The sequence below is a fragment of the Hibiscus syriacus genome, unplaced genomic scaffold, assembly GCF_006381635.1.
Source record: "Hibiscus syriacus cultivar Baekdansim isolate YM2019G1 unplaced genomic scaffold, ASM638163v2 tig00110957_pilon, whole genome shotgun sequence".
Taxonomy (NCBI): Eukaryota; Viridiplantae; Streptophyta; class Magnoliopsida; order Malvales; family Malvaceae; genus Hibiscus; species Hibiscus syriacus.
Window position 1 is genome coordinate 253,881 of NW_024062933.1, and position 72,089 is coordinate 325,969.

Below are 72,089 nucleotides of genomic sequence, written 5' to 3' on the forward strand. Positions count from 1 at the left end.
AACATGTTCCAAATTCCATTCAATTGCTTCTAACTTCTTAATTAGACCCTTGACAAGTCTAATCCAACTTTAGAACTTCAAAAACCTTTCTATAACAAAAGTTCATTTATAAACCCTTAATAGAAATTCCTTTCTAATTCTCTCTCTTTGTTGTTTTAAACTTATATAAGCTTTCCTTAAGCTTATATAACCCTCAAAGACTCAAATCCAACTTAAAACTTTCAAGAAATCAAAAGCTAAATCAAACTTACCTTTGCTCTTGGCTTCCACGTAAAGAAGAAGAAGAAAAGAGAAGAGCACTCTGGAGAATTCTCTCCCTTTCCACGTGTATTTATCCTTACCAATCCCATTTTAATTCATTTCTTGGTCAATTGACCTTTTTGCCCTTTATTTCCTTTAATAATTACTAAATAACCTTCATCATATATATCCAATAATCATTGAACTATTTCATTCTTCTACTTTAGTCATCAAATTCTGAAACTTTACAATTTGGTCACTAACCCATAATTTGGGATGTTACAAATCTCCCCTCCTTTTAAAAAAAATTCGTCCTCGAATTTTCACTGCACATCCTGAGAAGAACATATCTTCTAACGTTCTCATGCTGCTTTTTGAACTTAATCTTTTGTATCATCTTTAATAACTTGGTTCTTATCTTTTCAATTATTCGACTACCTTTTTACTTTATATCTCCTATCATGTCACTTATCCGATAGACAATAACATTAATTCTTATTACTCAAACTCATAAATCAATCAAATTCCTTGTCAATCTTCAATTGTCTTTCAAGAATCACCAAACTTTTATTTCATCCTTGACTGACTCCCAAAACTTCCTTAATACATATAAATCTTTATTCATTTCTCTGACTACATCCACTTGACCAAGAAACATAACCTTAAATCTTCCTCATAACTGATTAAACATACACTTTGCATAACTAAACAATTTCTCATATTACCTGACATACCTTTCTTACTTCTGGTTAAACTTATAACCTATATCTCAACATAATCTTTATCACATCTAATTCTTTAAACTTCATTCTTTTATTTTATTCATAACTCAAAATCTTTTTATATATTAATCATATCTTTCTTTCATGTTCACATACTCTTTTCCTATCACTTAAACTTATCTCTGATTACCAGTCTTTATTATATCTTTACAACTTTACTAATCAACTTCACTTATACAAAACCTCATTCTTATCGTATCTTACTTGTATTTTCTTCCTTCAAAATTTTCTTTAAAACACATAAATATTTATCTCCTTGCCTATATCATATCTATATGATCAAAATACACAACCACATCCAGATTTGTATCTCATTTGATTAACTTACTTTATGTTTCCTTCAAATCTGATAGTTCTAACATCCATGCCACTACAGCTAATTAATAACAACTTTTCAATCTAGGGCGTAAGCCCTGATCAAATTAATCTTACACATCATTTCAGTTAAAATCAACCCAGTGTAATTCACTTATTGAACTCATACTCTCATTCATATACGGTATTATGCCTTGTCTCCTTTATTACCTTTCATTTCAATGATTAAAATACATAACCATATCTCAATCCACACCATACATAATTAGCTTACCCTGAATCAAATCCTTTAACTTTAATACACTACTATCTTATAACTCTGTTAGTCAACATTGATTCTTCCAATCTAAAACATAAACCTTCATCGAACCATTCATATACATTCTTTGCAGTCGAAATTATTTCAACAATAGTTTACTCAACTAATCAAATAAACATTCAATTTCATACACCATGTCACTTCCATTATTCAAGCTTAACATTATAACTTCCTTTATTTATAAACTGATCATTGATGTACCCATACTTAAACTCTTCTTATCAATCCTTAGTTTTACTCAAACATTTGAATTCTCACTTCCTTCACTTTATCACTTTACTATAATCACAGTATACAACTGTATCCAGATTCACTTCATATTTGGCTATCATAACCTACCATATCTTGAAATCTTGAAATTTCAATACATTTCGTCCCATAATCTTGTTAGCCAACGCTAACTCTTTCCATCTTAAATAAAAAAAATAGTATCTACCTCACTTGATACATTTAAAATACTTCTTATCCTTCACCTTATTTAATCTCTAGCAAAGCACTTGATCCATTCCTCCACTTGTTTCAAAAATCACCAGTTTTAATACTCATCTAATCCATTTAAAATACTTTTTCTGCTTCGATTTACATAACTTCTGAAAGAGCTTTTAACCCAATTCATAAGGGTTATCTTTAACCCTGACTTATCCTCAATTAACTCTTAGTTTAATCTTTCAAGATCAAACCTACTGTTGGAGTCTGTCGAACTCTCATCTAATTTGATTCTCTGACGGAGAATACAACTAATTCATGTCTGGTTTAAAGTTGAACCAGAATCTCTACCTTTCTTTAATGGTGCTAAAATTCTATGAAGCACTAATTCTCTTAATCATCTGAGATTTTATTTCTCCAAACTTTTCGTTCTGAGCTTTTTCTCTTTAAAGCTTTAACACAATTAACCATTTCTTGAAACGATAACAAATTCAAAACCAGTAACACTCTTTTAATTTAAGGCGCAAGTCCTAACAACAAATCACATGTATCATTTTCAGTCGGAATTAACTCAGCAGCAATTCTGCTTAGCTTCATAAACTTATAATCATACTCATACAAGGTGTAATTCCCTTGTTTCAAGCTCGTGTATTCCAGTTTCATCTGTCTTATAAACTGGTCATCAATGCACTTATTCTTGAACTCCTATACAATTCTAATCACATCATTTAATCTTTTAACATTCTTATGGTGACAATTGTCCACCATACTCTAACTTACCAAAGTAGTAACAAAACTACTCAATTCAACATCTCCACTTTGAAGAAATGAAAACCTTTTATTATATCATTCAACCAAAGGTCTATAACAATATAACCTTCCTCAAATCCACTCTTGAACTTGGGTGCTCGCAAATTTTATCAACTAATTTGATACATTCATTCTATGAGTTAAAGAAATATAAATTGAAAACACATCATAACATTCTTCAACATGAAGAATAATTTTCCAAATTTTATACAGGCATTTCCTGAGGTGTTCGCTCTTCTCCCTGCCTGGCCAGGGCAGGTGAATGCTATTACCTTCAGTCTATTACCTTGTGCTTCACTTTGGAAGCTCTCATGATCATACATCTAATATAACATAACATTTTAATTCTATTAACAAGACAATACACTCCTTACACTATCAGATCAGAAATTATTCACTCTATGTTGGCATGTACACTTTTTAAAACACTTTTTACTTCGATTTATGCCTAGAATCGGCTAAACCGTAGCTCTAATACCATTAAATGTAACACCCCAACCCGTATCTGACCCAGATACGAATCCGAGGTGTCACGTGTACTTGTATAAAATAGTGAGTAATTTAAAACTTTTATAATATATATATGACTAATTTACATAAAAGACATTTTCATTATTACAAAACCAATCAGAGCATGTATATTTCACTTATTTATTTACATATAACTATTCGAAACATTTATAAAACTGTTCATAGCTTAAACAATATATTCTTTTGAAAACATTCCAACTAGAACTTTATATACTAAAATACATATTATTCACCTCTTTTTTGATCTGACCTTTAGTAAGGAGAACTGACCTGTCTTGCTCCACATTGCTCTTTACTCTTCTCGAAACCTACGTGTAAATCACTTACACGCTAAGCCAAAGACTTAGTGAGGCATATAAACATATAAGGTAAACGGTAACTAATAATCATACCTAAACAATTACTACTATCATTTCATACTACTCATACTTTTACATGTAATGAATATATGCATACATATATGTCATTATCATTCATATCTCTTATCTCATGTTCCTATGATCTCTTATGTTCATATCATATAACATATACCATAACCAATTGCACATATACATATCATGTCATGTAAACCATATATATATATACTATCATAAAACACGTACACCCAAGCAACTATATTATCATCTTTATTTCTTTCTTATTTTATCACTATCATTGATTCCTTTCATCATATGGTCTTATAAGTTACCATTTGTACAATCAATATCACACATGAAATTCCACAAGGAAACAAACATATTATCATATCACTTTATTAATATTATCTATTTAATAGCCCATGATACACATGCGAGAACTAAAGATATGCAAGTACATAGAGGTTGTGCACTAATGCTATCACCACAACTCATATAATTGCACCGAAGTGCCACGTATAATTACACCGGAGTGCCGCGTAGAATTGCACCGTAGTGCCATATAATAATGTCTATAAGGACCACATATCATTCATTTAAAATCATATACATATACTAGGGATCAAGTATGTGTCTCACCAGACTTCACACATGTTCCAAATAATACATATATGTCCCGAAGGACCACATATCATTCCTTAAGAATCATATACATATGCCAAGGATCAAGTATGTGTCTCACCAGACTTCACACATGTTCCAAAGAATACATATATGTCCCGAAGGACCACATAAACCCTCGACTCTTGGCATACCAACTATACCCCTAGCTCTCATGACATATAACATGGGCATTATCTTTTATATCCTTTTACATATTCATGTAACCATATCATATATTCATATAAGCTCATGGTTTCATTCACATATACATGTAATCACGTAGTTCATGTCAATTCTCATATGAGTTCATATTCATATAAACATAAGATTCACCCTCATGTATCACATATACTTTCTCTTTCATATGGCTCATAACATTTCTCATGTGTTCATATAACATATAAATCATTGTCATCTTATCATGTTATCACATAAACATATCATCTTACAATACACACAAAAATACATCAATACCTATATTCACATATACCTATCATTTCATTATCCTTATTATTATTCTTATCGTCACCATTAATCCCTTTTACTTACCATATTCATATCAATAACACATATACTCATGCACACATATAAAGCATAACCAATACATACTTCTATGAATTCATGTTTTTCACTATTGGAAATAGACTTATCGCAAGTCTTATTTTCCATTGAACCTTATATACTAAATAATGTGCACTCACCTTAGCTTTGCTTTATTTCAATTCTAATCCTTCAGTTGATTCAGAACGGGATCACGTTCTATATCTACATAATCATACATAGATCTATATCAGTATCATAACTAATATACTCTAATGGTTCACTCTTTAAACCAAGAGAAAAGTCAATTTCATCTTTTAATGAAGGTATGCATCGATGCACTACTGATGCATTGGTGCATAAAATGTATTCGATGTTTGTTTATTACTGGGATGCATCGATGCATGCCTTATGCATCGATTCACTAATTGCATTCGATGTTTCCTTATTAATAGGATGCATCGATGCACTACTTATGCATTGATGCACAAATTGCATTCGATGTATTTATTTTAAAAGAGTGCATCGATGCACTACCAATGCATCGATACACCTTCAAACAATTTCTGAGTTTTAACATTGATGCATTGGTGCACTATGAATATGCATCGATGCATTCTGCCCAGAACCTCTTTTTAAACCCGAAAATTCCTTCTTTTTGGATTAAATCCTTTATATTTCAACCCCTTTCATATTCCTAACTTTCATATACATACTTAAACTCATTAATATTCATTTATCTCATCTTTAACCTCTAAATTTCATCTTTCATATGGAAATTAAAGAATCATACTCAATTTCTAACATGTTCCAAATTCCATTCAATTGCTTCTAACTTCTTAATTAGACCCTTGACAAATCAAATCCAACTTTAAAACTTCAAAAACCTTTCTATAATAAAAGTTCATTTATAAACCCTTAATAGAAATTCCTTTCTAATTCTCTCTCTTTGGTGTTTTAAACTTATATAAGCTTTCCTTAAGCTTATATAACCCTCAAAGACTCAAATCTAACTTAAAACTTTCAAGAAATCAAAAGCTAAATCAAACTTACCTTTGCTCTTGGCTTCCACGTAAAGAAGAAGAAGAAAGGAGAAGAGCACTCTGGGGACTTCTCTCCCTTTCCACGTGTATTTATCCTTACCAATCCCATTTTAATTCATTTCTTGGTCAATTGACCTTTTTGCCCTTTATATCCTTTAATAAGTACTAAATAACCTTCATCATATATATCCAATAATCATTGAACTATTTCATTCTTCTACTTTAGTCATCAAATTCTGAAACTTTACAATTTGGTCACTAACCCATAATTTGGGATGTTACAGATAATGAAAAAAGGTTGTTCATAATTTCATACATAAAAGTCTCCGTGAAAAAGTTATCCTTAGGGGGATAGAGATTCTAAATTAATCTTTTATTTATTAAAAGGTGTTTATTAATGCTTGATGATTCTTTAATTTAACTTTCTTTTGCCCCAATTATTTGAACTCGTCTTCATAAGGTTAATATGGAATGCACCGTATTTTTTTCTTATTTGATGTCGTATAGATTTTATTGTGGCAGAAGATAGTTGTCTTAAGTCATTTGAAACCAATTCTAGGATCAGAGTCATTGTTATCCATACCATTGATATCTAGATACCTAAAGAAATGTGAGATGAATGATATATACATATATATGTGCAAGGGAAACTGTAACACCCCAACCCGTACTTGACCCGAATACGAGTCTGAGATGTCACATTGACTTTTAAAAATGATATTTTTACAAAATATCAAAACATTTGAACTCATTTTAAGAAAATACGATCATATATTGTTGAATTATGTTTGTTATAAAATTTTGAGTAAAAAAAACATATTTATGAACAGTAAAATACGGTATGAATAATACCGTATGAACAATAATGAATAGTACCTGCTACAGTACCCGAATTTTAAAATTTTCCAGAATATAAGAGGGGAATCGATTCCCCTGCTACAGGGAATCGATACCCTACTACAGTACTGTTATAGTACTTCTGTAAAATACGTATAAATTCATAAAATTTAAAACGTTCATCATCTTTCATTTACCATTTACAAATATACGTTTAAAACATTACGAAATTCAATCATATGCTTTTACAAAACCGATTTGAAACATATCGGATTTAAACTTTTATTTACATGTCAACCACTATCCTTATTACAAAATACATACTATACATTTCTTTTCTGATCTGATCTTTGGAAAGGAGGAATTGACCTGTCTTGCTTAACTTTTATCAATCTTCCTTTTCTCGGAACCTACGTGTGAAACAATCACACGTTAAGTCGATGACTTAGTGAGGCATATAAAATATATACTATAACCATATATCATTTCATATAAACAAAAGCATACATCTGCAGATACTATCATATCATATAAAAGCATATCTCTCATGGTATAACCAATGCACACCTATACTTTTATCATGAACATATTTATCAGTAATCATATTATTATCACTAATTCATTTTTATCATATAAGCATATGTTGAACATTTCCATATACATCATGGAACACGTATATCATTTCATAACAAAACACACATAACATCGTATAATTCATATAACGTATTTTGCATAATAAAAACAAACATATACATCATTTATATATTGTATTTGATATTATCTCTTTATTAGCCCATGGTACACTGGTGAGAACTGAAGGTATGTGAGTACATTGAGGTTATGCACTAATGCTGTCACCACAGCTCGTATAAGTCCCACTGAGTGACATATGAAATTTGTCCCGAAGAACCTATATATTTGTCCCGAAAGACCACTGTATATCTCCCGAAGGACCGCATAGAACCTCGACTCTTGGCATGCCAACTATACTTATAGCTCTTGTATTATATAACATGGGCATTATCATTTATACATTTCATATCACTTGTTCTTTCTCTTCTGTCACATACCACATGCATGTGTAACCATATATCTCATATCATATCGCATGTATCACAAGTGCATGTATTCACGTAGATAGTTTCATATGGCTTATATCATTTCTTATTTGTTCATGTAAACTCACGTCATATCATGTAACATATATTTCGTCAGATAGCATGTATTTCTCAAGTATATTCACATGTTACATATACATATTCTCATATATCTAATTTCATACATATATCATTTATGCATACCTTTACTCATGAATTCATACATCATACATGCATTCACATAGATCACATATACATAGCTTATATCATATTTTGTTAACATATATTTCCCATATATACATCACCTAGTTCACTATCATATTTTCATAGCATATATCTTATAATAGATTCTTATATCATTACTTGTTTTCTTTCTACCTATTCACAATCACACTAACATGTACTCACACCTATCACTTAACATATACACTCATAAAAATCATATAACATTTTAAGAGTCACTTCTTACCATAGTAACTCTGTCATTGTCTCATCGCAAGCCAATGTTTTTTGATAGCATAAGTTCAATTAAATTACACTCACCTTAGCCTTGCTTTGATTCGATCCAAATTCTTTGATTATTCCGGAACTTGTTTAGGCTCAATATCTACATAAATATAACATTTCAAAACAACTATTAGAAGCCTAAACCTTAAACTTGATGTTGATAACTTAAGCCGGTTTAATGAACCCAAAATTCCATTTTTTTCTTTAGGGGGAATCTGTACCCCCTGCACAATCTGGAATTTTTGTTCAAGCCCAGAAAATCACTGTTCATGCATGAAAATTCACTATAACAACTTAAATTCTTCATGTTTCATTCTCTTTCATATTCTTAACTCAAATATACATACTTAAACTAATTTATATCAATTTATTTCATCTTAAACCTCAAAATTCTATTCTCCATATAGAAATCAATAATCATATCAAATTTTCCATGTTATCCAAACTTAATTCTAACACTTCTAACTTCTTATTCTCATAGATGATAAGTCAAATTCAACTTATCAAATTTATTTCAAGATTTCATTCAAGAACTCAAAATCTTTAATCTCTCCTATACCTTTCATCTTGTTGTTTTAGAACAAATTAAGCTTTCCTTAAGCTTAATTATCATCTAATGATCAAAACCCAACCTTTAATTCAACAAATAATCAACTAAGTAAGAAACTCACCTTTGCTTGTATGCTCCACGGTGGAGAAGAGAAGAAGATGAGAGAAAATGAATTTCACGTGGGTTTCCCTTATCTTATAAGGGAAATAAAAATCTTTCTTATCAAATGACCATTTTGCCTTTTAATTTCTTGGATAATTACTAATAACTTTCAGGAAATATCCACAAATAAATCATTGAACTATTCAACTATTATACTTTAATCACCAAATTTTGAAATTTTACGATTTGGTCACTAACTCGTAGTTTGGGAAGTTACAGAAACTATCTCTCATAAATAATAGAAACAAATAATATATATATATATATACACACACACACACACATAAAGAATGAATAAAAAGTGTTTATCGAATGGGAATGTGGAATGCATCTTTCATTGAAGCTAAATGTAAGTAATTTATTCACCATGACAAAAGATCGCCTATTACCCCTAGTATGAGCAAATGGGGAGTGTTTAAGTACCACTATGAAAAAAACTTGGAAATTGTAGGTAACTCTTGAGCAGTCTAATTGTTAGGCACAAACCCTAGTGGTAATGGCCAGATCCTAGACCTATCAATTTCTTTAGCACCATCATTTATTAAGGCATTAACCTCTGCTTCCCCATGATTGAAGTTTGAACCGTTGAATTGAATGTGATTTTTGTATCGCAATCTTTGGATAATCTTCTTTAAGGCGGGATAGTTTTTGATAGAGTGCCTTAGAATGCCACCATGATGCTCATAATGTGCACTTTCATTGTACCACTTAAGGTATGGTGGTTTTAGGGGATCCACTAGATAAGGCGATACCACATGTGTATCATAGAGTTATTGGAACAGCTCTCGCTATGTCATTAAAATTGTGTCAAATTTCCTTGGAAGATTTGATTATGCAATAGTTGTTGACTTTGGCCGTGAAACAATTACGTCAAAACCATAGGCATTTACATTGTTGATTTCCTCTTCTTTATTCTTTGGTAATGACCTCCTATAGGATTCACCTCCTTCAGTTTCACATTGTTTGATGGCCATCCTAATCATCTCTTTGGCTCTCACAATATCATCAAAGCTCCTAGTGGTGATCACAACCAAATATCCAAAGAAAATAGTTTTGAGTGTGTGCACAAAGAGCTTTTGAGTTTCTTTCTCATTCAAGGGTAGATGAACTTGCATGACTACTTCCTTCCATCATTGTGCATATTACCTGAAGCTCTCGTTGGGTTTCTTTTACATCCCTTGTAACATTATATGATCCTACCTTATCTCGTTCACATACTTATATTGTTCTAAGGCTTAGCAAGATTCCTCTATGATCTGATGTGGGCTTCATTCAATTGATTATACCAACGGATTATTGAACCCGTCAAACTCTCCTTGAAGTAGTGAATTAGGAGTTGATCATTTCCTATATGTCTAGTCATTTTTTGGCAGAACATTGTGATATGAGAATAGGGATAACTATTCCCACCATAATTTTCAAAGTTCGGGACCTTGAACTTAGGGGAAATGATTAGGTCAAGGACCAAACTCATCTTTGAGGCATCAATCCCATAAAAATTATCCTTTTCTTTTACGATCTTCATCTTGTCTTCCAACTGTTTTATTTTAATTTTCATTATTCTAGATTTATCATTTTCATCAAAGTCTGGGATATGGTAGTCTTCAGGGTTATCATGAGGATTGGTTATCGTTGTTTTCCCCTTTACCATAGAAGAATCTTTATGGTACCCCTGGAAATTCTCAAGTGTGACCACCAACTTTGACTTTAGCGACATCATTAGTTCTTCAGAACCTCTCACCCTTAGGATGTTTGCGAGTTTTAATCCTGTCAGTCTCGACGTGACCTAATCAACTAGAGCATTATGGTTCTTAGCGATGTAATCCATGGTAGTCTTAAGGTTCTCACTCAATTTGTTTTCCGGGTCTTATTTCAGTTTAACGAAGTTGTCCTAAATTTCCTACAATATGACTTCCATTTTCCTTGCTTGAAAGTGGGTGTTGTGAGAAAGTGTAGGGGTATCAGCCAATGTTTTTTCTGTTACATAATCTTCTACTTTTTATTAATTTATTCTTTTAATATGTATGTGTGCTATGGTATAAAAAATATAAATAAAGTCAATGCAATGCATTTATGAGATGAATGCAATATGCAATGCAAGAAAGATGAACAGATCCAAATAATATCCCATCATATAATAGCTTTCATCTAAAAGAAAAATCTTAAATGTCGTATATAGTTCAATTGCATATACGACCTAGCCTTGCTATTTAAATATCATTCATCAGCCAAGTGATTCTTCTCCCATGGTCGAGGATTGGTATGGGTCTGAATATTTTCAGCTCATTCTGCTAGCATTCTCATGTATGGTGTGAGGTCTCATTCTCTTCATGTTGGCTTTTGAGTTTGTCAGTCACCATTGAGCTTCCCTTTATAGGAGGAACTCATGTGAATCAATATGCTTGCTACTGAAAAATGCCTTATTTGACAGTTTTGACACGAAATGTAGTGGTAGATTGTCTTCATGCTCATGTGGTGGTGTTTCTGACCAAGCATGCACCTTGAATATGAAGCTAGATGTTTTTGGAACCCTTAATTCATTTTTTGAAAACTTCCTAATTTGATGGAATATCCACGAATCAACATCTCTTATAGTATGCTAATAAGATATGATATGATAATAAACAAAGAAAGTAGAAAAGGGAAAATAAATGAGTAAAATAATAAATAAAAATAAAGACAATAAATCTTGCCCCACAAGTTTTCAACCCTTGTCATGGTAAAGATAAAACCTTATCCACATATGATTTCTACCCATGCTTTATTTGGAAAGGAAATTAATCCTAACTGATTGATTTCTAGTTCGTATGCTTTTTGATTGCAAAAATAAATGAAGAAATAATAGAGGTCAATTTCTCCTTTATGTATACCTGTTCGAGAATTTCTATAGGTTCGACACAGTTTTAATTTGGGTAGATTTCTCATGTTTGCGACATGCATGATTTTGGCTCTAAGGTTAAAGGTACTCGAATTATCCTTGTTGGTTCCCCCTTGAGCTTGCCAGATCCTCGATCCTAAATCCATCACAGGCTCATATAGATCGACTTAAATTCGAGATGATGCACCCCTTATGTTATGCGAATGTAGTGAGTGTGTGAGGATAAATCTATCAACCTCTACCAATCACTAACAAACAATTCTTAAACAAAAACCAATCCACTTAACTTAAAATCTAAAAGATCATGAATACGCACATCAATACAAACAATCAAAAGTATGCACATGTTATTACGGTTTAAAGACGAATGCAAGCAAACAAGCACAACTAAGGGATCAAAAATTAAATTAAGTTAAATCCATAAATTCCAATGCAAAGATAATAATTAATCAACTAACGACTTGGCTCTCTAATGTCCCTAGCATAGTCGCCAAGTTATCGCAACGTCTCAAAAATCGAGAAATTAATTTTAGGGGTTCGTTTCAACTAAAATTAGGTTTTAAAATAAAAATATGGTTCGGAAGAGTCACCACCACTCTTTGTTTAGGGTGTGATTGGATCACCCAAAAATGTTGTCATTTTAATTAAATTAAATTTTAAAATTTATTAAAATAATGTTTTGGTTTACTAATCCAAAACCAATCCACTTAACTTAAAATCTGAAAGATCATGAATACACACATCAGTACGAACAATCACAAGTATGCATATGTTATTGCGGTTTAAAGACGAATGCAAGCAAACAAGCACAACCAAGGGAACAAAAATTAAATTAAGTTAAATCCATAAATTCCAATGCAAAGATAATAATTAATCAACTAACGACTTGGCTCTCTAATGTTCCTAGCAGAGTCATCAAGTTATCGCAACGTCCCGAAAATCGAGAAATTAATTTTAGGGGTTCGTTTCGACTAAAATTGGGGTTTAAAATAAAACTGTGGTTCGAGAGAGTCACCGCCAATATTTGTTTAGGGTGTAATTGGATCACCAAAAAATGTTGTCATTTTAATTAAATTAAATTTTAAAAATGATTAAAATAATGTTTTGGCTTACTTTTCCAGAAAAATGAGTTCGGAACTCGAGTACATGAGGGGAATGATTAGCACCCCCACAACGTCCGAAAATTGATACCTAGTCTATCAATTATTGTCTTTACGATGGAATTTATGGATTCAAATTTTAATTTACTTAATAATACCTTTTTTGTTAATCAATTACAATGATATTTAACCAATTAAATTTTAGAGAGAAAATTAACAGTTTGTGCATCTAATTGAAGAAAATTAATCGCCTAATATAAGTTAGAGTGGCATCCCTCTCATTCCAACTAAAGTGGTGAATCACTAATTTTCTTCTTCGAAAATTTTAAGTTAAATTGTTAACATTTCATCATTTCAAACCAAAGGGAATCACCACCTAATATAAGGTAGAGAGGTGACTTTCTCATATTTGGAAAGAAATAAGAAATTCTATAATCATTGTATTTATTTATCTAAGATTATGCAACCAAGACAAGTTTTATTTATGAAAATTATCGAGCCTTTAAGGTAGATAGGAGACGTTCAAATATTTATAAATATCGAAATTAAACCTCCAAATTGGGTCGAGAGGCCCATTTTCGATAAGTCTAAATATGAAAACATTTCCCTTTCTACCATCATGATCAATTTTAAAAATTATCATATTTTTTATGATTTCACTAGAGGATATTCATTCACTTTAAATTATCGAATTAAATACCCAAGTGGATTAGGATAACTCACTTCGATAATTTAAATTAAATGTGCATTGTCTTTTAATTCATTATTGAAAAGATTGAGTGATGCGGATGAGGTTATCATGCTTTAAAATACAAATGCCATGCAATCAAACAAATTTGCTTTAAGAAATATAAATTACAAAAAGTAAAAAATAAATAAAAAATCAATTTAATTAAGAACTAAGATCATAACACAAAGAATCAAATCTAATAGGCATACAAAGTAAATCCATGAAAAATAAACAAATCATAAATAACAAAAAAAAACGTATGTAACAAAAATGGAAACAAAGATTAAAACATAATAAAAAGATAATTAAACGAATTAAAATAAAGTATTAAAAAATTAAAACATATAGTACACACCAAACAAATTAAAGGAAATTATAGCATAACTTTAGCAGGGAAAGGAAAATGAAACAATCATTTGGTAGGAATTAAATATACATGCACGACGACTAAATAAAACGTACCAAAACATTAAAAATAAAACAAAATTTTAATAATTAAAATGACAAAAAAGTAAAAAAGAAATGAAAAAGGAAAAGGTACCCGCATAAATTTGTGAAATGTGAAACAGTGATTATTCAAAGTATATAAATTAAAACAAAATGAAGCTAAAAATAAAAAACAATTAAATTAAATTAAAATGAAATGAAATGAAAAATCCAATTTAAAAGAACTTTAAATCATTTAATTTTCATAATAAAAACATTAACACAAAGATTAAGCAAGAAGAAAGAAAGATTGAAATGACATAATACTTCAACGAGTTTCATTAGAGAGCCTCAAGGTGAATTAAACCTAAATAATATCTTCACCTCTTATCCATTGGTTTTCTCTCCCGATGAGTTTTCAAAGAAAACAAGGTCGAGATTGACCAAAACTACAAGAACATAAATGAAATATAAAAACAATAATAAAAGAGATATACCTTTAAGAAAGAAAATTCTCTTTTATTATTCATGTTCTTCGAATTACAATGTTTTAAACGATTTCTTTGTTTTTCTTTTTCCCTTTTCTCTCATTTTTGTATGTATTTCTCTATCTTTATGTGTGTGTTTCTATGAGTTTTTGTGTGTATTCTAAAGAGATGGAAGATGACTCTATTTATACCTAAGCTTCCTTACATCCAACGGCCTAGATTATTTACATCGACGGCTAAGATAAGTCGAAATCATACAATATCCCTAATTTAGGAAAATAACATCTAATCTTATCAAATCAAATCACTTAGTATATTCATTTCTCTTTATAAGAGATCACACTTGATATGACAAGATTTTTATCAGGATATTTTCTGATATGATAGTATTTTCTTCTTTTTTTTCAAGGCCAATGTGAACGGATTCTTTAGACCTGGACTGAAACTCATACTTGAATTTAAACCTAAAAAATAAAAAATATTTATTAATAAAAAATTCCTTATTATTTACATAAATACTAATATATTTATAATACTCTATAATATTGTATATAATAACAATTAATTTGATTTATCAAAAAAAATCGACGTAGATCTCGAACGAAAATAAATGTTTACAACTATTATATATTTTTTAAATTGAATTTCATTAAAAATCTCTTCTAAATCAATAAAGTTGAACTTATAAAGAAAAAAAGAGTACTCATACTATCATAAATCTACTAAATATATATCATTTGAAACAATAATAGAAATAATCCCAAGACACACCCAATAAAAAATTAAATTAATTAAAATCTAAAATATGTTTCAATAAATCCTTAATCTCTAAACTCCAAAATAAAAGAAACCAATGTCATAGTTTACTCAAAAAATAATAATTTTAAAAAATCATTAAGAGGCTACTAAATATATATATTTACATAAATACATTTTCTAACAACAATGGAGCGTTCATGATAGTACATGAGTTGAGATGATAAGATTAGGAGTTTAGGACTCGAACTCGTAGCTGATGGGTTTTACGGGAGCCCAATGAAAAACAGAGAAACCCGATTCCACTGGGGATCGAACCCAGAATCTCTGGTTCCGTAGACCAGCGCCTTATCCATTGGGTCATGGAATCAATTGCCGCTGCTAATTATTATAAGATTAAAACAACACGTTAATTAACTTAATTCCCGCCAAAAAAGGGCCATCCTTGCGCTCTTTGCCGCTAAAACCAGGGCTTAGGGCAGGAGATGAAAAAGGGAAAGAATCTCACTGAAATAGCATTTTCTCCAAACTTTAGTATAGTAAGAAGGCAAAGAAAAGAGAGCGAAAGAGAAAATGGAGTTGGGAGTTCAAGATTATGCTGATAGGAAGAAAGATATCAGCCAATTCTTGTCTCAAGATGTGCTTTCCCCCATCCCTTAGCCTCCTTTTTCTTCCATTTGTTCATTTTGTTTTTCTGTTTTAAAATGTATTCTTATTACACACTTACCAATCTTTAATTTTTGCTTCTTTGATCGATCAGATTTACCAAGATGAAATCAAGGCTATGATAAATCACAAGCGCCGCCGCCTCATCGTCAACATCTCCGATCTCCACTCTTTTAATAACTTGGCTCCTAGGTTCGCTATTTTTTCTCCTTTTCTCTAACCCTTTAATTTTTCCCTTGGCTTATTAAACTAATTTAGATTATTGTTCATTGTTCTGAGTTTTTCGGATTCTGAAGAATCCGAGTGAATTTATGCAACCATTTTGCGACGCGCTGACGGAAGCTTCTAAAAGCATTGACCCAAAGTACTTGAAAGAAGGGGAAACTGTTCATGTGGGATTCGAAGGCCCTTTTGTTTCTCGTCGCGTCACTCCCAGAGAGCTCCTTTCCGAATTCATTGGCTCCATGGTCTGCGTCGTTGGCATTGTCACCAAATGTACGAATGCTCGACCCCCTCGCCCTCTTTATTTTCCTTCTCATTTGAAGTAAAATTTCATTATTCTTTGTTGGTTCATATAATGTGCTAAAAATTGAATTTGTGATTTTGATAAAAGCGGATACATGCTTTGAGGAGTTTCTTAGTTTGGATTTTTAAAGCTCCCGCTGATTTTTGGAAACTTTATCAAAAAATTCTTTTGCTTCGTTCTGCTTTGTATATATTTAACATGATTCTATCTCAATTTAGGTTCTCTGGTAAGACCAAAGGTTGTCAAAAGTGTTCATTTTTGTCCTGCCACTGAAAACTTCACCGTTCGGGAATATCGGGACATCACCTCCAACAGTGGTTTGCCAACTGGGTCTGTCTATCCTACCCGGGTAATTTCAATTGATTAGATATCCTCATATCATTGTGGCTATTGGATTAAGCATTGTCTCATGGGGGACTATTCTTTCAGGATGAAAATGGCAACTTATTGGTGACTGAATATGGTTTGTGCCATTACAAAGATCACCAAACCTTATCAATTCAAGAAGTACCTGAAAATGCTGCACCTGGTCAGCTTCCTCGAGCCGTTGATGTCATAGTTGAGGATGACCTGATTGATTCATGCAAACCTGGAGATCGTGTGGCTATTGTAGGGATATATAAAGCTCTTCCAGGAAAAACCAAGGGCAGCGTGAATGGTGTTTTCAGGTATCACTTATGTAGTGCATCATTTGAAAGTATTTTTTTTGAGAAGTTGCTAATACAAGTACAATTACAATCACAAACCAAAATATCCGATAACTAAGTTTAAATAAAAAACTACGGCACAATTGGACTGGCATAAGGACAGAGTCCATGCATGGTGGGAATATAAGCCAGAATAAAATTTGTGGAAAAACTCTCTCATAATCTTGAATGAGCTATTTTTGTTACAGTAATGCTTAATTCTTAGATTTTTTTTCTCTCAATGTCTGATCCTGAATGAGCAAATTTCAAATACAGGACTGTTCTTATAGCTAATAATGTCTCTCTGCTCAACAAAGAGGCTAATGCACCTATCTACAGCCCAGAGGACCTGAAAAATATTAAGAAGATAGCAGAGAGTGATGACACATTTGATCTGCTTGGTAACTCCCTTGCACCTTCAATATATGGGCATTCCTGGATAAAGAAAGCTGTGGTTTTACTGATGCTTGGTGGAGTGGAAAAGAATTTGAAGAATGGCACTCATTTACGAGGGTTTGTTGCACTCTTACTTTTCAAGTGTCTTTGGAGTTATTTGTCCAGTAAACTGTTGACATAAGCTAAATTATTGCCCTTTTGTAGGGACATTAACATGATGATGGTTGGAGATCCGTCTGTTGCAAAATCTCAACTTTTAAGAGCAATCATGAACATTGCTCCCTTGGCCATTTCAACCACCGGTAGAGGTTCTTCTGGTGTTGGTTTGACAGCTGCTGTCACCTCTGACCAAGAAACTGGTACATCATTTCAATTTTATTCTAGCCATTAAACTTCTGGTCTGATTTTTGATGCTTTTGAGGAAATAAAACATATCTGTTATCAGGAGAAAGAAGACTGGAGGCAGGTGCAATGGTCCTTGGTGATAGAGGTGTTGTATGCATTGATGAGTTTGACAAAATGAATGATCAAGATCGAGTTGCGATACATGAAGTCATGGAGCAGAAGACTGTAACTATTGCCAAAGCTGGTATCCATGCGTCATTGAATGCTAGGTGCAGTGTAGTGGCTGCTGCAAACCCCATATACGGAACCGTATGTGTATATTGGTTACTAATATGCATTTTCACTACTCTCAAGCCTTGAGTTTATATTAATTGTTGGCTCAATCTGCAGTATGATCGTTCATTGACTCCAACAAAGAACATTAGACTTCCAGACTCCTTGCTTTCTCGTTTTGATCTGTTGTTTATTGTATTGGATCAAATGGATGCTGATATTGATCGTCAAATCTCTGAGCATGTTTTGAGAATGCATCGGTTTCGCTCAGCTATTGATGGAGGTAGGCAAAGAGTTCTCTTGTTCTTTTAGACTGGTGGCACATATACCTACTAAGGTAATTAATGATGCAGGCGAGGCAACTCTTGATGGAAGTTCAAGATATGGAAGAGAAGATGAAGCTGACACTGACTCATTACATGGGAGAAAAACTGAAACAGGTCGTAAGCATGATACTCTTACCATAAAGTTCCTCAAAAAGTATATCCATTATGCAAAGCACAGGATTCAACCTGAGCTGACTGATGAGGTTGTGGTTATTCTATTCTTTTACTATATATCTTTTCTCAATAATCCACTTATCCTCATTTGAATTTATTACTTTCTAGTTTCTTCCTCTTTCCTCTGTTTTAATCAATAGAAAAGCTGTGCATGGTAATTCTGCAATATCTCCTCTAAAAGAAACATTCATTGCATGTTAACTTGTCTCCCCATGACCCCTGACCATTCTTAGCACACTTAACTGCTGCTTACTCTTAAGTATTCTCATCTGCAGGCTTCAGAACAAATTGCAACAGCTTATGCAGAACTCAGAAATGCCAGTTCAAATGCAAAGGTTTGTTTTCATAATCAACTAACAAATACCTTGACCTACTTACCTCAGTTGGTAATTCTAATATGCAACTGGTATTTGTAGACTGGTGGAACCCTTCCAATCACAGCTAGAACTTTGGAAACAATTATTCGTCTGTCAACTGCTCATGCAAAGTTGAAGTTAAGTAGAAAGGTAATCAATTCTCCAAGATAAAGAAGCCATTTACTGTAATGTGATGGTGTTTTGGGATTTGTGACCATGTTCATATAACGTTCTTTTTCAAAACTTGCTTTCATTTCTCTTTAAATTCCATTTTTATTCTTTGGGATCAACTGTAGTCACAACTTATGGTGATTTTATGTGTATTTGAATTGCATGTTTTGTGACTTTTGTCCTTGAGGCTCATTCATTATATTTCCTTTTGTATTTATTTAGGATTTATGCATTTTATTCGTACTTCCGTTGCATGATGACTTTTAATGGCAGGTTTGCATGATGACTTTTAATGGCAGGTTACGGGTCTTGATGTTGAAGCTTCTCTGAAAGTTCCAAATTTTTCTATTTATCATAAAGAATTGACTGAGATGGAGGCCCGTGAAGAAAAAAGGAAAAGAGAAGGGAGAAAACAAAGAGCTGATCACCAAGGGTGAGCAGGCTATAAGCTTTTTTAAAAAATGGATTTTGCAAGTCCATGTTACTTGTGAACTATTAGATTATCTTAATAATGTAGAAGTGTTTCCTTTTAATTATTTTATTACAAAATTAATTAAGGTTAAACACTTATCTAGATGTGGCTCACCTTCTATTCTTTTGCTTTAATTAGACCAACTGCAGAAGCTATGGAAGTAGATGATCCTCCAATTGCCGAGCAGACCACTGCTACAGGCTCTATTGAAAGGTAAGATACCTAATAAACACTTCAATTACAAGTTAACACGTTTTCCCTCAGAAGGGCTCTACTGTGCAATTTCACATGTTCATTTGATGTTCCTTTTTGTGTCTCCTTGTGGATGGATTGCAGAATAGAAGCTTTTAAAGCTATATTTGGTCAACATATGCGTGGGAACCACAAGGATACTATAATTATTGCAGAAGTAGAGGATGTAGTCAACGTTGGAGCTGATGTCCGTTACTCCAGGGCTGAAATCATGTCTATATTAGAGGTAACGTGCACAGATATGGTTGGCTGAAATGAGAATGTTACAAGTTTTGATATTCTAAGTGATAAATGGCCTTTCTTTATCCCCTTATTGGGTATAACATTTTGAAGCTCATATCTACTGGATCTGATGTCCATTACTTCAAAGTTGCATGTTTTGTTTTCTAACTTGCCAATTAGGAAGCTTATATTGTAATGGCAACCACTTCTCTCGCAACTTGCAGAAATTGCAAGATGATAATATATTGATGATAGCTGGGGAAACCGTGCATATGATAGTTTGAGATGTTGGAGAAGGCCTGGATTTGCCACACTAAACAGGTATGGAGCTGTTCTTCTGTCGCGAGTGAGGATGGATTGGTTTCAGTCTGGTATGAAAGTCTTGGTTTACAAAATTCATGATTTAGTCTAAGATTATTTTAGGGTGTAGTTGATATAGATAAACTAGAAATGTCCAAGAATAGCTTTTACATGTGCAAGAATTTTATCACGTGTCTTCATTTACATCTGTTTATAATTGGCTTAATGCTTCAATGAATTTCTAGTAACTTATGAGGGCATGGCTGGCCCTGTGTATTATTCGTAGTGGTACTATCGCAACCACATGTTTTTGCCCGCCATTTCTGATGAACTCAAATAAATCAAATACCAAGTGAGAAGCTAACTGAAATGAAACCAATTTCAAATGGTTTTTATAGACCAAGCTGCATTACTCCTCTAATGATGCCAACTTTGTTTAGCTGGTTTAACAACAAACAAAACCTTTCAAAGGTACTGTACCTGTTGTCATCTAATATTTTAATTTGATTTCCTTTGTAAACCGTATGCAAGCCTGGACTGATTAGTCGTTGGATAATTGGGTTCTGCTTGTATTATTTTATGTTTAAACAAATTTCACCCTCCCTTAATCATGGTCAATCACCTTGATGAAATTTTATATGGGCAGTTTTTGGTTTCTGTAGAACCTTTCTTTGTAAATAATTTATTGCTTTTGGGAGCAGAATACAGTAAACATAGCAGCAATTAACAGATTAAAAATCATCACAGATATTTTATGTTGGGGTAAAGTTCAAAATATGTCGAATACAATAAAGTTCCAAATGACATGGAAATTAATCTGATCAAATTCCAAAACAATTTGTATTTTGGGCCTTGAAATTTGAGTGAGCCCAATAATACAATGGATAAATTACAACTCTTCGGTTAACGTTTAGCAAAATAAAAAGAAAATCGCAAAACCTTGTTACCAAGAAATTACCTTCCATGATGAATAACGTTCCGGATTCCCGAAAAAAAATTCAACGACCCAAATATCAGCTAAGAGAGATTGAAGTTCTCATAATCTCAGCTCAAGACCTCAAGAACGTGAAGCACTTGACCCAAATGAAAGCATACGCAGTGGTCTACGTGGAAAAGGACGTCCACGTCGCCAAAACCCACGTAGACGAGCACGGAGGGACCAACCCCGCTTGGAACGAGGTGATGAAGGTGAAGTTCCACGCGAAGCTGGCGGAGAATGATGTGTTGGCGGCGGTGAACGTCGACATATACGCGCATGGCCACGTGAGGGAGAAGCCAGTGGGGAGTGCGAGGGTTTTGCTTTGCGATGTGTTGAAAGGAGGGGATGCTTCTGAGCCGGCCGATAACCCAATTCGATGCTTGACGGTGCAGGTTTGGAGGAGTTTGGGTAGGCCACAAGGGTTGCTTAACCTGTGGGTTCCGCCGACTGGGAGGTTCTTGATGAGGAGAGAGTCTCTATCGTTTAGCGTGAAGGAGGTGGACGAAGAAGAAATGGCGGACAGAGAGGTGGTGAAGGCGCTCGGAGGAGGTGGAACGGTAGAGAGGATGGGTGAGTAGTGGCGGTGAAGGTGGTTGCTGTTTTTTTTTTGTGCATGTAAGACGTGTCAAAATAAGGCTTTTGTTGTTTAGTACTGTACAGTAGTGTATTTTGTTCTCTAGGGACATTGAGTATTACAAAAATATAGGTTGAGACGTGTCTGAAGGTTGAGATGAAAATGAATGCTAATGTTTATGAGATATGACATTCTAACTTAACGTACAAGTTTTTTCCCCCTTGAGGATTTTTCGTATGTTTTGCATCGTTAGAAAGCTTATATTATCCCATATGATATGAGTTGATGGGGTTTGAATATTTGACAAGAAAGTATGGGAATGTTTGCTACTCATATTAGTCTTTGAGCCATATGAACCGGAGCTTAGGTCTCACTTCTTAGAAACCATCGGTTCATCCCTAGTCTCATCGTTTCTTTCAAATTTCATTGATGAGGTTAGAAATAACATAGCAAGTTTGCAACCAGTAGCCGTTACTTCCACAGGATACTCGACGGCCTAATGGACAAGGCGCTCGTCCACGGAACCAGTTTTTATGGGTTTCATCTCCAGGTAGGGTCGCCTGTTTAGTACTTTTTGAAGTTTAATTGAAGAGAACTATAGAAATACGAGTTCACAATGGACTCCGTGACCCAATGATAAGGCGCCGGTCTACGGAACTAGGGACTCTGGGTTCGACCCCAATGGTGTCGGTTTCATTGGAAATTTAGTTTTTGTTCTTTCCACTGTTAGAATTCGATCCAAGCCGACCCTGGAACATACATGATAGTCCATTAAATTTTATAAACCATAAAATATTAAGCGAGTCCCACACAACTCACATCCATGACCCAAGCCCAGCGGAGAAGGCATCTCTCCATTATTTTTTTGGAACTTCAACGTTCTGCTTCTGTTTTCTCAACATAAAACTTCATAACAAAGAGTCATTGCCGTATAAATCAATCATCAATACCATGACATAGATTTCAGCTCATAGTTCAATTGCTAATGTTTACGGTTACAAAGCATAGATAAAACCCAATATTCTACTTCTACCAAATTTAGCCTGCTGACTGTTAAAATCCGAGTTATAATCCTATAATATGTTCATTGGCTATAATGTGTTTTGTTGGGAACTCCGAACTTGTTTTTATTTTCTACGCCAATGCTGCAAACTCAAGCACAATATGAAATGAATTTTGACAGCAAAATCAACCTCAACCAAAAAGGGCAGATAAACGTAGAGACAAGACTGCAATCACAATCTGTTTGATAAGAATGGTGTGAAAACAACGGTGAATATGTCTCAATTCAAGTGAGCAAAAATTAAAAATTGTTATGCTATAAGTAAAAAAATAAAGGGGGGTTCCTGTTTTCATTGCGGAAAGAACTAATGGTGGAGCCTATGGAATGCTTGTGTTTAGACAAAGCAACTACTCGTTTGATTAAAAGCCCAATCCTTGCTAGTAAAAGCAATGCACAGATCACCTTTCCATCTCTACTCAATCAAGTATGTTCTGTTTTTGATGCAGATTTCAGCTTCTCCAGTTGTTTCCGAAGATAGGCTTGCCTGAGTTTCTCACGACGAGCCATTGATTGCTCCTGCCTTCGTAATTTAAGCTCAGACACCCTCCCCCTCGCTTGATTTGCTTCTTCATGAACTTCTCTGTGAACAAACATCAATTAAATACTTTTAAGGCCTTCGTTTTTAATGAGCAATCCGAACATATTCTTTTTAGCCCAAAGTTTAAAGACCATATTTTTAATCATTACTTTCAATTTTCCATAATGTCTAAGACAACCATATTCACATAGCAACTTTTCTACATTATGTGATCATGGACTACCGACTATCATTTCACTTTACCACTCCATCGAGCAAAAAAATCATCAAGAACAAACAAGATGAAAACAACCAGCCAGTTATTGTGTGTAGCAACGAATTCAATAAGGGGTATCAGCTCAAATTTATAGCAACTCTGGCTATTCATACCAACCTTCATCAATTCCCGCATTGATCTTAAAATTATACAGAACTTGACCTTAAATCCATGAACACTCAACAATGAATAATGTTAGGTGAATTGCTTCACTAACCGGTTAAATCTTTTAGACCTCAAATAAACTATAACCAAAGCTATAGGCAACAGGGAGATCATAAAGTCCATCAAGCATTTCATCTCTAAGTTAGCATGAATTGAAATAACATCACCTAAACAAGAAAACTTTAAATCCTCACCTTACAAAACGCTTATGCTCATCGTTGTCAATGATTCCAGTTGTTCTTCCAGGCCCTACAAACTTGGTGTTAAACAAAGAAGCACCATCATCATTCTCAACGCCTTGATCTCCTGCTTGTAAATTATCCGAAGCACGATTACATGATTCAGATTGAGGCTGCTGGGATTCCTCCTCCTCAATGCCCTTCCTGAAAAAGTCAACACAATACTTCTCCTTATCTTCCTCATCCGACAACTCCCCTCTCACTAACTTATCATATAATTTAGCTTTCTTCTCCAGTGCCGCGTAACTGGCAGATCCATCCTTCACCGCCTTCAGCTCCAGCTTGTCCCTATAATCAAATGAACAAAATTGAGAGGCCCAAAAATAAAAAGAAAAATACAAAGAAGCTAATAATGAAGAAGGAAAATACTTGACGGCGCGAGCGTCAACGCCGGAGTTTTTGAAGGAGAAGGTATCGTGAGGGGCAATTTTTTTCTTGGCGCGGTGGTACTCAACATCGGGACCGTTTAATTCCTTGGATTTCTTGGATTCTTCCTGGGATTTGTAGAGATGGGCTTTGAGTTCGAGGATAGAGGAGGCGCCGACGCCTTCGATGGCGCGGTGCTTCTTGGGCATGATGGAAGACTCCGTTAGCCATCCTAGCGACTCCACCACCACCCTCTTCTTCTTTTCTTCCTCCGCCATCTTTCCCTCCGATTCAGATATTCACTATATTCCCTCTTCCCCGGAAATTTCTATTGCTAAGAAACGAAATTATTTATGACCGACAAAATTTTCTGCTTTCAAAATCCCCCAAAAGATGAAAAGATCTCGAATCATCCACCCAAGAAAATTTCGGGTCGGGCTGTTTATAATTATGGGACGAATACATACGCGTGAATTCCACGCGGTTTAGCCGACTTGTCGCGAGTCTCACTCTCCTCCAAGATTTTTTTTTCTTTCTGAAATTCTACTTTTACCCCAACTATTTGTTCTCCATTATTATCAAGTCCCAAGTCAGTGGGAATGTCTCAGGAAAGGCGGGTTAATATACGGCTAATATACAGCATTACCGGATACATTAAAATGTATTTAATAAATTCGGTTTAGCGGTACCTATTATGTTGACAACTAATAATGTTTTAGGTAGAAAATATGAAAAACTATTAAAAAATTTGGTAACCGGTAAACTTTGGTTATCGGTAAGTATCTATCCTTTTTATAAAAGTGTCCATACGTTTAACATATCAAGTAAATTTTACCGGTTTTGTCATAATGAATCTGGTTTTGTCATATTTTTACCTGTTATATTGTAAATTATCTATCCTTTTTATAAAAGTGTCCATACTTATTTCACTGTGAAAATATATTTATTATTATCTTTAGTTAATATTGTTAAATTTAAAATCTAAATAATATTTTATAAAATATCAAAACAATCAAATAATTTTTTGTGTAAATGAAATTATTAAATTAATATTGTAGGTGGAAAACATGAAACACTATTAAAAAATTGAAACATAAATTACATAACTTTCAAAAAGTATATATCATTTTTATAAAAGTGTCCATACTTATTTCACTGTTGAAAACATATTTATTATTATATTTGGTTAATATTGTTAAATTTAAATGCTAAATAATATTTTATAAAATATCAAAACAATCAAATAAAATTTTGTGTAAATTAAATTATTAAATTAATATTGTAGGTGGAAAACATGAAACACTATTAAATAAATTGAAACATAAATTACATAACTTTAAAAGCAGTTTTAAATCCTAAAAAGTGTCGATACTTTTAAAAATATATCGATCCAAAACGATATACCAGGTAAAAATATGATAAAACCGGTAACAAAATGATAAAACCGGTAAATTTAAAAGTGTCGATACGTTATATAAGGATCGACACTTTGTGAATTTAAAAGAGAAGCAGTTATAGCGCCTATAATGTGTCGATACTTTAAAAAAATATATCGATCCACAACGATATAACAGGTAAAAATATGATAAAACCGGTATCAAAATGATAAAAACGGTAAAATGATACCGGATATATTGAAAGTGTCGATACTTTCGTAAGTACGTGTAATAAATTATCGACACTTTCAAAGAAATAGGTAATTATCCTTTCGAAAGTATCGACACCTGACATAAAAGTATCGACACTTTTGTATTTGTATCGATTAAATATAAATAACATATCCGATGAAAATATAAAGGCCATAGCTAAATATCCTGTGAAAAAAGATAGAACGGACGAGTTTTTGAAATCGAAGAGTAATTGTTGCTGCATTTCAGAAGGCGTTTCTAAAGCGAAGTTGTTTGTTTGTTGCTGCAGTCGAATCGAAAAGTATGTTGTCGAAACCCTAATTTTTTATTATTACAGTAATCGCGATAGGGTTTTTTATGTGTTGTTTGGGGTTTTGGAGTAAGGAAGCATTTGGGACCGATTGCAGGTAGAAATAGATATTCAAGGAAAAATATAAATGTCGATACTTTTATTAAATATTATACGTAGAAAATGATATTATAGGTTGTATAAATGTGCCGACACATTTTGGTGTGGCCATTCAAATTCTTTTGAAGAAAACCGTTTTACCACAAGAGTAGTTATCTATATTTGTATATTGAAAAGTGTATGTAACAAAATAATTTGATTTGCGTAAACTGATATATGAAGGAAAAATGGAGTCAATGGGTTGGAAAATTGTTGGTGGAGCAGATGACTTTGAAATTGAGGCCGAGACTCGAAAGCAACCAAAGGGTGGATATATGTACTTCTAGTAAGTATCAATGTCTTTTTGTTATTATTGTTGAAATGGTAATTGGATTAAAGTATCGATAAACTTTAAATTGATTACAAATTTTAAATGTTAACAGTATGGCCGAATGCAAAAGGATGAAGGGAGATGGCACACAGAGCGGTTCGGTATGTAAAATGAAATTGACATTGAGTAGTATTAGTATTTAGTGTTAATGTATTGATTAAGAAACGTTTATGTTTAATATTAGGTGAAAAAAGATGTGAGGTCCAAATGGAATTCAATGAGTGATGCTGAAAAGGAACCTTACATCACACAGTCAAGGAATGATAGTAAAGAATACAAAGAACGGAGGAAAGCACATGAAAATAAGGTATTCATTAAACTTGTAAATACGTTGATACAAAATATATAAGAACTATAACATTATATATTGTTAAAAAATGTAGGAAGTGTCGACAAGATGCAGCATTAAAAGGGTGAATTTATTAATTAAACACCTTAAGGAGAAGGGTCAGTTGAATGTGCTGGGAGAAATAGGTTTTGGATCGTTGATCGGAGTAAGGGATCGACCTATTCGGAGGGAATTGTGTCGATCCTTGATGGCACAATTTGACGTCAGTCAATGTATGGCTAAGTATGGTGATTATTCATTCCCTCTGGGGGTATCGACTGCTGCAGCCGTATTGGGGGTACAAAACAAAGGCAAAAGTGTTATAGAAGTCTGTAGGAGTAAGAACTGGAAAGCACTTGCCTCCAAATATGGTTTGAATCATAAGGTGACATATACTGAAGTTGAAGAGGATATCAAAAGTGGATCTTACTTGGGGGATGAGCTGAAGGCCCGAGTTCTATTGTACCTTGTCGGTATATTTCTTTGTCCAACGGGTGATACGTCAACGAACAAGGAATATATGAAGCTCATTTGCGATGAAGGCTTGAAGGGTGAATTCAATTGGGCTGAATATATCCATTCGAGATTGATTGAATCAATTATCACCTTTAAAAAGGGCAGCCAGAGATACCTCAAAGGGTGCATAGCAATCTTAGAGGTAAATGAGTTGAATCACTTTTTTGTGTTTTTATAAAAAATATAAATTTTATTATAAATGCAGGTTGCACTGTTCGATTTTTGGTCGGGCTGTGAGGCAGTGCCGGCTTATGAAAGAACCGGAGTGGCACGCATCCGTGCATGGGGGAAGGAAGAGGTGGTTAGAGTGATGGTGAAGTTGAAGTTGGATAGAGGGAAGAAGCAAGAAATGGTAATAAATGTAATTAAATAATATTAAGAATATAATCAATGTCTTAATATTGTAATTTAATTTTTTGAAGGTTATTGGCAAGGATGTAGAGGAGGCAGTGGAGGCAGAGGAGAAGAAAGGAGGGATGGTTGTATTGGGGGATGAAGGTGAGTGGGACGACGGTGAAGCAAAACAGAGTAACTTCGACATTTTGATGTCTGAATTGGCTGATATAAAAAAAATCCAATTTAAAATCATGCAAAGACAATCAAGAGTCGAAGAGAAACTTGATCAAGTCGTAGAGAAACTCGAGAGGCATAAGGGGGTAGTGGAAGGAAAAATAGATGGAGTGGTGAAAGAAGTAGAGGTGTTGAGGGGTGAAGTGGTGAAAGAAGTTTCGGTGTTAAGGGTGATATTAAGATGGTGACGGGAGAAAAATTTGAGGGAGTGGTGAAGGAGGTTGTTGATTTGAGGAGTGAACTTACGGGGGTGAAGGGGTGGTTGATAAATACTCGGATGAAGGAGCTCAATTGAAGGGTGAAATAAAAGATATGAAGAGCTATGTAGAAAAAAAGTACGATGAACTGAAAAAATATGAAGAAGAAAGAGGGAGGAGGAAGAAGAAGAGATGGAAGAAATGAGGAGGAAGGAAGTCGATGTCATTTATACACCGGAGAGTGTTATAGCAGCAGTTTTGGATTTGGAATGTCCTGCACCCCAGAAGAAGAAGCAGAAGGTAAGTTTAATAAAAGAATACTTAATTTGATTTTTATTATGTTGTTGTGACAAAAATTTGTATGCAAAATTGTAGGTTGAAAAAGCGGACATTCCAACCGGAATTGATGACATCGAAGCTGCAATTGTGATTATTTATGGAATAGCGAGTTAGAATCGGGGTAAGTGAAATATATTGTTTTGTGAGTGATATTAAATATTTCATGACAATATATTAATCCTAATGATTCATACAGATATTCTGTAATATCAATGGGAAATCAATTCACTACTGTATACGACGTTGCAACGTTGAAGCCTACGGAATGGGTTGGCGGTGTGGTAAGTAGAAAGTAGAAAATAAATAAAACTTATTGAATATGTTCTGATTGTGTAATTAATTTTGTTAGGTTATCGATTTGCTCGCCTGGACCATATGCTACGATTCTCAAAAGTCACACCGGAGGATTGGCTACCTTCCATACCTCTTAGTGGTGAGTTAAATTAATAAATATTGAAAAGTAGTGTTATAGACGGTAAATTAATAATGTTTGTTGCGTAATTACAGCAACAGGCGTTGGAAGGCAACAACAAAGAAAGTGTTGAGGGTATTTCTACCTTCTGGGGTGTCATATTGGATAACTATGTGAAATTGACCGACTGTGAGAAGGTAAGACACCATACCAATTGCAAATGATGTTTTCGGATATAGAATGTTGAATTTTGTCAAATTGGGTGTGAAATTTGTTGCAGATAATGATCACAATAAACTACCATAATTCACATTGGTATCTGTTGGTGTTGGATATGGTAGATCATGTTGTAACAATATATGATAGTATGTTTACAACTGAAGCAGCTAAACAGAGAGTGAATGATGCTAAGAGATTGATATGTATGTATGTATGAAAGGACATTATGTAAATTATAATGCATAATTTTTTTGGTGCATAACTTCTTCTATTTTAATGCAGATTAAAATATTAGATTCTTATAATAAGAAACGCATTTGGGTTGAGTCATGTGGATCTCTAGGAAAGTATCCCTTGAAAAATTTCAAATTTGTGGAGCATAAGAAGAATAAGCAATTGAATGGGTATGAGATGTTATCACAAATAGAAAGCTTAATTTATGCAGTATTCATCATATTGACATGTGTGGTTTTCAAATTTTGTAACAGATATGATTGCGGCATGTATGTGATGATGTGGATGGAATCGATCGGTTCTACAGGGGCAACTGGTGATTTTGTAAGTGGATAGAAAAAATTGTTTGTGGTAAAATTGTTAAAAGTCGTAGATTGAATGCTGTAGTTGACAATACTTAACGTTCTGACAATTTGAATATAGGTTGTTGGAGACTGGGATCGATCGCGAGTATTAAACGATCTCGTAAGCCACAATCAAAATGAACGAAGACAGGAGATAACAAAAGCTGCAATATTACATAAGAATAACAAAAGGATGCAATGATGTAAATGTCGAGTTAATTTTGTATAAGATTTATAATTTTGTATACGATTTATATTTTTGTATGTGAATATAATTATGAATGAGATGAGAAAAGTTAGCAGTATGTTGTTGTACATGTTTCTTATACACATTAAGGGTCATGTTGATACTTGGAAGTAAAAGGCAAATTTACAATATGGCCAACAGGGTGCACCCATAAAGTGTCGATCCATATATAAAAAAGTGTCGATCCCAAAATCATCGAACCCAAAAGTATAATGTAATATGTAATTTTTTAATCTAACCGGTACAATTATACCGGTTTTATGAGAGAATATGTCTAAATAATGTGTCGACACTAATATAGTTTGTGTCGATATTTTTTTTCCAGAATGAATTAAAAACAAGGTGCACCCATAAAGTGTCGATCCCACAATCATCGAACCCAAAAGTATAATGTAATATGTAATTTTTTAATCTAACCGGTACAATTATACCGGTTTTATGAGAGAATATGTCTAAATAATGTGTCGACACTAATATAGTTTGTGTCGATATTTTTTTTTCCAGAATGAATTAAAACAAGGTGCACCCATAAAGTGTCGATCCATATATAAAAAAGTGTCGATCCCAAAATCATCGAACCCAAAAGTATAATGTAATATGTAATTTTTTAATCTAACCGGTACAATTATACCGGTTTTATGAGAGAATAAGTCTAAATAATGTGTCGACACTAATATAGTTTGTGTCGATATTTTTTTTCCAGAATGAATTAAAAACAAGGTGCACCCATAAAGTGTCGATCCATATATAAAAAGTGTCGATCCCAAAATCATCGAACCCAAAAGTATAATGTAATATGTAATTTTTCAATCTAACCGGTACAATTATACCGGTTTTATGAGAGAATATGTCTAAATAATGTGTCGACACTAATATAGTTTGTGTCGATATTTTTTTCCCAGAATTAATGGAAAACAAGGTGCACCCATAAAGTGTCGATCCATATATAAAAAGTGTCGATCCCAAAATCATCGAACCCAAAAGTATAATGTAATATGTAATTTTTCAATCTAACTGGTACAATTATACCGGTTTATGAGAGAATATGTCTAAATAATGTGTCGACACTAATATAGTTTGTGTCGATATTTTTTTCCCAGAATTTATGGAAAACAAGGTGCACCCATAAAGTGTCGATCCATATATAAAAAGTGTCGATCCCAAAATCATCGAACCAAAAAGTATAATGTAATATGTAATTTTTCAATCTAACCGGTACAATTATACCGGTTTTATGAGAGAATATGTCTAAATAATGTGTCGACACTAATATAGTTTGTGTCGATATTTTTTTCCCAGAATTAATGGAAAACAAGGTGCACCCATAAAGTGTCGATCCATATATAAAAAGTGTCGATCCCAAAATCATCGAACCCAAAAGTATAATGTAATATGTAATTTTTCAATCTAACCGGTACAATTATACCGGTTTTATGAGAGAATATGTCTAAATAATGTGTCGACACTAATATAGTTTGTGTCGATACTAATTTAAATATCAAGTGTTTTCCACCGTTTATATAGTACTCTTAATCGAGAAACCCTAAACATAAATGCAAGCAGGCAGATCTTCCTCTTTCTTCCTTCTACCGTTATCATAAGTGACGATTAGATATTCAGGTAAATTTATCGATATTTTATGGGTTTGATTGATTTCTATATTGGAGTTTTTATCCTGAATGTGTTTGTGTTCCATTGTAATAGGGGTAGCATCCAACCAAAATGGCTCCAAAACGTCAGCGTCAGAAGCGAGGTCTTCTCAAAGCTCTTCTCAACCCAGTTCTTCTCAACCACCTCCTTCTGTAACAAACGATTCTTCTGAGGAAATCAGGTCCTTCGAAACTCTGAACTTTAGATCCGACATGGAGAAACAAAGATGGCAGACGAGTTTTAAAGTAAGGAAGATTCGTCCCGAACGTGTCATTGACCTGGGTTTCTTGTTGATGATAAATATGCATTTAGTTTTAAATCCACATTTACATCTTGGGGTTGGCTTGAATTCCTTGGTGTAGAACCAAGATATTATCCCAACCTAGTTAGAGTCTTCTACAACAATGCTTCCTTACAGCACGAGCCTAATAAGACTAATATAATAGGAATTAATACACATGTCATGGGGAAGGATATATATATCTCCAGAAACTATTGCGGAGGGTTTAGGTGTAGCGAATACAGGGGATTCAGATGAAAATGGTGTAGATTGGTCTACAATTAAACGGGTTACTAGAAATAGCCCAATTCACCTCGATGTAGAGTCGAGAGTGTTTCACAAAATTCTCACATGGTATATCCGGCCTAGTGGGGGAAAACATTCAACGCTTCGAGACAGCGATTATTGGTGGATAGCAAAGTATAAATCCAAAACGGCTCCAAACATTGCAAAACTCATATTTAATACAATTGTATATATGGTCACAAAGGGAGCAACAATTTCAACTACACTACCATATGGATGTGTCATCACCCATCTGTTGAAGAAGAAGGAAGTTGATTTTTCGCATGACGCCCCTGTTCGATTAACCCGCAAGATTGACATGGTATTTATTAAAAAAGCGGGATATGATTTTGTTGAAAAACTCGGTTGGAAGCGTGTCAGGGAGGTCGGATTAGATCAAGAGAGGGAGGAAATGGACCCCGTTGGCCATGAAGAAGAGCAACCAAGTGGAGACGCAATGATGGAAGAAGCAACAGTTGCAGAGGATGTCACAATTAAGACCGTGATGGAATACATGGTCAATTTTCGGGAGCATATTGATTCCCTTGTGAGTGGAATGCGATCCGATATTTCATCATTGCAACGTGAAGTCTCCATGTTGCGTAACGAATTACGTCAACGACATCAAACGAGTTAGGTAATTCATTATCTATGTTTCTTAACATTTACACGTTCTGAACTTTATTTTATTTTCTTTTAACAGATGTGGACAACCAAGCGGTCGCAGAAGATGAAGCTGACGATGAAGATGACGATGATGATGATGATGACGATGAAGCTGGCGATGAAGATGATGACGATGATGATGATGATGATGAAGATGATGATCCAAACAAGTATATCGTGTCTGCAACGCCGCCTTCAAGAAAACTTTTAATTTTTGATCTCAATGGTGTCTTTGCCTACATCCCAAGACTGCCGGCAGGTTTTAATTCTATTCTTTTGTATCCATTATTTTAACATATAAGCGTAGAACTTTAATCTCATTTTCTTCATGTTGTAGATGTTGTCCTCAGAAGAGGATTATTTGAATTTATGCAATTTTGTGTCGACAATTTTGTTGTTGCCCTTTGGTCTTCAAAGATGAGGTTAGAACATGTTTGAGGCAATTGAATTACTGTAGTCAAAATCGTTAATATACATTTGAATGTTAACATTCAAACTTGATTACAATCTCAGGCATAACGTCGACCGTGTACTTGAGAAACTACCTGTATTTTCCGAGCATTTTCTATTCGTGTGGGTAAGATGAATGTCATTACAGTTTGCTGACTTTTCGTTGTCTATGATTCCTACATATTTATGTTCGACTGTTTGTGAACAGGATCAAAAAAAATGCAAAACATACGATTCTGTTACCTACTGTAAAGATCTCAATGATGTTTGGAACGCGTGTCCAGATTTTAACGAGCTAAATACACTTTTGGTCGATGATTCAGCGGAAAAAATGATTTATAATCCGGTAAGTTGCATTTATGCAATATGTTTCTGATCAGTTGAACAGGTGTTCAGACATTGATTATTTTAACAACTTATGTGTTTATATAGAAATACAATTACATATGTCCACATACCTTTGACGCTGCTTCCCATTCGAACGACAAAGCTCTAGGTATGACACAAATTTATTCATGCTTATGCGAATTTAATTTATTGTTAGTAAAATTGCACCTCATTAGTTTGATAATTGAAATTATTTATGTATGTCCTCAGAAAAAGGCGGAAACATACGAGAGTATTTGGAAAATTTGTTGAAGGCCTCTAATGTTCCGGACTTCGTTAGAAACAACCCTTTTTCATCGGATTAATTTTGTTTGTCGGTACATTATTTGAACATTCTTGTGTATTTAAATTTTGGTGTGATTATATTGTATGTATATTTTCAATAATTATTCCATATTTGCTTCTATGTGTACATATACATTTGAGTGTCTATACTTTTTTAATATATTGTAAAGTATCTATCCTTTTTATAAAAGTGTCTATACTTTTTTCACTGTGGAAAACATTAATTTAAGGTTATCTTTTGAGTGAGTTTTAAGATATTAATTTAGTAATTATAGGCGTCTAATGATTAATTTTTTACGTTACGGTATATATTATTGTTAAATTAAAAATTCTTAATATTATTTTATAAAATATCAAAACAATCAACTAATTTTTTGTGCAAATGAAATTATTAAATTAATATTGTAGGTGGAAAACATGAAACATACTTAAAAAATATTGAAACATAAATTACATATCTTTAAAAAAAGTATCGATCCTTTTTATAAAAAGTATGGACACTTTCAACATATTATAATAAAATAGGTAAATTTGCAATATAACCGGTATAAATATACCGGTCTTATGCGCGAATAGGTCTACAACCTATATCGACACTTTTTAATATTGTGTCGGTACTTTATGTCCATATTGGAAGAAAAATGTGTCGATACGATTTAAAAAAGTGTCGACATTTTACACATCGGAACCCATAATTATAATGTAATAGATAATTTTGTAATATAACCGGTATAAATATACCGGTTTTATGAGCGAATAGGTCTACAACCTATATCGACACTTTATAATATTGTGTCGGTACTTTATGTCCAGATTGGAATAAAAATGTGTCGATACCATTTAAAAGTGTCGGTAATTTGAAGTAACGCGGTTTTTCTTCCTTCATTCAAAATATTTATATGTACATACAATAGGAGTGATGTTGATACTTACGATATATTATATGGAGATCGTTGTCATTCCATTCCGTCTTCGAAAAAATCAGTTGATGTAGGCTGTGTGCTTGTACTCAAACTAAGCTTGACTTGAGGACATGTTAGTTTGTTATGCCCCTCACCGTTGCAGTACCCACATCGCCTAATTTTCTTCTCGACCTTGTTCTTCGGCACTTCTTTTCGCTTGCGTTGTTTTCGTTGAGGGTCACGAACATTGTTTACTACAATGCTCTGGTTGACTGAATGATTCAAACCAAACGAGTTTTCTAATTCTTCTATTAGTTTTTTCATCTCATCTCTTGCGGTTTTGAAAGACTCGTCTGTCTTTGATGCAATGTAGCATAACCTACTTGACGTTGAACGTAGAGCAGCGAACCTTGCCATTTGCATCACTTCTGGAGACACATTCAAATCAACATAGCTGGGTGCAGAAGCCTTCGCATCATTAGTCCACCTACTTTGAATCAAAGTCCCGGGCAAATATGTGTAGTCCAATTGCTTCAAAATGTGAAGTTGATGGCGACACGGAAGTCCAACGGTCTCGAATTTTTTGCAGGAGCAAATTAGAGTTTTCGTACGAGAATCAAAACTAATTTCAAATTTCCTATTTTTTTCTGCGTACTTTGACAAAATATAATGTTGACATTCATCTGATAAGGACTTAATCTCTCCCTCAATCCGGTACAATGTCTCCCGTAGAAGTTCATCTTGGAACACACGAAAAGATTCGCGGGTAAAAATCGCAGCGGCATGGCTTTCAAGGTCGACCAGTTTTGTGATCTGGAAGGGCTTCGTATGGGAACTTAAGTAATCCGCTTTCAACTCGTTCATACGCATTCTACTAATTCCATATTCAATTGCACGAACAACATCTAAATATGTCTTCTTGTGTTTCAGTGCAATAGCTAGTGAAGCATTCATAGACTCGCACCTTTGTGTTGAGCGAATATTGGCAAAGAAATGACCGGTTAGATATGCTTGTGCCCATAAGTGTCGTGTATTTCCCTTCTCAATCACCCATGGATGCTTTTGGACGTTGAATTCTGAAACAATCGAACGCCATTGAATATCAAATTCCTTGGTTGTCCACCAGGAAGCCATGCATTTTGAGAATGCTGCTGTAAACTTTGGGTCACCAATGTTAGCTTGTGCATTGCGAGAAAGATGCCAAGAACATAATCTGTGCTTAGCATAAGGGATAACAGATTTGATAGCCCTCTGCATTGCCCTATCCCCATCGGTTACAACAGAAATAGGTGATTTATTCATCATGGCTTCTAAAAAATTCTGTAGCACCCACTCGAAAGATTGAGACGTTTCGTCAGCGATTATGGCAGTGGCAAACACAATTGTGTTATGGTGATGATTGACACCAACAATAGGCATAATTGGTCGACCATACAAATTATCTTTGTACGTTGTGTCGAACGCAATTACATCACCGAAGCATGTGTAATCCGATCTCGATGTAGAATCCGACCAAATAAGATTATACAATGCCCCCGATTCGTCTACCGAGTATGTCATAAAAAACCCGGGATCATCATGTTTCTTATAATCAAAGTAGGCAATAAGCGCATTCACATCCCCATCGACGATTTCCTTTGCTTTACCTCTTTGAAGTGCATTGTAGAGGTCTTTATGTGTAAATCCAACATTATGATAGCCCCCTTCCTGCTGCGTTAAATAGTTCATTACTTGTGACGTGCCAACACCGACCTCTTTCAATGTTGTTGCCTCATCGATATCAGCCTTACTTACAGCTCGATTAGAACGCATAAATGGTGTCATAGCAGATGTGCACAATGCATGATTATGTTTCTGATCAGACTTACTTATAACCCACTGATCGTTTGTATTTGTTGCTGTAACTACGACTCTAGCCTTACATCCTGTTCTTGTGACTGGCGTATGAGCACGTTGACGATCAACATATTGACTTTTGATACTCGAAACCCTTCTTTGGAACAACAAAATTCTTGTGTCTTCACATTCCCTTCCACGTCAAGCCGTGTTGTTCCCTTACGTGCACTAAACCCATGTTCCCGTGCGAATCCCTTGTAAAAGTGCCAAGCTTGATCACGTGAACAGAAGAGCTGACCAACCAATCTGTCAGATTCATCAACATTATGTACTTCATGGCATTCCTCGGTTGGCTTAACATTGTCTACATCAGTATTATCCATGGCAAAAATTTTGTTGTGCAAGTTCAGTGCTCCAGGAGTTGATGGATATGTAAACGAAGGTTCATTTTGAACATGTTTCTGTCGTGCTGCTTTCAATAGGATGTGGCATTGGTAGTGGTAGTTAAAGGGTGGGTACAACATTAAATTCGCAGTACATATTTAGGTATGTACAATAACTACAAGTATATTATCATTTTAAATTCGCAGTACACTGTTAAAAAAATTGAAACATAAATTACATAAGTTTTAAAAAAAGTATCGATCATTTTTATAAAAAGTATGGACACTTTCAATATAATAGGTAAACATATGATGTAATAGGTAGCCCTTATATAATGTAATAGGTATCGTTTATATAATGTAATAGGTAGTGGTTATATTGTAAAGTGTCTATCCTTTTTATAAAAGTGTCCATACTTTTTCACTGTGGAAAACATTAATTTAAGGTTATCTTTTGAGTGAGTTTTAAGATATTAATTTAGTAATTATAGGCGTCTAATGATTTATTTTTTACGTTACGGTATATATTATTATTAAATTAAAATTCTAAATAATATTTTATAAAATATAAAAACAATCAAATAATTTTTTGTGCAAATGAAATTATTAAATCAATATTGTAGGTGGAAAACATGAAACACTGTTAAAAAAATTGAAACATAAATTACATAAGTTTTAAAAAAAGTATCGATCCTTTTTATAAAAAGTATGGACACTTTCAATATAATAGGTAAACATATGATGTAATAGGTAGCCCTTATATAATGTAATAGGTATCGTTTATATAATGTAATAGGTAGTGGTTATATTATAAAGTGTCTATCCTTTTTATAAAAGTGTCCATACTTTTTTCACTGTGGAAAACATTAATTTAAGGTTATCTTTTGAGTGAGTTTTAAGATATTAATTTAGTAATTATAGGCGTCTAATGATTTATTTTTTACGTTACGGTATATATTATTATTAAATTAAAAATTCTAAATAATATTTTATAAAATATAAAAACAATCAAATAATTTTTTGTGCAAATGAAATTATTAAATCAATATTGTAGGTGGAAAACATGAAACACTGTTAAAAAAATTGAAACATAAATTACATAAGTTTTAAAAAAAGTATCGATCCTTTTTATAAAAAGTATGGACACTTTCAATATAATAGGTAAACATATGATGTAATAGGTAGCCCTTATATAATGTAATAGGTATCGTTTATATAATGTAATAGGTAGTGGTTATATTGTAAAGTGTCTATCCTTTTATAAAAGTGTCCATACTTTTTCACTGTGGAAAACATTAATTTAAGGTTATCTTTTGAGTGAGTTTTAAGATATTAATTTAGTAATTATAGGCGTCTAATGATTTATTTTTTACGTTACGGTATATATTATTATTAAATTAAAAATTCTAAATAATATTTTATAAATATAAAAACAATCAAATAATTTTTTGTGCAAATGAAATTATTAAATCAATATTGTAGGTGGAAAACATGAAACACTGTTAAAAAAATTGAAACATAAATTACATAAGTTTTAAAAAAAGTATCGATCCTTTTTATAAAAAGTATGGACACTTTCAATATAATAGGTAAACATATGATGTAATAGGTAGCCCTTATATAATGTAATAGGTATCGTTTATATAATGTAATAGGTAGTGGTTATATTGTAAAGTGTCTATCCTTTTTATAAAAGTGTCCATACTTTTTTCACTGTGGAAAACATTAATTTAAGGTTATCTTTTGAGTGAGTTTTAAGATATTAATTTAGTAATTATAGGCGTCTAATGATTTATTTTTTACGTTACGGTATATATTATTATTAAATTAAAAATTCTAAATAATATTTTATAAAATATAAAAACAATCAAATAATTTTTTGTGCAAATGAAATTATTAAATCAATATTGTAGGTGGAAAACATGAAACACTGTTAAAAAAATTGAAACATAAATTACATAAGTTTTAAAAAAAGTATCGATCCTTTTTATAAAAAGTATGGACACTTTCAATATAATAGGTAAACATATGATGTAATAGGTAGCCCTTATATAATGTAATAGGTATCGTTTATATAATGTAATAGGTAGTGGTTATATTGTAAAGTGTCTATCCTTTTTATAAAAGTGTCCATACTTTTTTCACTGTGGAAAACATTAATTTAAGGTTATCTTTTGAGTGAGTTTTAAGATATTAATTTAGTAATTATAGGCGTCTAATGATTTATTTTTTACGTTACGGTATATATTATTATTAAATTAAAAATTCTAAATAATATTTTATAAAATATAAAAACAATCAAATAATTTTTTGTGCAAATGAAATTATTAAATCAATATTGTAGGTGGAAAACATGAAACACTGTTAAAAAAATTGAAACATAAATTACATAAGTTTTAAAAAAAGTATCGATCCTTTTTATAAAAAGTATGAACACTTTCAATATAATAGGTAAACATATGATGTAATAGGTAGCCCTTATATAATGTAATAGGTATCGTTTATATAATGTAATAGGTAGTGGTTATATTGTAAAGTGTCTATCCTTTTTATAAAAGTGTTCATACTTTTTTCACTGTGGAAAACATTAATTTAAGGTTATCTTTTGAGTGAGTTTTAAGATATTAATTTAGTAATTATAGGCGTATAATGATTTATTTTTTACGTTACGATATATATTATTATTAAATTAAAAATTCTAAATATTATTTTATAAAATATCAAAACAATCAAATAATTTTTTGTGCAAATGAAATTATTAAATCAAATAATTCAAATTGAAAATTAAACAACAAATCAATTAAACATTGTTGTGGGTACATTAATTGAACATTGTTATGGGTACATTATTTGGATTAATTTCGTTGAGATGGGTTATGTATAACAAAACAATCTATCTCGCATGTGAGTACTTTATTCCAACCATGTGACAAGTGTGACAACTCCATCAACTCACAACTCAGCTTTGAACTCAATCAATATTGACTTTTAGCTTGATGGTTCATAAAGCATGTTACTTGAACAGTATGAATCAATTATGCAATTTTCATGTTCAATTTAACACTGCATTTCAAATTCATTTCATATGTAATTGGAGTTTGAATTTAAATTTCAATTTGAGTTTGAATTTCAATATATTTTCGGCTCCACTATAAATATTAGCCCAAGCCAATATGCATGTTATCATTGATTATTCCTAATTTCCATTGTTTTTTTTCCAACGTATAAACGCGAGGGAAATCCCGACCATTTTATTTTTTGGTCAACTTTAAAGCGTCAGAAACGTTTCGGGCGTATGATCTGGGTGGTATACAAGAAATGTAACAAATAGCAACTAAAATCATAAGTTGAGTACCACCCAAATCATAAGTCTGAAATACTTCCGATGCTCATCAAAATCCAAAGCTCATATGGTGCCAAGCAAAAGGAAATCAAAATCCAAATCTCATATGATGCCAAGCAAAAGGAAATCAAAATCTACAACTTGAGTTTGAACATTGATATGATATGTTCAGTTGTTATCATGTTGGGATTTTCTCGTTTTTGATTGCTTGGATAGTTGTTCTCTTGCTTCTTCAAGTGTTCTTAAGGTTATCCTTTGAGTGAGTTTTAAGATATTAATTTAGTAATTATAGGCGTCTAATGATTTATTTCTTACGTTACGATATATATTATTAAATTAAAAATTCTAAATATTATTTTATAAAATATAAAAACAATCAAATAATTTTTTGTGCAAATGAAATTATTAAATTAATATTGTAGGTGGAAAACATGAAACACTGTTAAAAAAATTGAAACATAAATTACATAAGTTTTAAAAAAAGTATCGATCCTTTTTATAAAAAGTATGGACACTTTCAATATAATAGGTAAACATATGATGTAATAGGTAGCCCTTATATAATGTAATAGGTATCGTTTATATAATGTAATAGGTAGTGGTTATATTGTAAAGTGTCTATCCTTTTTATAAAAGTGTCCATACTTTTTTCACTGTGGAAAACATTAATTTAAGGTTATCTTTTGAGTGAGTTTTAAGATATTAATTTAGTAATTATAGGGCGTCTAATGATTTATTTTTTACGTTACGATATATATTATTATTAAATTAAAAATTCTAAATATTATTTTATAAAATATCAAAACAATCAAATAATTTTTTGTGCAAATGAAATTATTAAATTAATATTGTAGGTAGAAAACATGAAACACTGTTAAAGTATCGATCCTTTTTATAAAAAGTATGGACACTTTCAATATAATATAATGTAATAGGTAAATTTGCAATGCTATCGGTATAAATATACCGGTTTACTTATAAAATAGGTAAATATAAGCGCTACCTATTACATTATATAAGCGCTACCTAGTATGTTATTGTACTTTATAATATTTCCGGTTAAATAATATAACATAACCGGTCTAAATTTTAACCGGTCACTTGTTTAACCGGTCACGCCGTATATTAGCCGTTTTTTGGCGCCGCACCGCAGAACCACCCCAAGTCAGTACTCTTCAAATATGTACTCGTACTTTCATTTCCTTTTGAAACTATTTATCTTCCTCTCCCTTCAAATTTGTTTCCTTTTCCGGTACGAGTGAGGATGGAGGGAGCCTGGAGGGATATTGTAACATCCCGAAATTCAGGGTCAGTGACTAAATTGCAAATTTTGAAAACTATGTGCTTGATTTTGAAATAAATTAAAAGTTTATGGATTTAGTAGTAAAGCTGGAAAATAACAAGGGTGTTATGGTCTTTTCTAAGAGAAGATTTTTATTTTCCCTTTTTAAGGAAACCACGTGGGAAAGGAGATAATTATCCAGAGTCTTCTTCTCCAGCTTCTTCTTCTCCCCGTAAGCCTCATTTAAAGGTGAGTTTAATTTCAGCTGTTTAATTCTTGGATTTATAAGTTGATTTTGATTCTTGGAGTATTATATAAGCTTAAGGAAAGCTTATATAAGCTTTAAACATCAAGAATAAAGAATTAAAAAGGAAATGATATGAAGGGTGTAGAAATGAAATTTTGTTATAGAAAGGTTTTTGAAGTTCTAAAGATGGATTTGACTTGTCAAGGGTATAATTAAGAAGCTAGAAGCAATAGAATTGAATTTGGAACATGTTGAAAATTTAGTGTAATTCTTGAATTACATATGGAGAATAGGATTTTGATGTTAAAGAGGTGATTAATGAATAGGAATGAGTTTGAATATGAGTATGTAAGTTAAAAATAAGAAAGGGGATGATATATGAAGTATTAAGCTGAAAAGAGTGGATTTTCGGGCATAAAAGAGGATTCTGGGCAGAGTGCATCGATGCACATTCATAGTGCATCGATGCATCAAGGTTAAAACCCAGAAATTGTTTGAAGGTGTATCGATGCATTGGTAATGCATCGATGCACTCTTTTAAAATAGAAACACCGAATGCAATTAGTGCATCGATGCATAAGTCATGCATCGATGCATCCCTATAATAATACAACATCGAATGCATTTTATGCACCGATGCATCAGTAGTGCATCGATGCATACCTTCATTAAAAGATGAAATTGGCTTTTCTCTGAGCCTAAAGAGTGATAGTTTCGAATATATCAATCAGTATACTGATAAGTATTAATGTATTATTATGTAGATATAGAATGAAAGCTTGTTCCGGAACAAACTAAGGATTAGGATTGATTCAAAACAACGAGGCCCAGGTGAGAACAATTTGAGTTGTACTTATGTACCAAATAAGCATTGGCTTGCGATGAGCCAGTGATGGAGTCACTATGGTAAGAATGGACTCCTAAAAATATTATTTGAATTGTGCTTATGTTTGCATGAGTGCATGAAAATGGGTGCATATGTTATATGTATTGCATATGTTACATGAATTGAATGAATATATGTTAGTGTGATAAGCTATGTGAACTGGTTTAAATAGTATATGTGATTATATAAGTTTATAATATAAATATGTGATATAAGACATAAGTAAAGAACTATATGATATTAGATAAGATAAACATATGCTATTATAATTGACTATAGGATCGTGAACTATGTAAAAATAGCAAGGACTTATGTGATAGCAAGAGAAAATGATATAAAATAGATGATATAGATATAAATGATAAGTTAAACGACATAGACATATGTGATTATATGAAAAAGAATATAAGTTATGTGATTATGAACATGTGGATATAGGTCTAGTTGAGGATATAATAACAAGATATAAATTATACGAGTTAAATATATGAGAATTAGTATAACCAACTTATGAGATGAAATGAAAAGTGAGACAAGTTAAATAACATTGACCTATAGGACAATATGAAAATAATATATAAATTAGGAGACATTGACAGAAGTGATTATATGAACATGTAAGATAAGCTATATGGGAAGAGTTATGGGCTTAAATGAACATATAATATATGAGTCATATAGTAAAGATCTATGAAGCTATAGGAAGATGTTATGGGAGTTATGTGATGATAAGTTATAAGAATATATATAGGTAACACGTTATGTGAAATTGAATTAAGTAAATATATGAAACTATGATATAAATAATGTGAGATAAGTTATAGGGCATTGATATACGAACTATATGAAAGTATGTACATGAATATATGTATAAGTTTATATGTTATTCTATGTGATATATGATGTATATATGAACATATGTGAATAAGATATGACATGTGTGTTTACATGAAAAATGAGAAATGATATAATCCATATGAAATGATCTATGTGATTACATGTAATACGTGATTACATGCACTTGAGATAAATGTTATATGATATGAGATGTATGTTCACACATACATATGGTATGTGACAGAAGAAAAGGAACAAGTGATATGAAACATAAGAATAATGCCCATAGTATATGATATGAGAGCTATAGGTATAGTTGGCATGCCAAGAGTCGAGGGTTCTACGTGGTCCTTCGGGACATGTATGTAATTATGTGGAACCTATATGTAGTACTTCAGTACACTTATTGGAGCCATTGTATTATGTATGTGGTTCTTAAGGAGTAGTCCTTCGGGACATAGTGGTCCTACGGGACATATACAGTGGTCCTTCGGGACATAGGACGAATACTGAACTAAGGTTCGATGCCCCATGAGGGAATTGATACGAGCTGTGGTGACAGCATTAGTGCAAAACCTCAATGTACTCACATACCTCTATTCTCAATAATATACATGGGCAATTGAAATACAAACTTTAAAGTGAAAGTGGTACAAGAAGGTAAGTTTCGTATGTGCATGATATGATTATATATGTTATCGTGTAATAGATACATGCATATTGAAATGTCATGATCAAATGTTTAGAATACATATTCATCGGATGAAATGGGTATTGATTGGAAAAATGTATGATATTATATGATAGATATGTTAATGATAATGATAGTATTTGTACAGGTATGTGTTTTGTTATATGAAATGTTCGATGGTTTTTATTATATGTTTATATGCCTCACTAAGTCAACGACTTAGCGTGTGATTGTTTCACACGTAGGTTTCGAGAAGAGTAAAGAGCAATATGGAGCAAGACAGGTCAGTTACGTCTTACCGAAGATCAGATCAGAAAAGATGTTTTGAATTAGATGTATTCTGTACATTGAAAATGGTTGGCATGTAAATAAATGTCTGAATTGTATATGCACTGAACGGTTTTGCAAAAACATTTAAGCTCTGAATAGTTCTGGAAATCTTTTGAATAAGCTATATGTATAAAAGTTTTAAATTACTCACTATTTTATACAAGTAAATGTTTTGAAAAAGTCAATATGACACCTCGGACTCGAATCCAGGTCAGGTACGGGTGGGGGTGTTACATTTAATGGTATCAGAGCTAAGGTTTAGCCGATTCTAGGCTTAAACCGAAGTCAAAGGAGGTTTAAAAATGTGTACATGCCAACTAAAGGTGAAAATTTCTGATCTGATAGTGTAAGGAGTATACTGTCTTGCTAATAGAATAAGATTTATATGAGATAGTAAGAATTGATTATAGAAATTGTCAAAGTAAAGTAAATCGATAACTGACAAATCTGATGGTGATAGCAATTCACATGCCCTGGCCAGGCAGGATGAAGAGCAGAAACCTCAGAAAGTGTCTTATAAGATTAAAGGTTGATTTCAGAAAGTTAAAATCATATTAGAATAGTGATAGAAGATCTTTATTGTGTTGAATCGGAAAAGTTATATGAATTAGTTTTGTTAGTATGTGGATAAGATAGAATATGGTGAACAAATGTCACATAAGAGCGTTAAAAAGATCAAATGATGTAGTAAGATTTGGTAGAAGAGTTCAAGAATAAGTATGTTAGTGACAAGCGTATAAGATGTATAAGTCAGAGCTTATGAGTTCGAAATGAAGGGATAACATTGTGTATAAGCCAGAGTGTTTATATGATAAGGGTTTGCAGTTAAGACAGAAAACGTTAGCGTTGGCTAACAAGAATATGTGATGGGAATGTACGGGAAGTATAAGAATGTAAGATATTGTCGGGATATGATAATCAAATATGGAATGGATCTGGATACAGTTGTATATTTGAGTAAAGCTGAGAATTGATAAGAAGAGTTTGAGAATGTGTATATCGATAATTAGTTTATAAGACAAAGAAAGTCATAATGTTGAGTTTGAACAACGGAAATTTCGGAATGTATATGATTGGATGATTAGGACTTGTGCCCTAGATTGAACAGATGTTATTGAATAGTTGTCATAGTAAAGGTGATAGAGTTATAAGATTGAAGGAAAAGATAAAGTTGAGTTAATTGATTATGATGTGAATTTGAATATAGTTGTATATTCTGAGCAGATAGCTATGATGTAGAAACAGAGATAAGTATTTGCATGGAACCTTCAGGAAGGAAAATACAAGTATAAGAAATGATAAAGAATGAAGTTATGTATAAGAAATGGGTTATCAGAGTAATGAGGATGCAATGAAGATTGGTACATAAAGATGAGTATAAGTGATAAGACAAGAGTATGTGAACATGAAAGGAAATATATGATTTATGAATAAGGAATAAGGAATAAAGAAATGAAAGGGATTGATTTAAAGGATCAAATACGATAAATATGGAAGTACAGATGACAATTTTGATATACAAATAAGACAAGTGTGCAAGGTGATGTGAAAAGATTCTTTAAAGTGTATGTTGAATCGTATATAAGAAGATTTAAGGTCGTATTCTTGGTTAAATGATGATGGAAAATGAATTTGGTTATTATAAAGTATTTAGAGATGAATTTATGATGTTAAGTGATGAAAATTGATGTTACCGTCTATGTGATTAGTGACATTATATGAAATTTCAGAAATGGTCAAAGGAAAATGCATAAAGGAATGAGAGAGAAGACATAAATAGATTAAAGTTACTAGTTACTGTTTATATGATAAGTGTCAGTATATGAATGTATAAAGGAAAAGGCAACTGAAGAAATAAAGGAAGGAAAGATTAAGTGAAAGAGGTAGTATGAGAACATTAGAAGATATGTTCTTATTGATATGTTCAGTGAAAATTCGAGGATAAATTTTCTTTAAAGGAGGGGAGATTTGTAACATCCCGAAATTCAGGGTCAGTGACTAAATTGCAAATTTTGAAAACTATGTGCTTGATTTCGAAATAAATTAAAAGTTCATGGATTTAGTAGTAAAGCTGGAAAATAACAAGGGTGTTATGGTCTTTTCTAAGAGAAGATTTTTATTTTCCCTTTTTAAGGAAACCACGTGGGAAAGGAGAGAATTATCCAGAGTCTTCTTCTCCAGCTTCTTCTTCTCCCCGTAAGCCTCATTTAAAGGTGAGTTTAATTTCAGCTGTTTAATTCTTGGATTTATAAGTTGATTTTGATTCTTGGAGTATTATATAAGCTTAAGGAAAGCTTATATAAGCTTTAAACATCAAGAATAAAGAATTAGAAAGGAAATGATATGAAGGGTGTAGAAATGAAATTTTGTTATAGAAAGGTTTTTGAAGTTCTAAAGATGGATTTGACTTGTCAAGGGTATAATTAAGAAGCTAGAAGCAATAGAATTGAATTTGGAACATGTTGAAAATTTAGTGTAATTCTTGAATTACATATGGAGAATAGGATTTTGATGTTAAAGAGGTGATTAATGAATAGGAATGAGTTTGAATATGAGTATGTAAGTTAAAAATAAAAAAAAAGGGATGATATATGAAGTATTAAGCTGAAAAGAGTGGATTTTCGGGCATAAAAGAGGATTCTGGGCATAGTGCATCGATGCACATTCATAGTGCATCGATGCATCAAGGTTAAAACCCAGAAATTGTTTGAAGGTGTATCGATGCATTGGTAATGCATCGATGCACTCTTTTAAAATAGAAACATCAAATGCAATTAGTGCATCGATGCATAAGTCATGCATCGATGCATCCCTATAATAATACAACATCGAATGCATTTTATGCACCGATGCATCAGTAGTGCATCGATGCATACCTTCATTAAAAGATGAAATTGGCTTTTCTCTGAGCCTAAGGAGTGATAGTTTCGAATATATCAATCAGTATACTGATAAGTATTAATGTATTATTATGTAGATATAGAATGAAAGCTTGTTCTGGAACAAACTAAGGATTAGGATTGATTCAAAACAACGAGGCCCAGGTGAGTGCAATTTAAATTGTACTTATGTACCAAATAAACATTGGCTTGCGATGAGCCAGTGATGGAGTCACTATGGTAAGAAGGGACTCCTAAAAATGTTATTTGAATTGTGATTTTTATGTTTGCATGAGTGCATGAAAATGGGTACATATGTTATATGTATTGCATATGTTACATGAATTGAATGAATATATGTTAGTGTGATAAGCTATGTGAACTGGTTTAAATAGTATATGTGATTATATAAGTTTATAATATAAATATGTGATATAAGACATAAGTAAAGAACTATATGATATTAGATAAGATAAACATATGCTATTATAATTGACTATAGGATCGCGAACTATGTAAAAATAGCAAGGACTATGTGATAGCAAGAGAAAATGATATAAAATATATGATATAGATATAAATGATAAGTTAAACGACATAGACATATGTGATTATATGAAAAAGAATATAAGTTATGTGATTATGAACATGTGGATATAGGTCTAGTTGAGGATATAATAACAAGATATAAATTATACGAGTTAAATATATGAGAATTAGTATAACCAACTTATGAGATGAAATGAAAAGTGAGACAAGTTAAATAACATTGACCTATAGGACAATATGAAAATAATATATAAATTAGGAGACATTGACAGAAGTGATTATATGAACATGTAAGATAAGCTATATGGGAAGAGTTATGGGCTTAAATGAACATATAATATATGAGTCATATAGTAAAGATCTATGAAGCTATAGGAAGATGTTATGGGAGATATGTGATGATAAGTTATAAGAATATATATAGGTAACACGTTATGTGAAATTGAATTAAGTAAATATATGAAACTAGGATATAAATAATGTGAGATAAGTTATAGGGCATTGATATACGAACTATATGAAAGTATGTACATGAATATATGTATAAGTTTATATGTTATTCTATGTGATATATGATGTATATATGAACATATGTGAATAAGATATGACATGTGTGTTTACATGAAAAATGAGAAATGATATAATCCATATGAAATGATCTACGTGATTACATGTAATACGTGATTACATGCACTTGAGATAAAGGTTATATGATATGAGATGTATGTTCACACATACATATGGTATGTGACAGAAGAAAAGGAACAAGTGATATGAAACATAAGAATAATGCCCATAGTATATGATATGAGAGCTATAGGTATAGTTGGCATGCCAAGAGTCGAGGGTTCTACGTGGTCCTTCGGGACATGTATGTAATTATGTGGAACCTATATGTAGTACTTCGGTACACTTATTGGAGCCATTGTATTATGTATGTGGTTCTTAAGGAGTAGTCCTTCGGGACATAGTGGTCCTACGGGACATATACAGTGGTCCTTTGGGACATAGTGGTCCTACGGGACGAATACTGAACTAAGGTTCGGTGCCCCATGAGGGAATTGATACGAGCTGTGGTGACATCATTAGTGCACAACCTCAATGTACTCACATACCTCTATTCTCAATAATATACATGGGCAATTGAAATACAAACTTTAAAGTGAAAATGGTACAAGAAGGTAAGTTTCGTATGTGCATGATATGATTATATATGTTATCGTGTAATAGATACATGCATATTGAAATGTCATGATCAAATGTTTAGAATACATATTCATCGGATGAAATGGGTATTGATTGGAAAAATGTATGATATTATATGATAGATATGTTAATGATAATGATAGTATTTGTACATGTATGTGTTTTGTTATATGAAATGTTCGATGGTTTTTATTATATGTTTATATGCCTCACTAAGTCAACGACTTAGCGTGTGATTGTTTCACACGTAGGTTTCGAGAAGAGTAAAGAGCAATATGGAGCAAGACAGGTCAGTTACGTCTTACCGAAGATCAGATCAGAAAAGATGTTTTGAATTAGATGTATTCTGTACATTGAAAATGGTTGGCATGTAAATAAATGTCTGAATTGTATATGCACTGAACGGTTTTGTAAAAACATTTAAGCTCTGAATAGTTCTGGAAATCTTTTGAATAAGCTATATGTATAAAAGTTTTAAATTACTCACTATTTTATACAAGTAAATGTTTTGAAAAAGTCAATGTGACACCTCGGACTCGAATCCAGGTCGGGTACGGGTAGGGGTGCACAAAAAATCCGAATATCCGATTTTGCGAAAAAAATATCCAAAACCGGATTTGGGAAAAACCAGTTTTTTTTTAACCGGATCGTATTTTTTTAAACCGGTTATTTTAACCGGTTTGGAGAAAAAAACCTAGACCGGTTTTTTTACCGGATAAAAAACCGGTTTGAAAAAAATCGGTTAAAAAACCGGTTTTTATCCGGAAAAAAAAACCGGTCTAGGTTTTAAAAACTAGTCGTTAATATAGCCGTTGGGGGGGTTTTGTGACCGTTTTTTTCTTTAAAAAAATTACCATTTTACCACCCTAAACATGTATAAATAGGTTGGGGATGTATTTGGTTGATTACAAATTTCTCAAATCTTATTACACAACACTTAAACATCTCTCAAATCTTATTTTTGTAATTTTTTGTTCATCATGAGTAACACGGCTGAATCTTCCGTCGGGGGAAACCTTGAAGTCGTGAGAGTGATCGAACACACTCGAAACAAAGACATTTGGGATCACTACGATTTATGTGAGATGTCAAATGGCTCGAGGAGGGCGCGTTGTAAACTTTGTCTAAAGTTTCTTGCATCGGAAGGAAACACAACGTTGAAGAACCATTTGACAAAATCATGCAAGGCACTTCGCTCAAGATCGGATCCTAGTCAATCGAATCTTACACCGCAAGGTGGTGTTTTTGTTTACGACAACGAAAAATTACGAGAAGCGTTTACAAAGTTCGTGATTACAAAAGCATTGTCGTTCGACCACTTTGATGATGAAGATTTCACGACAACAATTCAACAACTAATACAACCACGTTATACTCAAGTAAGTCGTACTACCCTTAGAAGAGATGCTATAAAAATGTGGCGTACGACGAGGGAAAAAATGATTTTAGGATTCCAAGAACACCGTTATGGTGTGTCACTTACATGTGACGTTTGGAGTTCCCCTCATAATACCGAAAATTCTTTTTTAGCCGTTACGTCACATTGGTTAGATCAAGATAATTGGCAAATGATGAAAAGAACAATCGCGTTTGAATTATTCGGTGAGCCGCATACCGGTGCTAATTTATTTACACTTTTAAAAAGGGTAATTTGTCTTTATAAATTAGAAAATAAAGTTTTTTCTATATCCTTTGATAATGCATCGAATAATACAAACGCGGTTCCAAGATTGAAAAATATTACTTTCACCGATTTTAGACGGTGCGTTTTTTCATACCCGTTGCGTTGCACACATAATTAATTTATCCGTGCAAGCCGGTTTGGAGGTTATTGAGCCGATTAGATTAGAATTTAAAACAATGATAAAATCGGTTCTTTGTAACAATAACAAAAGACTAAATGATTATAAACGATTTTGTAAGTCCGTTAATAAAAAAGCTTTGGGTCCTAATTTGGATTGTCCAACTCGTTGGAACTCAACTTGGATGATGATGCATACTGCCTTAAGGCAAAGGGAAACATTGCAAACATTTCACGATCAGCTTTTCGAGATGGGTCATGTCCCAAACATTTATCCAGATTCGAGTTGGGAAACTATAGCCAAAATAACCGATTTGCTTGAGGTTTTTAAAAATGCAACAACTTTTTTTATCCGGTGTTTATTACCCTACTAGCCCGTTGGTTCTTAATCAAACATTTTTGTTGGCTACCCGACTAAATGACTTTGAATTTGAAACCGAAGTTTTTCAAGAAATTGGCTTTGCAATGAAGGAAAAACTTTTAAAATATTTTAAGGAGATTCCCCCCATTTTTACTTGTGCCGCCGCTTTAAACCCAACGTTAAATGTTGGTGGGGTTGAAACACTAATTGAACAAATTGCGTTTGCTTTTAATCTAACCGATGATGAACCCAACTTTGTCCAAAACCAAATAAATTATTTTAACAAATGTTTTCGAGACATGTTTGCAATTTATTTAACTAAATACGGATCAAGTAGTGTAATACACGATCAAATGAGAATGAATGCGGAATCATCTAGTAGACGTCCAAGTAACATAAATTTGAATCTTTTTAACACTCTTGTAAATCCCCAATCTAAATGATCACGTACTACCACCCCAAGTAGCGAGTTGGGAAATTACATGTCATGCGATTTTCTATCAAAAATGACATTTGAAGAGTTTGAAAGTTTGGATATTTTGGCTTGGTGGAAAGAAAAGGAAGCACAATTTCCGATTCTAGCCGCCATGGCCCGTGATTTACTAACCGTCCAAGCTTCTACGGTAGCTTCGGAATCCGTTTTTTCTGTTAGTGGCAGGGTTATATCGCAACGGAGATCAAGACTAAGTCCCGAGTCGGTGGAAGTATGCATTTGTTTAAAGGATTATTTGGATGGAGCGGCTCGTAAGCAACATATCACCACCCTAGAAGATGCAATTGATGCCGATTTGGAAGCAAATTTACACATTGAAGAAGTCGAACTTGGAATATCCCCTCCAAACGAAGAAGGCGAAGATGATGAAGAAGAGATGGCAATGTAGTTTATTTTATAACTTTATTTCAATTATCGTAAACTTTGTTTCAATTATCGAACTTGAAGTTTTTAAGTATTTGAATTTATCGAACTTGGAAGTTTTTAAGTATTTGAATTTATCAAACTTGGAAGTATTTAAGTATTTCAATTATGTTGAGTTAATTAAGTATTTCAATTAAGTATTTGAATTTATCGAACTTGAGGTTTGATGCTTTCTCTTTGATTCTCTCTTGATTCTAGTTGCTTGATGTTTCTTGTCTTTGATCAATGGCTTCTAAGCTTGCTTAAATACACCTTGAATCACTTCTGAACGTTAGTGATAATTAATGAAGATAATATAGCCGTTTAAGTGTGAAAACATTTAATAAAAATGCTTGGAGCGTGGGGGAATCGGTACCCTCTCATAGGGAATCGGTTTCCTCTCATAGGGAATCGGTTCCCTAAGTGTAAAATTCAAATATTTCGACCGTTGAATAGGGGGGAATCGGTTCCCTCCGAGCATTCTGGAAATCTCAGAGCCAAACCATTCAGTGAGGAATCGGTACCCCCTTGGGGGGGAATCAGTTCCCTATGAGCAATCTGGAATATTAAAATCGGTTTTTTTATAACCGGTTTTTTAAAAAAACTGGTTTTTTTTAAACCGAAACCAGTTACACCGGTTAGGATATCCGGCCCTCCAAACCGGTTAGAAACCGAACCGGTTATTTTATAAACCGGTTTTTTTCTATGGGAAAAACCGGATCGGATAAAAACCTATCCGGATCGGATTGAAATCCGACAAATGTACAACCCTAGGTACGGGTGGGGTTACAGATATTGTGGGTGCACTCCTATTACTATTTTTTTAATATTCAAAATTCTTAATATTTTAGGTATTTTTTTAAATTTTATATTAGTCGTTTAATTTTACGCTTTTTTTATTTTTTATTTATTTTTTAATATAGCTTGTTGAATTTATACTATTGGCATAAATTCTTATATTCGCACTGAAACATCTTCAAAATATTTCAATGTTTGAGAAAGAAAAATTATATTTGATAATTATTCATGGATTTCAAATATTATCACCAAGATGATTAACTCGTCTTTTCCTCTAAACGATTTGAGCCACATGAATGAATTCTAATATTATTTCTTCATTTCTTTGTGATCAAACCGCCAACAGATTCGCAAAGTTTATTTATAAAATCCATAAACGTAATTAAATTGATGCGTTATTGTTTGAATTATGCAGTCCCCGCGTCATTTAGTGACATTGTTAAATTAATCATATAATAAACTAATTAATTGACCTATCTAGCTCAGTTGATGGAACATAAGACTCTTTATCTTGTGGTCGTGGGATCGTATCTCACTGAAGACAATTCATAATGGATGTCTTACACGAAAACTACTCTCAACCAGACGTTGAAGATAGCATACTACTCTACTTTCCCTTATCCCATTACATATAGGAATAGAGTAAATTAATTTTTAAGATAGTGTATAAATTTTGTTTGAGAGAGTCGAACTAAGGAAATGCTGCACCCGTTTTGGGACAGATGGTCGGGCAGTACTTGATTTCATTGCAGCCGTCGGTTCGGTGCCTCTTGAAATAGAGCACAGTGACGAACATGGCAATGAAAAGCACCAGATGATTCAAGGCGTACCTTTGTCCCACGTATTGGTGGGGCCCAGCTCCAAACGCCAGGTAGTTCCCTTTGTAGATCACCTCTTCTTGTCTATCCTCTGAGAATCGATCAGGATCGAACCGGTCCGCCTCCGGGAACCCTTGGAAGGATGATTCGTAAACCAAGGGGGAACACAATCGTGCCCTTGGGAACCGTGTACGACTCAGTCAACGGGAAATCCTTCATCGCAATGTGCTGCACTAGCGTCGCCGGCGGCCGATATCTTATGACTTCACGTGCCACAGTTTGCGTATACTTCATGTCCCTCAATTGTTCCGCTCTTATCAAAACATCCCATTCCGGCGACCATATACTCGAAACTTCCTCACGAACTCTACGGAGAACATCGGGATGAGTCCAGGAGGGAAATCGGCTTTCCCGGTGATTCCTCGAAAAGACGCTCCCACGATTTTAAATGTTGGAGAATAATAATCTGCTGCAATGCGGTGTTGGTTGACAGAGCTCTGGGAGTGAAGTTAGGGGCAATCTGACGGCGTAGATCTTTATGTTCTTGTCCGAACATATAAATCAAGTTATGTTCTCCGAAAAGCTTTTATCCAAAGGGATGTCCACGAGTAAAAAAGCATCGGGTCGGACGTTGGAGAAGATAAGGTGAGAGAGTTCAGTGTCACGGATAAAGACGATGAAGCGGCCGATTATATAATTAACAGAGAATCCTAGAGAAGACGCCAAGCCAGCTAGAATTTCCCAAAAGCTTGTGGGTTCCGTTACTAGTGGAATGGCGTTGCCCAAGAAAGGAAAGACCAGGGACATTTCGCTTCTTGCGCAAGTAGGAGATCTGTTCTAAGAGAAGGAATAAGAACAAATAGGGTGGCCAAAAATGGAGTGAAATGCAAAAAGGAAACCATTTTTCTGGAACTTGGAAAATGTGGGATTATTACAGAAAGGAGAGCGGAATCCAATTGAGCTTTCGTTCATGTATATGTGGTTTTTAGAGAGATGTGAAGGGGGTGGTTCTGCGGTGCGGCGCCTAAAAAACGGCTAATATACGGCGTGACCGGTTAAACAAGTGACCGGTTAAAATTTAGACCGGTTATGTTATATTATTTAATCGGAAATATTATAAAGTACAATAACATACTAGGTAGCGCTTATATAATGTAATAGGTAGCGCTTATATTTACCTATTTTATAAGTAAACCGGTATATTTATACCGATAGCATTGCAAATTTACCTATTACATTATATTATATTGAAAGTGTCCATACTTTTTATAAAAAAGGATCGATACTTTAACAGTGTTTCATGTTTTCTACCTACAATATTAATTTAATAATTTCATTTGCACAAAAAATTATTTGATTGTTTTGATATTTTATAAAATAATATTTAGAATTTTTAATTTAATAATAATATATATCGTAACGTAAAAAATAAATCATTAGACGCCTATAATTACTAAATTAATATCTTAAAACTCACTCAAAAGATAACCTTAAATTAATGTTTTCCACAGTGAAAAAAGTATGGACACTTTTATAAAAAGGATAGACACTTTACAATATAACCACTACCTATTACATTATATAAACGATACCTATTACATTATATAAGGGCTACCTATTACATCATATGTTTACCTATTATATTGAAAGTGTCCATACTTTTTATAAAAAGGATCGATACTTTTTTTAAAACTTATGTAATTTATGTTTCAATTTTTTAACAGTGTTTCATGTTTTCCACCTACAATATTAATTTAATAATTCATTTGCACAAAAAATTATTTGATTGTTTTTATATTTATAAAATAATATTTAGAATTTTTAATTTAATAATAATATATATCGTAACGTAAGAAATAAATCATTAGACGCCTATAATTACTAAATTAATATCTTAAAACTCACTCAAAGGATAACCTTAAGAACACTTGAAGAAGCAAGAGAACAACTATCCAAGCAATCAAAAACGAGAAAATCCCAACATGATAACAACTGAACATATCATATCAATGTTCAAACTCAAGTTGTAGATTTTGATTTCCTTTTGCTTGGCATCATATGAAATTTGGATTTTGATTTCCTTTTGCTTGGCACCATATGAGCTTTGGATTTGATGAGCATCGGAAGTATTTCAGACTTATGATTTGGGTGGTACTCAACTTATGATTTTAGTTGCTATTTGTTACATTTCTTGTATACCACCAGATCATACGCCCGAAACGTTTCTGACGCTTTAAAGTTGACCAAAAAATAAAATGGTCGGGATTTCCTCGCGTTTATACGTTGGAAAAAAAACAATGGAAATTAGGAATAATCAATGATAACATGCATATTGGCTTGGGCTAATATTTATAGTGGAGCCGAAATATATTGAAATTCAAACTCAAATTGAAATTTAAATTCAAACTCCAATTACATATGAAATGAATTTGAAATGCAGTGTTAAATTGAACATGAAAATTGCATAATTGATTCATACTGTTCAAGTAACATGCTTTATGAACCATCAAGCTAAAAGACAATATTGATTGAGTTCAAAGCTGAGTTGTGAGTTGATGGAGTTGTCACTTGTCACATGGTTGGAATAAAGTACTCACATGCGAGATAGATTGTTTTGTTATACATAACCCATCTCAACGAAATTAATCCAAATAATGTACCCATAACAATGTTCAATTAATGTACCCACAACAATGTTTAATTGATTTGTTGTTTAATTTTCAATTTGAATTATTTGATTTAATAATTTCATTTGCACAAAAAATTATTTGATTGTTTTGATATTTTATAAAATAATATTTAGAATTTTTAATTTAATAATAATATATATCGTAACGTAAAAAATAAATCATTATACGCCTATAATTACTAAATTAATATCTAAAAACTCACTCAAAAGATAACCTTAAATTAATGTTTTCCACAGTGAAAAAAGTATGGACACTTTTATAAAAAGGATAGACACTTTACAATATAACCACTACCTATTACATTATATAAACGATACCTATTACATTATATAAGGGCTACCTATTACATCATATGTTTACCTATTATATTGAAAGTGTCCATACTTTTTATAAAAAGGATCGATACTTTTTTTAAAACTTATGTAATTTATGTTTCAATTTTTTAACAGTGTACTGCGAATTTAAAATGATAATACTTGTAGTTATTGTACATACCTAAATATGTACTGCGAATTTAATGTTGTACCCACCCTTTAACTACCACTACCAATGCCACATCCTATTGAAAGCAGCACGACAGAAACATGTTCAAAATGAACCTTCGTTTACATATCCATCAACTCCTGGAGCACTGAACTTGCACAACAAAATTTTTGCCATGGATAATACTGATGTAGACAATGTTAAGCCAACCGAGGAATGCCATGAAGTACATAATGTTGATGAATCTGACAGATTGGTTGGTCAGCTCTTCTGTTCACGTGATCAAGCTTGGCACTTTTACAAGGGATTCGCACGGGAACATGGGTTTAGTGCACGTAAGGGAACAACGGCTTGACGTGGAAGGGAATGTGAAGACACGAGAATTTTGTTGTTCCAAAGAAGGGTTCGAGTATCAAAAGTCAATACTGTTGATCGTCAACGTGCTCATACGCCAGTCACAAGAACAGGATGTAAGGCTAGAGTCGTAGTTACAGCAACAAATACAAACGATCAGTGGGTTATAAGTAAGTCTGATCAGAAACATAATCATGCATTGTGCACATCTGCTATGACACCATTTATGCGTTCTAATCGAGCTGTAAGTAAGGCTGATATCGATGAGGCAACAACATTGAAAGAGGTCGGTGTTGGCACGTCACAAGTAATGAACTATTTAACGCAGCAGGCAGGGGGCTATCATAATGTTGGATTTACACATAAAGACCTCTACATCGTATCGATGTGTAAAATGTCGACACTTTTTTAAATGTATCGACACATTTTTCTTCCAATATGGACATAAAGTACCGACACAATATTAAAAAGTGTCGATATAGGTTGTAGACCTATTCGCGCATAAGACCGGTATATTTATACCGGTTATATTGCAAATTTACCTATTTTATTATAATATGTTGAAAGTGTCCATACTTTTTATAAAAAGGATCGATACTTTTTTAAAGATATGTAATTTATGTTTCAATATTTTTTAAGTATGTTTCATGTTTTCCACCTACAATTAATTTAATAATTTCATTTGCACAAAAATTAGTTGATTGTTTTGATATTTTATAAAATAATATTAAGAATTTTTAATTTAACAATAATATATACCGTAACGTAAAAAATTAATCATTAGACGCCTATAATTACTAAATTAATATCTTAAAACTCACTCAAAAGATAACCTTAAATTAATGTTTTCCACAGTGAAAAAAGTATAGACACTTTTATAAAAAGGATAGATACTTTACAATATTAAAAAAGTATAGACACTCAAATGTATATGTACACATAGAAGCAAATATGGAATAATTATTGAAAATATACATACAATATAATCACACCAAAATTTAAATACACAAGAATGTTCAAATAATGTACCGACAAACAAAATTAATCCGATGAAAAAGGGTTGTTTCTAACGAAGTCCGGAACATTAGAGGCCTTCAACAAATTTTCCAAATACTCTCGCATGTTTCCGCCTTTTTCTGAGGACATACATAAATAATTTCAATTATCAAACTAATGAGGTGCAATTTTACTAACAATAAATTAAATTCGCATAAGCATGAATAAATTTGTGTCATACCTAGAGCTTTGTCGTTCGAATGGGAAGTAGCGTCAAAGGTATGTGGACATATGTAATTGTATTTCTATATAAAACATAAGTTGTTAAAATAATCAATGTCTGAACACCTGTTCAACTGATCAGAAACATATTGCATAAATGCAACTTACCGGATTATAAATCATTTTTTCCGCTGAATCATCGACCAAAAGTGTATTTAGCTCGTTAAAATCTGGACACGCGTTCCAAACATCATTGAGATCTTTACAGTAGGTAACAGAATCGTATGTTTTGCATTTTTTTTGATCCTGTTCACAAACAGTCGAACATAAATATGTAGGAATCATAGACAACGAAAAGTCAGCAAAATGTAATGACATTCATCTTACCCACACGAATAGAAAATGCTCGAAAAATACAGGTAGTTTCTCAAGTACACGGTCGACGTTATGCCTGAGATTGTAATCAAGTTTGAATGTTAACATTCAAATGTATATTAACGATTTTGACTACAGTAATTCAATTGCCTCAAACATGTTCTAACCTCATCTTTGAAGACCAAAGGGAACAACAAAATTGTCGACACAAAATGCATAAATTCAAATAATCCTCTTCTGAGGACAACATCTACAACATGAAGAAAATGAGATTAAAGTTCTACGCTTATATGTTAAAATAATGGATACAAAAGAATAGAATTAAAACCTGCCGGCAGTCTTGGGATGTAGGCAAGGACACCATTGAGATCAAAAATTAAAAGTTTTCTTGAAGGCGGCGTTGCAGACACGATATACTTGTTTGGATCATCATCTTCATCATCATCATCATCGTCATCATCTTCATCGCCAGCTTCATCGTCATCATCATCATCATCGTCATCTTCATCGTCAGCTTCATCTCTGCGACGCTTGGTTGTCCACATCTGTTAAAAGAAAATAAAATAAAGTTCAGAACGTGTAAATGTTAAGAAACATAGATAATGATTACCTAACTCGTTTGATGTCGTTGACGTAATTCGTTACGCAACATGGAGACTTCACGTTGCAATGATGAAATATCGGATCGCATTCCACTCACAAGGGAATCAATATGCTCCCGAAAATTGACCATGTATTCCATCACGGTCTTAATTGTGACATCCTCTGCAACTGTTGCTTCTTCCATCATTGCGTCTCCACTTGGTTGCTCTTCTTCATGGCCAACGGGGTCCATTTCTCCCTCTCTTGATCTAATCCGACCTCCTTGACACGCTTCCAACCGAGTTTTTCAACAAAATCATATCCCGCTTTTTTAATAAATACCATGTCAATCTTGCGGGTTAATCGAACAGGGGCGTCATGCGAAAAATCAACTTCCTTCTTCTTCAACAGATGGGTGATGACACATCCATATGGTAGTAGTTGAAATTGTTGCTCCCTTTGTGACCATATATACAATTGTATTAAATATGAGTTTTGCAATGTTTGGAGCCGTTTTGGATTTATACTTTGCTATCCACCAATAATCGCTGTCTCGAAGCGTTGAATGTTTTCCCCACTAGGCCGGATATACCATGTGAGCATTTGTGAAACACTCTCGACTCTACATCGAGGTGAATTGGGCTATTTCTAGTAACCCGTTTAATTGTAGACCAATCTACACCATTTTCATCTGAATCCCTGTATTCGCTACACCTAAACCCTCCGCAATAGTTTCTGGAGATATATATATCCTTCCCCATGACATGTGTATTAATTCCTATTATATTAGTCTTATTAGGATCGTGCTGTAAGGAAGCATTGTTGTAGAAGACTCTAACTAGGTTGGGATAATATCTTGGTTCTACACCAAGGAATTCAAGCCAACCCCAAGATGTAAATGTGGATTTAAAACTAAATGCATATTTATCATCAAACAAGAAACCCAGGTCAATGACACGTTCGGGACGAATCTTCCTTACTTTAAAACTCGTCTGCCATCTTTGTTTCTCCATGTCGGATCTAAAGTTCAGAGTTTCGAAGGACCTGATTTCCTCAGAAGAATCGTTTGTTATAGAAGGAGGTGGTTGAGAAGAACTGGGTTGAGAAGAGCTTTGAGAAAGACCTCGCTTCTGACGCTGACGTTTTGGAGCCATTTTGGTTGGATGCTACCCTATTACAATGGAACACAAACACATTCAGGATAAAAACTCCAATATAGAAATCAATCAAACCCATAAAATATCGATAAATTTACCTGAATATCTTATCGTCACTATGATAACGGTAGAAGGAAGAAAGAGGAAGATCTGCCTGCTTGCATTTATGTTTAGGGTTTCTCGATTAAGAGTACTATATAACGGTGGAAAACACTTGATATTTAAATTAGTATCGACACAAACTATATTAGTGTCGACACATTATTTAGACATATTCTCTCATAAAACCGGTATAATTGTACCGGTTAGATTGAAAAATTACATATTACATTATACTTTTGGTTCTATGATTTTGGGATCGACACTTTTTATATATGGATCGACACTTTATGGGTGCACCTTGTTTTCCATTAATTCTGGAAAAAAAATATCGACACAAACTATATTAGTGTCGACACATTATTTAGACATATTCTCTCATAAAACCGGTATAATTGTACCGGTTAGATTGAAAAATTACATATTACATTATACTTTTGGGTTTCGATGATTTTGGGATCGACACTTTTTATATATGGATCGACACTTTATGGGTGCACCTTGTTTTTAATTCATTCTGGAAAAAAATATCGACACAAACTATATTAGTGTCGACACATTATTTAGACATATTCTCTCATAAAACCGGTATAATTGTACCGGTTAGATTGAAAATTACATATTACATTATACTTTTGGGTTTCGATGATTTTGGGATCGACACTTTTTATATATGGATCGACACTTTATGGGTGCACCTTGTTTTTAATTCATTCTGGAAAAAAATATCGACACAAACTATATTAGTGTCGACACATTATTTAGACATATTCTCTCATAAAACCGGTATAATTGTACCGGTTAGATTGAAAAATTACATATTACATTATACTTTTGGGTTTCGATGATTTTGGGATCGACACTTTTTATATATGGATCGACACTTTATGGGTGCACCTTGTTTTTAATTCATTCTGGAAAAAAAATATCGACACAAACTATATTAGTGTCGACACATTATTTAGACATATTCTCTCATAAAACCGGTATAATTGTACCGGTTAGATTGAAAAATTACATATTACATTATACTTTTGGGTTTCGATGATTTTGGGATCGACACTTTTTATATATGGATCGACACTTTATGGGTGCACCTTGTTTTTAATTCATTCTGGAAAAAAAATATCGACACAAACTATATTAGTGTCGACACATTATTTAGACTTATTCTCTCATAAAACCGGTATAATTGTACCGGTTAGATTAAAAAATTACATATTACATTATACTTTTGGGTTCGATGATTTTGGGATCGACACTTTTTATATATGGATCGACACTTTATGGGTGCACCTTGTTTTTAATTCATTCTGGAAAAAAAATATCGACACAAACTATATTAGTGTCGACACATTATTTAGACATTCTCTCATAAAACCGGTATAATTGTACCGGTTAGATTAAAAATTACATATTACATTATACTTTTGGGTTCGATGATTTTGGGATCGACACTTTTTATATATGGATCGACACTTTATGGGTGCACCTTGTTTTTAATTCATTCTGGAAAAAAAATATCGACACAAACTATATTAGTGTCGACACATTATTAGACATATTCTCTCATAAAACCGGTATAATTGTACCGGTTAGATTAAAAAATTACATATTACATTATACTTTTGGGTTCGATGATTTTGGGATCGACACTTTTTTATATATGGATCGACACTTTATGGGTGCCCTGTTGGCCATATTGTAAATTTGCCTTTACTTCCAAGTATCGACATGACCCTTAATGTGTATAAGAAACATGTACAACACACATACTGCTAACTTTTCTCATCTCATTCATAATTATTCACATACAAAAATATAAATCGTATACAAAATTATAAATCTTATACAAAATTAACTCGACATTTACATCATTGCATCCTTTGATTCTTATGTATATTGCAGCTTTGTTATCTCCTGTCTTCGTTCATTTTGATTGTGGCTTACGAGATCGTTTAATACTCGCGATCGATCCCAGTCTCCAACAACCTATATTCAAATTGTCAGAACGTTAAGTATTGTCAACTACAGCATTCAATCTACGACTTTTAACAATTTTACCACAAACAATTTTTCTATCCACTTACAAAATCACCAGTTGCCCCTGTAGAACTGATCGATTCCATCCACATCATCACATACATGCGCAATCATATCTGTTACAAAATTTGAAAACCACACATGTCAATATGATGAATATGCATAAATTAAGCTTTCTATTTGTGATAACATCTCATACCCATTCAATTGCTTATTCTTCTTATGCTCCACAAATTTGAAATTTTTCAAGGGATACTTTCCTAGAGATCCACATGACTCAACCCAAATGCGTTTCTTATTATAAGAATCTAATATTTTAATCTGCATTAAATAGAAGAAGTTATGCACCAAAAAAATTATGCATTATAATTTACATAATGTCCTTTCATACATACATACATACCAATCTCTTAGCATCCTTCACTCTCTGTTTAGCTGCTTCAGTTGTAAACATACTATCATATATTGTTACAAATGATCTACCATATCCAACACCAACAGATACCAATGTGAATTATGGTAGTTTATTGTGATCATTATCTGCAACAAATTTCACACCCAATTTGACAAAATTCAACATTCTATATCCGAAAACATCATTTGCAATTGGTATGGTGTCTTACCTTCTCACAGTCGGTCAATTTCACATAGTTATCCAATATGACACCCCAGAAGGTAGAAATACCCTCAACACTTTCTTTGTTGTTGCCTTCCAACGCCTGTTGCTGTAATTACGCAACAAACATTATTAATTTACCGTCTATAACACTACTTTTCAATATTTATTAATTTAACTCACCACTAAGAGGTATGGAAGGTAGCCAATCCTCCGGTGTGACTTTTGAGAATCGTAGCATATGGTCCAGGCGAGCAAATCGATAACCTAACAAAATTAATTACACAATCAGAACATATTCAATAAGTTTTATTTATTTCTACTTTCTACTTACCACACCGCCAACCCATTCCGTAGGCTTCAACGTTGCAACGTCGTATACAGTAGCGAATTGATTTCCCATTGATATTACAGAATATCTGTATGAATCATTAGGATTAATATATTGTCATGAATATTTAAATATCACTCACAAAACAATATATTTCACTTACCCCGATTCTAACTCGCTATTCCATAAATAATCACAAATTGCAGCTTCGATGTCATCAATTCCGGTTGGAATGTCCGCTTTTTCAACCTACAATTTTGCATACAAATTTTTGTCACAACAACATAATAAAAATCAAATTAAGTATTCTTTTATTAAACTTACCTTCTGCTTCTTCTTCTGGGGTGCAGGACATTCCGAATCCAAAACTGCTGCTATAACACTCTCCGGTGTATAAATGACATCGACTTCCTTCCTCCTCATTTCTTCCATCTCTTCTTCTTCCTCCTCCCTCTTTTCTTTCATATTTTTTCAGTTCATCGTACTTTTTTCTACATAGCTCTTCATATCTTTTATTTCACCCTTCAATTGAGCTCCTTCATCCGAGTATTTATCAACCACCCCCTTCACCCCCGTAAGTTCACTCATCAAATCAACAACCTCCTTCACCACTCCCTCAAATTTTTCTCCCGTCACCATCTTAATATCACCCTTAACACCGAAACTTCTTTCACCACTTCACCCTCAACACCTCTACTTCTTTCACCACTCCATCTATTTTTCCTTCCACTACCCCCTTATGCCTCTCGAGTTTCTCTACGACTTGATCAAGTTTCTCTTCGACTCTTGATTGTCTTTGCATGATTTCAAATTGGATTTTTTGATATCAGCCAATTCAGACATCAAAATGTCGAAGTTACTCTGTTTTGCTTCACCGTCGTCCCACTCACCTTCATCCCCCAATACAACCATCCCTCCTTTCTTCTCCTCTGCCTCCACTGCCTCCTCTACATCCTTGCCAATAACCTTCAAAAAATTAAATTACAATATTAAGACATTGATTATATTCTTAATATTATTTAATTACATTTATTACCATTTCTTGCTTCTTCCCTCTATCCAACTTCAACTTCACCATCACTCTAACCACCTCTTCCTTCCCCCATGCACGGATGCGTGCCACTCCGGTTCTTTCATAAGCCGGCACTGCCTCACAGCCCGACCAAAAATCGAACAGTGCAACCTGCATTTATAATAAAATTTATATTTTTATATAAAAACACAAAAAAGTGATTCAACTCATTTACCTCTAAGATTGCTATGCACCCTTTGAGGTATCTCTGGCTGCCCTTTTTAAAGGTGATAATTGATTCAATCAATCTCGAATGGATATATTCAGCCCAATTGAATTCACCCTTCAAGCCTTCATCGCAAATGAGCTTCATATATTCCTTGTTCGTTGACGTATCACCCGTTGGACAAAGAAATATACCGACAAGGTACAATAGAACTCGGGCCTTCAGCTCATCCCCCAAGTAAGATCCACTTTTGATATCCTCTTCAACTTCAGTATATGTCACCTTATGATTCAAACCATATTTGGAGGCAAGTGCTTTCCAGTTCTTACTCCTACAGACTTCTATAACACTTTTGCCTTTGTTTTGTACCCCCAATACGGCTGCAGCAGTCGATACCCCAGAGGGAATGAATAATCACCATACTTAGCCATACATTGACTGACGTCAAATTGTGCCATCAAGGATCGACACAATTCCCTCCGAATAGGTCGATCCCTTACTCCGATCAACGATCCAAAACCTATTTCTCCCAGCACATTCAACTGACCCTTCTCCTTAAGGTGTTTAATTAATAAATTCACCCTTTTAATGCTGCATCTTGTCGACACTTCCTACATTTTTTAACAATATATAATGTTATAGTTCTTATATATTTGTATCAACGTATTTACAAGTTTAATGAATACCTTATTTTCATGTGCTTTCCTCCGTTCTTTGTATTCTTTACTATCATTCCTTGACTGTGTGATGTAAGGTTCCTTTTCAGCATCACTCATTGAATTCCATTTGGACCTCACATCTTTTTTCACCTAATATTAAACATAAACGTTTCTTAATCAATACATTAACACTAAATACTAATACTACTCAATGTCATTTCATTTTACATACCGAACCGCTCTGTGTGCCATCTCCCTTCATCCTTTTGCATTCGGCCATACTGTTAACATTTAAAATTTGTAATCAATTTAAAGTTTATCGATACTTTAATCCAATTACCATTTCAACAATAATAACAAAAAGACATTGATACTTACTAGAAGTACATATATCCACCCTTTGGTTGCTTTCGAGTCTCGGCCTCAATTTCAAAGTCATCTGCTCCACCAACAATTTTCCAACCCATTGACTCCATTTTTCCTTATATCAGTTTACGCAAATCAAATTATTTTGTTACATACACTTTTTTCAATATACAAATATAGATAACTACTCTTGTGGTAAAACGGTTTTCTTCAAAAGAATTTGACCACACCAAAATGTGTCGGCACATTTATACAACCTATAATATCATTTTCTACCTATAATATTTAATAAAAGTATCGACATTTATATTTTTCCTTGAATATCTATTTCTACCTGCAATCGGTCCCAAATGCTTCCTTACTCCAAAACCCCAAACAACACATAAAAAACCCTATCGCGATTACTGTAATAATAAAAAATTAGGGTTTCGACAACATACTTTTCGATTCGACTGCAGCAACAAACAAACAAACTTCGCTTTAGAAACGCCTTCTGAAATGCAGCAACAATTACTCTTCGATTTCAAAAACTCGTCCGTTCTATCTTTTTTCAGAGGATATTTAGCTATGGCCTTATTTTCATCGGATATGTTATTATATTTAATCGATACAAATACAAAAGTGTCGATACTTTTATGTCAGGTGTCGATACTTTCGAAAGGATAATTACCTATTTCTTTGAAAGTGTCGATAATTTATTACACGTACTTACGAAAGTATCGACACTTTCAATATATCCGGTATCATTTTACCGTTTTTATCATTTTGATACCGGTTTTATCATATTTTACCTGTTATATCGTTGTGGATCGATATTTTTTTAAAGTATCGACACATTATAGGCGCTATAACTGCTTCTCTTTTAAATTCACAAAGTGTCGATCCTTATATAACGTATCGACACTTTTAAATTTACCGGTTTTATCATTTTGTTACCGGTTTTATCATATTTTACCTGGTATATCGTTTTGGATCGATATATTTTTTAAAAGTATCGACACTTTTTAGGATTTAAAACTGCTTTTAAAGTTATGTAATTTATGTTTCAATTTATTTAATAGTGTTTCATGTTTTCCACCTACAATATTAATTTAATAATTTAATTTACACAAAATTTTATTTGATTGTTTTTATATTTTATAAAATATTATTAGCATTTAAATTTAAAAATATTAACCAAATATAATAATAAATATGTTTTCAACAGTGAAATAAGTATGTACACTTTTATAAAAATGATATATACTTTTTTGAAAGTTATGTAATTTATGTTTCAATTTTTTTAATAGTGTTTCATGTTTTCCACCTACAATATTAATTTAATAATTTCATTTACACAAAAATTATTTGATTGTTTTGATATTTTATAAAATATTATTTAGATTTTAAATTTAACAATATTAACTAAAGATAATAATAAATATATTTTCACAGTGAAATAAGTATGGACACTTTTATAAAAAGGATAGATAATTTACAATATAACAGGTAAAAATATGACAAACCAGATTCATTATGACAAAACCGGTAAAATTTACTTGATATGTTAAACGTATGGACACTTTTATAAAAAGGATAGATACTTACCGATAACCAAAGTTTACCGGTTACCAAATTTTTTAATAGTTTTTATTTTCTACCTAAAACATTATTAGTTGTCAACATAATAGGTACCGCTAAACCGAATTATTAAATACATTTTAATATATCCGGTAATGCTGTATATTAACCGTATATTAACCCGTCTTTCCTGAGACATTCCATGTGAAGGCGATGGATAGAAAGCAATGCAAAGAGGAAGGACAGGGATATATAGGACGGCGGAAGGAAGGAAATGTCAAATGTCTGCTAAAAGAAAAAGTGGGTGTTGACGTGCATTGTCAGCTTATTTGAATTCAGATAATACTCCAGGTAAAGCTGGCTATTGAGCATTCCTTTTTAGTTGGGTAAACTACATGGTTAGTACACCACCTATCTCTTGCTTTTTTTTGGTCACTAAACTATAATTCTTTTAAAATCATACCTAACATTATATTTTAGTTTCATTTTGATCACATACAGTTAAAAGATTAACAAAATTGCAAGTGTTATATTTTTTTTTAAAAAAAATTCAATGATGGCGTGACATTATCTTATAGTGAGTAGTGACACACCAGCATTACATTTAATCTTTTAATGATGGGATAAAAAGAAACCAACACATAACATTTTGTAAACTCATGAATTATTGAGTATGCGGAGTGGTCATCATCCAGCAATTTAAAATTAGAAATTGACATGAAAGGAATTTCAATAACTTTGTATACCAGCAATGTTTTAGAAAATGTAAGAATAAAAAATAATAGTTAATATTCATTATTATTTTCTACTTTAGAAATTTTCATTTTCATTCATTTGTAATCCTTTATATCAAATAAAACTTATACCAGCAAGCAGGAACGCTTACGCTTGAATTCACATGCATAAGTTAGAGGGGGAAAAGGCCAAGACACCTATACTTGTTGAAATCTTAGATTTATGAAATAATTTAAAAATGGATTCAACTACATGAACCAATTCCTACATCTCCTAAACCACTATGGCTATGTTGCTCTCTTATTATTCGTTTTTCCAAATCTGTGTCCGACAATTCTTTCGGACGTGAATTATAGAGATATGGCCTTTCAACTACAAGAGAAAATCTTTAAAAGGAATGGCCATACTCGCGTCAGATGCATCCATACCTGACGTTCATATCTAAAGTTCGAGTAACATAGCACAACAGTGTCAACACAAAAACGGAGCGAATGAAAAGAGAAGACCTATTATGACTATAACTAAGTGAAACAAAATGGAGATGGATGCAAATGATGACAGACATTATACCGATATAAGGCCCATGTAACCTGCAAATAAAGCCACACACAGGATACGGCATATGCGCCAGCGACAATCATTGGTTCTTTGTGCCCGCTTAATTCCAGATGGTGATGGAAAGGTGCCATTCTAAACAAGCGCCGCCCACTTCCATGCATGTGCTTTGTTATTTTGAAGTATAACAACTAACAAACAACAGAAGTCAGTTATGATGTCTGAGAAAGCGGGCAGCATACAGTCGGTATTAATATTGAGTCATGAATGAACTATTAGAAGCAACTGAGACTAATATAAAGATGCAAAGTTTAATCGAATTTGAAAGATTTTCAACGAAATTGGACATAATCAGATAATTAACTGACTATACCTGCAGAATGACCGATGATGCTTCAAATACAAAGATACCAGAAGAAATATTAAGGGAAAGAACATTCCTGTACACGCAGCCATTGCAGCTAAAGCACCACCAAGGGCCAAGGATCCTGTATCACCCATAAATACAGATGCTTTGTGCTGGTTGTGCAAAAGAAAACCAACACAGGCACCGGCCATTGATGCTCCAAATATAGCAAGTTCTGATTGGGATTGAAAAAACATTTATGTTATGTCTGTTATGTAACATAAGGAAAAGACTTGATTATAGCATGGCAAAGAAAAATTAGTACAAATCTGAACTTGGAATTAGAAAGACGAGTAAAAACTCAAGTAAAAAATAAAGCCTCTTCAAAATGAGCAAAATATATTCATTCTCTTTGTTCATATTAAGTCATGTGAGCGGCTACAAATTACCCAATGAAGTTGGTTTATTGCCACTCATGTACTCAAACACAAGGAAAAAATAATACTCATATCAAACATATCATGTGTTGAATAAGGATTTTATCAAATGACAATAAGGTAAATACTTGAAAAGGCATTAAAAAAAGATTAAAATTCAAAACAAAATTTTAGGCTCTCCTTGGTATGAAGGATGGAAAATTTGATAACCAAATGGTTGATAGAAGCTTAATCATAAGATTAACAAATTTTCCATCCATAAGTTTTTCTATCCTTCATACCAAACAGAGCCTTAGTGTTTCACTAAGATGGAAGATTGGCCATTGCGACAATAGCATTCTAATATTAAGATGGAAGAAAAAGGAAGAGGCCAAAACAACATCAACAAGATTCCAAGAGTAAGCTTTAAAATATGTTTTGCATATATCATTCAGATGAAGCAGCTTGATAGTGCAATCATGTGACTTAAGAGATGTTATTGTTGCAGTGACCCATAGGTAAACTTTAGAGTTAGTGTGGTCACAAAAAAGCTATGCAGCTCAATCCCGAGAACAAAGAAAATTTCGCTCCTTTCTTCCAACTAATAATATTACGTGTTGAAAACCAAATTCATACTAACCGGGGCATATTGGAAGCACTGCAATTGACATTCCAATAAAGGCTAATGCAGCAGTCCCTCCAGCCAGACCATCAAGACCATCAGTTAAGTTAACCCCATTTCCCATGGAAACAAAACAAAATGGAGTCAACAATAGGTAAAATTTTCCAAAGCACACAATGCCCAGTGGTGCAGGTAGAGGAACCAGCATTTTCCTGCATTAAGAAGTAATAAAATGGTCTGGGGAAAGCAAACAGAACAATTGAGCCATCACTAATAAAAGACTTCTTGACCGAAAAGAAAAAGGATAATCTGACAGAGAGAGTGAGAGCTGAAACACACATATTGAGATTCAGCCACCTAAGTGCTAAAGTTTCTAACAGCTGTTATATTGATATTTCTCCGTCACTAGAAGGGTCTGTATTTTTAAAATAGTCTTATATAAAGAACGGAATGTATAACATGGTTTTCCATCAGAGAACTTCAATAAGATCAGGAGAACCTATATTTTTTTCAAATAGCAAATTAACTAAACTAGATTTTTTTTCAAATCCTCTGGCACAAGAAAAGGAACGCAAGTTACCACAAGATAAATAAATGTGATAAGATTAGTTACAAGAAGATATACATGCCATAGGGTGATGACAAAGTTGTAGCATTCAACCAAAATGAAAACCAAATCCCAACAGCAGCCTACAATGATAAACAGTTGGACATTAGTGGAACAACTGGGATAAAAATAAACTTATGTGGCAACAAGGATGAACCATAAATGATCAAAGAAAGAGCCGAAGAGGCAAGCAAAAATGTAGCTACCTCCAAAAATAGTCTTAAACGTGGAGAAAAGCCACTGCTGTGTTGCTTAATGACACATAAGACATCATCA

General features: G+C 33.1%; 3 protein-coding genes, 1 non-coding gene and 2 pseudogenes across 5 annotated transcripts; 2 read left to right on the top strand and 4 right to left on the bottom strand.

The window, feature by feature from the left end:
• Positions 1-6,549: 6,549 nt before the first annotated feature.
• LOC120148433 (DNA replication licensing factor MCM3-like) lies at positions 6,550-20,844 on the top strand. Its single transcript, XM_039161559.1, has 17 exons — positions 6,550-6,553; positions 16,101-16,195; positions 16,317-16,415; positions 16,510-16,717; positions 16,967-17,097; positions 17,178-17,416; positions 17,711-17,947; positions 18,035-18,189; positions 18,276-18,484; positions 18,566-18,731; positions 18,802-18,977; positions 19,224-19,283; positions 19,365-19,454; positions 19,775-19,908; positions 20,086-20,160; positions 20,284-20,425; positions 20,646-20,844. Exons 2-17 carry the CDS (start codon positions 16,130-16,132, stop codon positions 20,703-20,705), a joined length of 2,247 nt encoding a protein of 748 aa, XP_039017490.1. The 5' UTR covers positions 6,550-6,553; positions 16,101-16,129; the 3' UTR covers positions 20,706-20,844.
• Positions 15,854-15,926, bottom strand: TRNAR-ACG. The gene has a single exon. It is a non-coding gene; the product is annotated as a tRNA-Arg (tRNA).
• An 843-nt stretch (positions 20,845-21,687) lies between the features above and the next one.
• Positions 21,688-22,278, top strand: LOC120148443. The gene has a single exon (XM_039161563.1). It carries the CDS (start codon positions 21,688-21,690, stop codon positions 22,276-22,278), a length of 591 nt encoding a protein of 196 aa, XP_039017494.1.
• A 983-nt stretch (positions 22,279-23,261) lies between these two features.
• LOC120148427 (uncharacterized protein At4g18257-like) lies at positions 23,262-25,295 on the bottom strand. 2 transcript variants are annotated; one of them, XM_039161553.1, is made up of 4 exons: positions 24,905-25,295; positions 24,491-24,823; positions 23,740-23,917; positions 23,262-23,503 (listed from the first exon to the last, which is right to left on the bottom strand). In XM_039161553.1, the coding sequence occupies exons 1-3, from the start codon at positions 25,177-25,179 to the stop codon at positions 23,758-23,760; spliced, it is 768 nt and encodes a 255-aa protein (XP_039017484.1). In that variant the 5' UTR covers positions 25,180-25,295; the 3' UTR covers positions 23,262-23,503; positions 23,740-23,757. The 2 variants fall into 2 exon arrangements, with proteins under 2 accessions (XP_039017484.1, XP_039017483.1); XM_039161552.1 differs by lacking the exon at positions 23,262-23,503 and having other exon boundaries at positions 23,536-23,917.
• A 24,646-nt stretch (positions 25,296-49,941) lies between these two features.
• Positions 49,942-55,663, bottom strand: LOC120148434 (annotated as a pseudogene).
• A 13,916-nt stretch (positions 55,664-69,579) lies between these two features.
• LOC120148436 overlaps positions 69,580-72,089 on the bottom strand; it is a 3,599-nt pseudogene continuing 1,089 nt past the window's right edge.

What these genes read in the sequence shown, in the direction of transcription:
- LOC120148433 (XM_039161559.1), top strand. Translation starts at nt 16,130, where the DNA reads ATGGAGTTGGGAGTTCAAGATTATGCTGATAGGAAGAAAGATATCAGC. An exon ending in CACCTCTGACCAAGAAACTG is followed by an intron (nt 18,190 to 18,275) that starts GTACATCATTTC and finishes ATCTGTTATCAG; the next exon opens with GAGAAAGAAGACTGGAGGCA. An exon ending in ATGCCAGTTCAAATGCAAAG is followed by an intron (nt 19,284 to 19,364) that starts GTTTGTTTTCAT and finishes TGGTATTTGTAG; the next exon opens with ACTGGTGGAACCCTTCCAAT.
- LOC120148427 (XM_039161553.1), bottom strand. Translation starts at nt 25,179, where the DNA reads ATGGCGGAGGAAGAAAAGAAGAAGAGGGTGGTGGTGGAGTCGCTAGGA. An exon ending in GTTGACGCTCGCGCCGTCAA is followed by an intron (nt 24,824 to 24,904) that starts GTATTTTCCTTC and finishes ATTTGATTATAG; the next exon opens with GGACAAGCTGGAGCTGAAGG. An exon ending in GAGCATAAGCGTTTTGTAAG is followed by an intron (nt 23,918 to 24,490) that starts GTGAGGATTTAA and finishes GTTTGTTCACAG; the next exon opens with AGAAGTTCATGAAGAAGCAA.
- LOC120148443 (XM_039161563.1), top strand. Translation starts at nt 21,688, where the DNA reads ATGAATAACGTTCCGGATTCCCGAAAAAAAATTCAACGACCCAAATAT.